Source organism: Furipterus horrens, unplaced genomic scaffold, assembly GCF_987537825.1.
Source record: "Furipterus horrens unplaced genomic scaffold, mFurHor1.1.pri manual_scaffold_4, whole genome shotgun sequence".
In the NCBI taxonomy this organism is placed as follows: domain Eukaryota; kingdom Metazoa; phylum Chordata; class Mammalia; order Chiroptera; family Furipteridae; genus Furipterus; species Furipterus horrens.
The window spans coordinates 101,341,945-101,414,033 of record NW_028327174.1 but is presented as its reverse complement, the minus strand read 5'-3'; the positions used below and the strand labels follow the sequence as shown (position 1 = coordinate 101,414,033).

The following is a 72,089-nucleotide window of genomic DNA, read 5'->3' as shown; positions in this document are numbered from 1 at the left end:
TTATTCTGAGGATGCAGACCGGTTTAATATTTGAAAATCAATCAATCCACTATATATACTGGCAAGAGAAAAAAAAAAAGATCCTATCAACCAAAGTAGAAAAGCATTTGAAAAAATTCAAAACCATTCATGTTAAAAACAAAACTCTCAGTAAAAAGAATGAAACATCCTCAACTTACTAAAAAGCATCTTCAAACTTATACCCAGAATTATAATCAACAAAAAAGTCAAATGTTTTCTCCCCAAGATCAGGAACAAGGCAAGGATGTTCACTCTCAGCACTGTTTTCAACATTGTGCTGAAAGTTGTAGGCAGTGCAATGAAGCAAGAAAAGGAAATAAAGGGCATATGAGTTACAAAGCAAGAAAGAAAACTGCCTCTATTTGCAGGTGACATGATTATCTTTCTACAGAGAATCCCAAATGATCTACAAAAACTTTTCTAAACTAACAAGTTCAACAAAGTTGCAGGATACAAGATAAACACATAGAAATTAACTGTATTTTTATATAATAGTAATGAACATGTGGACACCAAAATTAATAATACAATACCATTTACACTTACTTAGAATTAAATACTTAGGTATAAATCTAACAAAACATGTACAAAATCATGTGCCAAAAACTATAAAAAGCTCAGGGGAGAAATCAAGACTATGTAAACAGATGGAGAGATATACTACGTGTATGGATTAGAAGATTCGACACAGTAAAGGTGTGAATTCTTCTCAAATTGACATCCATATTTAACAGAATTCTTCTCAAAATTTCAGGAAGAGTTTTGGTGGATATACAAAATATTATTCTAAAACTTAAATGAGAAGAGCCAAAACAATTTGAAATATGAGAATAAAGAGGGAGTAATCAGTCTACCCAATTTGAAGACTTACTATATGCCAGAGTAATCAAAGCTATGTGTTATTGGCAGGTAGAAAGACAGACACAGAGGTCAATGAAACAGAATGGAGAAGCAAGAAATAGACCCACAAAAGTATGTCTAACCTCTTTTTGATCAAGGTGCAAAAGCAGCTGAAGAAAAGATAGTCCCTTTAACAAAAGTTACCAAAGCAACTGGATATCCACAGACATAAAAATCAATCTCAACTTAAGTCTCACACTTGACACAAAAAAATTAACTCCAAATGGGAGTATGCACTTAAATGAAAGTCTTTTACAAAATATTTATTTATTTATTAAGATTTTATTTATTTATAGTTAGAGAGGGGGGAAGGGAGGTAGAAAGAGAGGGAGAGAAACATCAGTGTGTGGTTGCCTCACGGGATCCCCAACCGGGGATCTGGGGAGGGATGGCTCATGAGGATTTTTATGACAACTGTTTTTACACCGTATTTTCATACTGGAATGGGGGATGCCTGACATTATGCATTTGTCAAAAACCATAGAACTATACAATAGAAAGAGTAAACCCTAATGTGAACTGCGGACTTTAATTAGTAATAATGTATCAATATTTGTTCATCAGTTGTAACAAATGTACCACATTAAGGCAAGGTGTTAACAATGAGGAAATCTGTGCTGGGGTGGGAGCAGAAGAGGGAGAGATGGAATATATAAAAACTTTCCATACTCTGCTCAATTTTCTAGTAACCCTAAAACTGCTCTAAAAATAATGTCCAGTAATTTTGAAAAAAAAAAAACAAAAAAAAAACAGACAAAACAACAACAACAACAGTTAAATCTGTCATTAAAGAAGAATTCAAAAAATTTTGTTAAGTACTCCTCCGTCAAAGAGGTCGAGCTTGAGGGTGGTCTGCCCTTGGTAACTTGCTTCTGAAGAGTAAAGTGAAGATGGGGGAGGTAACTTGACCATGGAGAAACCTGGCAAGTTCCCCTCCCTGGTGACCAAGGTTAACATCACCAGGCACCTTGATGGCAGGTGCCTCTGATACGATGGGATGGGAATGGCACTTTTCCTTGGTAGTGATCCTCCCCAAGTCCCATTAGCCCAGTCTGACCATGGGAAACACAAAACAAACCCAAAGCGAAGCCCCTTCTACAAAATCCCTGGCCGGAGTGCCTCCAAACTCTCAATGTCATCCCAAACAAGAGAAGTCTGAGAAACGGCTACAGACCAGAAAAGGCTAAGGAGACAAGACAGATAACAGTGACATGGTGCCCTGGGCGAGACCCTCAGCTAGGGACCAACTATTGAAATCTGAATAAGCTGGAGTTTTGCTGAAAGGAAGGAGTCAGTGTTGGTCCTCAGAGTGTCACAAAGGCACCGTGCAAGTGTAAGATGCTAACAACAGGGGAAACCGAGTGAGGAGCCCAGTTTCAGTCATTTCTTGATTTCTTTCATGGAACTCTGTACTATTCTTGCAATTTTCCATCTAAACCTATTCTGAAATTTGGTGTCTAACAAAATAATGTGTAAAATACAGTGACACCATCAAATGCTGGCAAAGATGTAGAGAAACTGGATCCCTCATACACTGCTGGATGGAATGTAAAATGGTACAGCCACTTTGGAAGATAGTTTGACAGTTTTTAAAGAAAATTTTATTTACGCTACTACTATATGACCCAGCGACTGCTTTCATGGGCACTTATCACAGTGACCTGAAAACTTACGTTTGCACTAAACCTGCATGAGAGTGTTTGCAGCGGCTTTATTTGTAATAGCCACCAACTGGAAACAACACAGATGTCCTCCATTGTGTGAATGCTTAAAAAACTGTGGTATGTCCATTCCATGGAATATCAGTCAGTAATAAAAAGGAATGAACTATTGTACATGTAACAACCCCTGGATCAATCTCCAAATATTAGGCTGAGTGGGAAAAAAAAGCCAATCCCAATGGGTTACATACTGTATGATTCCATTTATAGTAACATTTTTGAAATGATAAAACATAGAAATTGAGAAAGGATTAGTGGTTGCCATGGATTAACAACAGGTGGCTAAGGAAGGGAAGTGGATGTGGCTATAAAAGAGCAACATGATAAGTTCTTACGATAGTGGGTATATGGTGTCTTTACTGTATCACTGTTAATATCCTGGTTATGATATTGTACTCAGTTAATATTGATAGGTTCTGCAACTTCAAGTGAAATGACGTGTATCAAAACCAGTTTTACATAGGCTAACTGATATAAACAAGAGTTAAGCTCCTAAGGCATCTCTTCAGTATTATAATAAAATGACATTGGACTAAATGACATTATTTGAGGACGTGCTATACTATGATGCGAAACGGTGTTATCACAAGGGGTAACTAGGTAAAAGCTACATAGGATCTTTCTGTATTATTTCTTACAACTATATGTGAATCTACAATTATCTCAGAAAGTTCAACTTCAAAAAACCTGAGAAGTCCCACACCAAGGCACTTTCAAAATCATGCCACAGATTACACAGGTCTCTTAGCCTTAACAGGAATCACAGAGATCTAAATACCTGTAGCTGCTCACGCCCTCTCCCTGCAAACATGGCAACAAAAACATTAGATTGGAAACATCAGGAAACATTCAGAGGAACAAACATCCGACAACAATACAAAGAAACAGGAAGGAAAAGAGGGTAAGAAAGCAATAAGGCAGCGACACCGAGGAACACTTGATCTCAGCCTCTTTGAAGCACCTGCTCTGGAAAACGGGTCACTTTTTCTGGGAGTTGCCATCGCTAAAATGTTCTTAAATCTTGTCTAAACAGACCTTGGAATCCACAGTCCATAAAAATCTACACTTCGCATGTCTTCTGCCACCTGAAGTGGATTCTATTTTTCTGAATCCAGTAACAATGATGAGACGTGTTATGGTATATTGAGCACAGCCAGAGGGGGCAGGCAGTAAGAACCAGGTTTAAGTGCACTTTTTGCCACTTGGTGACTATGTGGCCTTAGGCATGTAACTTAATCTTTATTAATATCAGTTTCATAATCTGTAGAATAGAGCTAATTATGCCCATCTGCTAGGATTTGTGTAAGATTAAATGTGATGATGGATGTGAAGCATCTAGTCCTGTGCCTGGCCCAGAATCAAGTCTCTTATTTAAACAGCTTTTAAATATGGTTGAAGGATACAACTTGATTTTCTTGTTAGCTTCCTAAAGGAAATTGGAAGGCCATCATCCAAGGAAGAATTTTAGAGTGTGCTGAGCTGTGTCAATCAACCTCTTTGGACTCAGTGGATAGCCTCTTAAGCTGTATGAAGAACAAGTCACATTATGTTTAAGAAGTTCTGGCGTGTTTATTAAAAAACCAATTTTATTTCTTTAGAGTCATATCCTGCAGTGATGTGGCATCATTTATTAAATGGGTAGTCAGCATTTTCTCCCTAATCAGACCCAAAGGGAATCATGAATATTTTATAAGATGACACTTAACAATTTATCAAAAAAAAAATCTAGACTGTGGCCCCAATATATTTTGTTTAAAATCACAAGGATGCCTTTCTGACAGATTTCCATACAAACTGGTTTAAATATATATATATATTTTTAAGCTTTGTCTTGAAGATAGCACTATTTAAACATTAAAAAGAATGACTACAATGGATCAAAACACATCAAATATACAAAAACTTATGAGTTCAGAGAACATATTTGCAAGCCATAGACCAAAGAACTTATATTCAGAATATAAAACACCAATAATAAGATAAACAATGTAATAAAAAACTAGCAAAGGGTTTGAACAGATGTATAAATGGTTAATAAATCTAGGCAAGGATTGTCAAAGCTTCATTTATTATCAGGAAGAGATGAGATAAAAATCTCAATGAGCTATCATTTCACATCCACTAGACAGACAAAACCAAGTGTTGATGTGGGACAACTGGAACTTTCATATATTGCTGGGAGAAATGCAAGAGTACAACCACTTTGAAAAACACTTTGGCAGTTTATTATAAAGTTAAATATTCACTAACCACACAACTCAGCAATTATATTTCTATATATCTACCCAAGAGAAATAAAAGCCTGTTTCCACAGAGACTCATATACAGATAGATGTTCATAACAGCTCTATTTGTAATAGCCAAAAACTGAACATACCGCATCAACAGACCAATGGATTAAAAAATTGTGGTATGTTCATAAAATGGAATGCTACTGAGTAATAAAAAGAAACTATTGATAAAAGAAACAACATGGGTGAATCTCAAAACATTAAGATGTGTGAAAGAACCTGGAAACAGAGTATAGTGTAATTCCATTTATATTGAAGTCTAGAATAGGCAAAATAAATTAATTCTGAAAGAAAGATCTGTGATTGCCTGGAGAGGGAAATGGAGGGGTTGGATGACTACAAGGAAGCATGAGAAAATTTTGAGGGTGGGGTGGGAATAGAAATGTTTCATATCTTGATTCTAGTGGTGTTACATAGTAAGTTATAAGTTTGTCAAAATGGGCTCAGGAGAGTTTATATATATTATGATTCAATAAAGTTGGTTTTAAAAAACCTAAGTCAATAATGATTCTTCAAAACAAAGCAACAAATAATCCTTATTAGAATCCTTTGGAAATTGCTAGGGCACCAATTCATTATAATAAAGATTGATTAAGAAAAAGTATTAAGCATTTATATTGCTTTTCCCAAGATATCCAAATAGCTGATGTAAAGTTCTATTTTATAGAAGAATGCAAGTTAATACATGTAGAAGAAGTGGCATTTTGCAATATCTAATGAACTTCTGGCTATCAATGGACAGAGGAAACAATTGAGTGACAGGTGGATGGGAAGTGTCATAATGAATCAAACTTCACATCACTGAGGACAACCAGATATGATGTACCTCCTGATGCAGTGCAATATAAAAACTCAACTCTGTTTGGAATCCTAGCTCTGCAAAGTTACTGCAAATAAAAAAAATAAAGCAAAACTGTACATAGCACCATGAGAAAAAAATCAGACAAGTATAAAGTTATAGAAATTTTAAAAGAAAAGTGATCTAATTTTTTTATTTGTTAAGATATACATGAAGTATTTTTGGAAGAAACTGCATGATATCTGAAGTTCGTTTTAAAATTATCTAGTAAAACAAAATAAAACAATATTAGAAACTTTAAAACAATTTAAAACCAAATGATGGGTACATGGGGATTCTTTATATTGTTCTCTTTACTTTTATGTACATTTAAATATTTAGACAATAAAAAGTGAAGGAAAAAGTGAGGCTTTCAGTGCAAAACTTCAGTTATATGGGAAATCGGGTAATTGTTTGATAATGCCAAACAAAATATGTATCCCCAATTTGTTTCTTTTTTCAGCCTAATTTTATTTTAAGTCAAGGTAATAAATGTACATGGTTTAAAAATCAGAAAGCACTATAAAACTTATAATAATTAACCTCCTCTTCCTTGATTCTTTTCTTTTAGACATTGCTTTCTAATCCTCCAGTTAATGTCTGTGGGTCTTTATCTTGGGCCATTTAATTTTCCAAGAGATAGATCTTCCTCTCTGATCCTCTGCTAAGGTGGGGAAAAGGTGGGAAAGAAGCAGTTTCTTGTTGCCAGGGTGTGGAAAGGGTTATCATATAATCTATTAACAACCCCTTAAGATACGCTGGGTGCCTTCAGCTTCTAGGTTTTCCTGGACAGGTTTTTTTGTCAGCCCCTCTATCATAGTCATCTATGAATCTCTCTGCTCTGCTAAGTCAGTTTCTATTCACACATCACCTTTCCATGGATTTCAGTAATCATTTATTCATTTGACAAGTAATTTATTGAGCACCTGCAATGTCATAAATACTTTTCTAGGTGCTTGGAATGTATCACTGAACAAAACAAGCAGCAGGCATAATATTAGATAACAGAGCAGGAAAAGGTAGCAAGCATCAGAGGAGAACATTGGGTAAAAGAATGGGCTGAATTTAAAGGTGATATCTGAGCAGAGACTGAAGAAGAGAGAGAATTAGTCATGTGCATATATTTAGAGACAACCCCATTTAGTTGATGACTTGTCCGTAAGGACTCCGCTTTTTGTCCTTGTAGTATATGTCTTTTGATTCAGTTCTGTCCTGTTAGTGGGGTTCAGGAAGAGAATGAACATAAATGTTGGTGTGCTCAACCTAACACATTTAATGAAGTGACTCCTACCAATCCCACCATTTACATACTAGTATGTTTCCTGTCTTACTCAAATTGACTAGCACCAGAAGTCAATGATTAATATTTATTGTTACATTAACTTAATAAATTATTACAAGTAAATCATTAACAAGTCATTAGAGTTGGAGGCTTCAGCAACCCTTTATCAGAAATGGACAGATCCGGAAGAGATAAAATAAGCAAGAACATAGCTGAACTCAACAACACCATCAAACAATTGCACATAGTGAACATCTATAGACTGCTTCACTTAACAAAAACTAAGTACACATTCTTCTCAAGCTCACATGGAGCATTCACCAAGATAGGCCACATTGTTGGCTATAAAACACACCTTAAAATTTTTAAAGTACAGAGCTCATAAAATGTCTATTCTCATACCACACTGAAATTACACTAGAAATTGATAACAGAAAGATAGGTGGAAAATTCCCAAATATATGCAGATAAAGCAATACATTTTAAAATAACACATGGGTCAAAGGAAAAAATCTCAAGAGAAAGTTAAAATTTTTTGAAAAGAAATTAAAATAAAAACACAACTTCTCAAGATTTCTGGGATGCAGAGAAAACAGTACTTAGAAGAAAATTTATATCACCAAATGCATATGTTAGAAAAGAAGAAAAATATAACATTAATAATCTAATCTTCTGCCTTAGAAAACTATAAAAATAAGAGAAAATTCAATCCAAAGTGAGCAGAAGAGAAGAAAACAAAAATTAGAGTAGATACCAAGGGTGCTGAAAACAAGGTATCAACAGAGAAAATAATTTTTAAACCAAGTCAGTTCTTTGAAAAAAAAAATCAATAAAATTGATAAACATCTAGCCTGGTTAACTAAGAAAATAGCAAGCGGACTCAAATTACTAATATTAGAAATAAAAAAGGAGACATCACTACAGATCCCATGAACATTAAAGTATAATAAAGAAATATTATGAAAATTTCTGTGCCCACAAATTTGATAACCTAGATAAAATGCACCAATTCCTCAAAAGACACAACCTATCAAAACTCATACTAAGAAGAGAACAATCTGAATAGAATTATATCTATTAAAGAAATTAAATCTATACTTAATAACCTTTTAAAATTAAAAGTATTAGGCCCAGATGAATTCACTGGTGAGTTGCATCAAACATTTAAAAAAGAGCCCTGGTGGAGATATGGCCAACATGGAGGCCTAGATAGACATGCTGCGTCTTCCTCCACAACTAAGAAGAAATACAACTATCTGAAAGCAAGAGACAATCAGAAGTTTCAGAAAACTGAGCTGCATGTAAGTCCAACAAATAAAGATATAGAGAAGAAATACTCATCCAGGCAGGTAAGAGAGGCAGAGAGGAAGCAGTGTGGTGGCAGCAGCAGCAGCAGCAGAGGCAGGCCAGCAGAAAGCGCAGTCACACGTTTTATAAAGTAGGAAGGGACATCTGGGGGATGCTCCCAGCACCAGACCAGACCATGCAGCTATGGTCCCAGCGCCAGGGAGAATAAAGCTTCATTGCTTCTGACTGTGAAAACCAGTGGGGGTTGAGGCAGCGGAAGAAACTGCCAGTCTCTCAGCAGAGTCCACTTGTTTAAAGGGCACCCATGGTACTAGAACATCTGCAGACCCACCCACTCTGGGAACAGCCAGGGCAACAGCTAGAGGTGTGCCAGTCCCATACAGGAAGTGGGATAAGTGCTTGGAAAAAGGGCAAGTGCTGAGCAAATGGCATTGTTCCCTCTCAGACGCCTCCCTCACATACAGCACCACAATGTGTTGAAACGGGTCACCCTGTTCTGACGAATACCTAAGGCTCCACCCCTTACAACATAACAGGTGTGACAGCTCTACCTAAGACACAGGGGCAAACAAACAGCCTGTGAAGATGAGGAGACAGAGAAGTATGGCCCAAAAGAGGGAATGGATCAAGGTTCCAGTGGGAGAACTAAGTGATGAGGAGATAGCCAACCTAACAGATGTAGAGTTCAAAACACTGTTGATAAAGATGCTCACAGGCTTGACAAATATGCTTAAATACAGTAAATGTATAAAGGAAAAAGTGAAGGCTATGCTAAATGAAATGAAGAAAAATCCACACAAAACCATTGGTGAAGGGAAGGAAATTGGGGTTCAAATCAATGATTTGGAACATAAGGAAGGAAAAACAGTCAACCAGTACAGGAGGAAATAAGAATTGAAAAAAAAATGAGGAAAGGCTTAGGAACCTCTGGGACAAGTTTAAACATGCCAGCATCTGAACCATAGGGGTGCCAGAAGGAGAAGAGAAAGAGCAAGAAATTGAAAGCTTATGTGAAAAAGTAATGAAAGAAAACTTCCCTAATTTGGTGAAGGAAATAGACATACAAGTCCAGGAAGTACAGAGACTCCCAAACAAGCTATACCCAAAGAGGACCACACCAAGACACAACATCATTCAAATGCCAAACGTTCAAGATAAAGAGAGAATCTGAAAAGCAGCAAGAGAAAAGCAGAGTTACCTACAAAGGGGTGCCTATAAGACTGTCAGCCGATTTCTCAAAAGAAACTTTGCAGGCAAGAAGGGACTGGCGAGAAGTATTCAAAGTGGTGAAAATCAAGGACCTACAACCAAGATTGCTCTAGCCAGCAGAGCTACCATTTAGAATGGAAGGGCAGATAAAGTGTTTCCCAGACAAGGTAAAGCTAAAGAAATTCATCATCACCAAGCCCTTATTATATGAAATGTTAAAGGGAGTTATTTAAGAAAAAGAAGGTCAAAACTATGAACATTAAAATGACAACAATGGCCTGCGAGCCAAGTGTCGCTGGTTTGATTCACAGTCAGGGCACATAACTAGGTTGCACATCAGGTCCCCAGTTGGGGGTGTGAGTGAGAGGCAACCAAACAGTAATGCCTCTCTCCCTCTCTTTCTCCTTTCCTCTCTCTCTAAAAATAAAATAAATAAACAAACAAATAAATAAATAAATAATTTAAAAAATGACAACAAACTCACAACTATCAACAACAGTATCTAAAAAATAAAAACAAAATCCAACTAAGCAAACCAGAATAGGAACAGAATCATAGGTATGAGGATCATTTGGAGGTTTATCAGCCGGGAGGTGGAAGGGGGAGAAATGGGGAAATGGTGCAGGGATTAAGAAGCAATAATTGGTTGATACAAAATAGACAAGGGGAAGTTAAAATAATATAGGAAAAGGTGAAGCCAAAAAATTTATATGCACAACTCATCAACATGAACTAAGAGGGGAGGGATTGCTGGAGGGAAGGTGGGTACTGGGCTGAGGGGACAAAGGGAAGAGCAATTGGGACTACTGTAACAACATAATTAATAAAATATAGTTAAAAATAACATAAAATAAAAAATAAATAAAGAGCCTTAGCTGGTGTGGCTCTGTGGATTGAGCACTGGCCTGTTAACAGAAAGGTTGCTGGTTTCATTCCCAGTGAGGGTACATGCCTGGGTTGTGGGCCAGGTCCCCAGTTGGGGGCGTGTGGGAGGCAACTGATTGATGTTTCTCTCTTTCTCCCTCCCTTCTCCTCTCTCTAAAAATAAATTAATAAAATATTTAAAAATAAACATTTAAAAAAGAAATTATACCAATTCTCTGTAATCTCTTTCAGAAGATAGAAGCAGAAGGAATATTCCCAAACTCGTTCTATGAGGATAGCATTACCCTAATATCAAATCCAGACAAAGATCTTACAAGAAAAGAAAACTGGAAACCAATAGCACCCGCCCCTCAATAAAGGAAATACTTAGGTATAAATCTAACAAAATATGTATAAGATTTATATGAGGAAAGCTACAAAACTCTGATATAAAATATCAAATAACTAAATAACTAAATAAATGGGGAGACAGCTCGTGTTCATGGAGAGGAAGATTCACTATTGCCAAAATGTCAATTTTTGCCAACTTGAGATTCAATGCAATCTCAATAAAAAATTCAACAAATTATTTTGTGGACACCAACAAATTGATTCTAAAGTTTACATGGAGAGGCAAAAGATCCAGGAATAGCCAATACAATGTTGAAGAATAAAGTTTGAGTATAGAAACTACCCACTATCCAGTTTCAACTCTTGCTATTAAGCTATAGGAATCAAGAAAGCATGGTACTGGCAAAAGAGTAGACAAATTGATCAATGGAACAGAACAAAGAACACAGAAACAGACTCACATAAATAGAGTTAGTGAGTCTTCAACAAAGGAACAAAGGCAACACAATGGAGAAAAGACAGTCTTTTAAACAAATGGTGATGGAAAACTGGACACCCACATGTTAAAAAAAAAAAAAAAAAGAATGGAGGTATAGAACTTATACTCTTCACAAAAATTAACTTGAAATGGACCACAGAGCTAAATGTAAAAAATGGATAAATGTATAAAACTCCTAGAAGATAATGTAGGAGAGAATCAAAATGACAGTAGGTCTAGTGATTACTTTTTAGATACATCACAGGTATGATCCACAAAATAAATAATAGATAAGCTGATTTCATTAAAATCAGAAAGAAAAGTCTGTTCTATGAGACACACTGTCAAAAAAATGAAAAGTCAAGCACAGAATGGAAGAAAATATCTCCAAATGACATATATGATAAAGGACTAATTAAAATGTACAAAAAAGTAAACAAACAAATAAAATATACAAGGAACTCTTAAAATTCAACAATAAGAAAACAAACAAGCAGATTAAAAAATGGACCAAAGACCTTAAGAGACACCTCACCAAAGGGACTCAGATGACAAATAAGTACATGAAAAGATGTCATAATATGTTATTGGAGTAATATTGGAAGATAGCTTGGCATCCTTACAAAATAAAACATACTGTACAATATGATCCAGCAATCACACTATTTGGCACTTACCAGGACTTGAAAACTTATGTTCACACAAAATTCTGTTCACAAATGTTTATAGCCGTTTTATTCCCAATGCCAAAACTCGGAAGGAACCAAGATGTCCTTCCGTAGGTGAATAAATGAATAAACTGTGTTCCATCCTGACACTGGGATATTATTTAGCACTAAGAGGAAATGAGCAATCAAGCCATGAAAAGACAAGAAGGAACCTTAGCCAGTCTGAAAAGGCTACATACTGCATGATTCCAACAATATGACATTCTGGAGAAGGCAGAACTATGGGGACGGTATAAAGATCAGTGGTTTCCAGGGGCGGGGGCAAGGAAAGATGAAAAGTCAAAATACAGAGAGTTTTTAGGGCAATGAAACTATTCTGTATGATACTATAATGGTAGATACATGCCATTTATATATGTCCAAACCCAAAGACTGCAGAACAGCAACAATGAACAACCCTAAGGAAAACTATGAAGTCTGGAGCATCATGACATGTCAATGTAGGTTTATCAACTGTAACAAATGCACCACTCTGGTGAGGGATGTTGATAATGGGGAGGCTGTGCCTGGGTGGGGGTGGTGAGTATACGGGAAATCTGTATCTTCTGCCCAATTTTGCTGTAGGCCTAAAATTGCTAAAAAATAAAAGCCAGTTTTTAAAAACCAACCAGGATGTTGAGGCTCCTCGAATGGAATGCAGACTTTGAAAAATGAGTCTGTGTTGCAAATGCGTATGGCATAACCTCACTGAAGGGGAGTGAGGAGGAAAAGGAGCTGATTTAACTAACTTTGGGAAATGGTGTTTTAACTGGAAACTGGAAGGCTAAAGACAAAAAGAACTGTACAAACAACATTGTATTCTTGCTGGAAAACTTGTTTTCTCACAGAGGTACAGGTTACCAATTCTGAAACAAACGAATAAATAAATTTTGGATAATGGGAGCCAAATTCCTCACTGTCAGAGAAAGAGGTTAGAATTTAACTGGAGAGAAGGCTAGAGCCAGGGTGCTACATTAGAGTTGGAAATATCAGAAAGAATGCATTTATTTTAAGATAATACAGATCTATAGATACAGAAATACATCTAGAATATATGTGTAAACACGGCTTAGCATACATACAGGAGCTGACCTAAGTAACTTTGGGAAATGGTGTGTTAACTGGAGACAGAGACAGAGAAAAGGAAGTAAAAGAAAAGAGAAGGAGAAGGAAAGAGAAGGAAAGATGGGGACACGTGAAAAGGATACAGATGCTAAACTGAAAAAGCTCCCAACAGCCAAAGCTGGAACAATTTGAGAAAATAAACAAACTAATAAATAAATAGATTCTAATCCAAAGAGTAAAATAAATATCCCTGAGTCCATACTGATTATTGAATTATGTTCCCTTAAAATTCGTGTCTACTTGAATGTTACAATGTGACTTATTTGGAAATAGGATATTTGCAGATGTACTTAGTTAAGAAACTTGAGATGAAAGGTGAGCCCTAAGTCTAATGACTGGTGTTTTGATAAGAAGAGAAAAGGACAAAGAGACACACACAGAGAAGAAACTGGTATTATGAAGATGGAGGCAGAGATCAAAGCGATGCCAAGGCACACCCCGTGTTGCCCGCAACGACCGGAAGCTGGGAGAGAGACATGGGACGGTTCTCCCTCAGAGCCTTTGGAAGGCACCAACCCTGGCAACATCTTCATTTCAGACTTCTGCCCTCCTGAATTGTGAAAGAACATATGCCTATTATTTGAAGCTAACCTGGTTTGTGGTCACTTGTTATGGCAGCCTTAATAAACTGATATACTAGTATAAGTAAATCAGTGAATAACTAAAGGGAAGAGAAGGGACAAAGCCCCCTTATAGAATAATTTCAAATAATATGGGTAGATAACCTCTCTCCCAGAAGTGGAGCTTAATTCCTCTCCTCTTGAGTGTGGGCTGGGCTTAGGGACTTGTTTCCCAAGAACAGAATACAGGAAGAGAAAAATAATGACTCTACAGAAAAATAGGAACTCTACAGGAAGACACCTCCTTAATCTAGTGATCAAGGTTAATATCACCCGTAACAAGTCAGGCTGATGGTGCGCATCACCTGATGTGGTGCAGTAAGAAGGACAGTTTACTTCCATTGTCTTCTTTCCCCAAACCCAGCCTCAGTCTCATCATGAGAACACATCCGATGAACCCAGACTGACAGATGTTCTACACAATACCTGACCATCACCCTTTCAAACTGTCAAGGTCATAAAAAAATAAAAAGAAAAGAAAAAGACAGAGAAACTGACATGGATCAAAGGAGACTAAGGAGACATGCTGACTGAATGCAGTGTGGTGTCCTGGGTTGAATCCTGGCACACGGCAAGGACAGTTGTGGGGACAACGATGACACTGAACACATTGTGGGGTCCTGTTAGTAGGGTTGTGCCAATGCCACTGTCTCAGTTTTGTCAAATGGCGTGGTTGAGGAAAATGTTAACATTAGAGGAAGATGGGTGAGATATACGGGAAGTCTCTTTTCTATCTTTGCAACGTTTTGGTAAATCTAAAATTATTCCAAAATAAAAGGGTTTTAAAAAAATACAACCGTGAGTAAAAGATCTAGAAGCCAGTCAGCACTTTTTCTACCTCCACTTTCCACCTGCGGTTTTACTTCCTCTCTGAGATGGAAGAGAATCTTTACTCAATTTCTGTTTGCCCCTCCTCCTCCCCCAACCTCTTTCCCAAACTAATAAATAAATTCAAAAAATAAGAAAGTAAATGAAATGAATGAATGAGTGAATAAACATGAACAAACAAATAAACAAATAGATAACTTACAGTAGGATGAGGGCATCCAGCAGTTGGGTGGAAACAATTAGAAAGTGTAAATATTTAGCATTCACAGCTTGCCCCCCATAATGGCAACAGTCATACCAGCACAGTGTTTTAAAAAGAAAGTTCAATATTTATTCTGGCTTCCTGGTCATCACCCACCAGGGCTCCTTGCACAGCTGGCTTTTGAATGGAGCCAAGGTTTCCTCTATCGTCCTTCTGACTTCCCACTCCACATGTGTTATAGGTAAACAATCCACTGGCCTCCACTCCATCTGATTGGCACTCAAGGAAGAAAAGCATGGTCTGAGGACAGGGAGCACATCTAATCCACGCTTGGCTATCCGCAGGAGGTTGTTGTGCGGACCGATGCGCTAGATAAGGAAAGTGAGTACTCTTTGTGAACCTGAAAACACCACAGAATTGTAAGGTGCTATTGTCACTGTTATTCACCCTGTGCCTTGGTTCTCTCGAGACTGTAATGCTCTCCTCATACTTGCCCAGCATGCTTCCAGATGAACTTCACAGACACCGAATACACAGCAAGTTGGCCTGATTTGATTTCTCAGCCCCTGCAGCCCTGGACTCTGTGGCTTGAGCCACATGATACTTATGACTTTGGGCTCAGCCCTATATTCACTCATTCACTTATAAAAATTAATTCAATTGCATGGCAGCTCTGTGCTAGGTATAGGAACAGAGATAAATAAGACAAAATCCCTAACTTGGAAGAGTACATACTAGTCTTGGCTACTCACTTTGCTTTAGTTTGGATCCCATCTGAGTATCCTAGTTTAGCTTTTTGTCTCTTCTCCAACATGAGGCTTGGCTCTCTCTCCCTGGCTTGGTCCATCCACACTACCCGGCAGGTGATCTGATCTGATTCTCCTGTTGGGCTTCGGAATCCATACTCTCGAGCCCTCCTGAGCATGGCAACAGGGAAGGGGAGGAGACGTGGTATGGTGTTCCATGCCCCTTGCTAATTCTTAGCCTCGGAGATTCGGGAGCACAGCGGTGCAGGCTATCCACCCTCCTGCCTGGACATCAAGTTTCTAGGGTTGCTTGCTGCCTTTCTTCCTAACTCGTTGGTGTATTCTGTCCACCTGTCCAGACATTCTACTATTTTCACAGGTACTTTCTCTGACTTCCTGCCTGGACCCCAGCAGACTTTTGTATGCATCCCTGAGCACTAATTTGCCCTTCAGATGGAACCTCCAAGCAGCAATGCTGGTACCTTGCCTCCATCTCATCTTGCTCCCACTAAGGTGTGGGAATCTACTTCCAGATCACAGTTCTTCCATGGCTTCCGAGAGGATCCAGCTGAAAATGGCTATATAACATGCCACATTGGCAAGAGGAAGGCCCTGTCCCAACTGGGAGAAGCAACACTGCTCAGCACCTTTAGGAGTTTCATCTTTTCCAAGAACTATGACAAGAGACACATTCTTGCTCGTGTCTGAACCAGTTCTCTGTGTCCTACTAAGCAATCAAAGCCTTGATTTAAAGCCAAAATGTCTGATTTTTGGCATTAACATCTGTATCTCCTTTAAAATTTTCTTTTCTTTTTTTTTAAGTAGGGGTAACCTAACTGAGAACAGTTCTGCTGGTCTGGAGCTTGGCAGAGATGAGGGGCATCAGCTGGCAGCAGAATTATACATAACATGGCTTTCCCTCTGGTGTGCAGCAGCTCAGTCCTGGGTGTGCAGATGTCAATCCCTTCAGCCCTCAGGGCAGGTCACCTCTCTAAGACAGCAGATAGCAAGTAGCTCCATGAACTTTAGCGAACATTATCACTTTTCTTATGTGTTCCATGATGTAAAGAAGGCTGAGAGGCTCTCTTATAGGATTGGACATCAACTGCTACCTTCTTCATTGCTATGGCTGAAGCAATGCCTCAGAATTCTGGGGTATGGCTGGTGGGAAGAAAGGAGGACAGGCTAACCCAGCTGGGGAGAGGTCCGGGAGTCGCATGTAGTAAAGACAGTCCCTCATTTAGTGTTCTCAGAGATGCTGAAGTCAAGAGAACGTGGAACCAAGTGGACCATAAGACCAAGAGTCCAGATCTCTCACTGAATCATGGGTACTGGGATGGAAGCTGGGGCTGAGTTTTTAACCAAGATGTGAAGATCCATAAAGTGAGGGCAGCGAGGAAAGATGAATGGAGACTGAAAAATGTTGCTCTCCTTCTCAGACTTCACGTAGCACCAGGGAGAACTGGATATATCTCAAGGGTGGTACAGGCTGGAGGTGGTGGAGTTGCTGGTCAGAGAATCCCATCACTGCCAAGCCCGATACTAATATTGCCTGGAACTGGAAGTGTCCTTTCCCTCCCCTCCATCTCTTCACATCCTACTCATCATCTGTGGTCCAGCTCAAGACTGACCTCCCTGTGTAACTTGACCCTTCCTCTGAACTTCTAAAACCATTTTGATGGCCACCATGCACTGTGGTATGTAATTACTGATGTACTGCATCATAAAGGTTCGCATGCTGCCTCACTCCTGTTTCTGTCCTGGAAACAAGGCACATTGCCTAGGTCCTTTCATGACCTTCCTTGTATCCAGCATTCTGCAGGGCTTAGCTAAGTCTTCATGAAATGAAGACAGTAATTAGTTATACTGACATTTTCAATGGCCCAGATGGTTTACCAAACCTGGGTGTTGCCTACCTGGCTCCATGCAAATAAAGAAATGTCTGTGGGTGGGAAGATTTATCTAACATGTGTCAACTGGTAGAGGCCAAACTTACTACCAGTAGGACAGACACACCATGGGGCTTTTCATAATTAGCAAGTCTTGCTGGATTAGTAGTTCTCAACCTTGAATTCTGTTGAAATCATCTGGGAGCTTTCAAATGCTCCATTCTAATACAATTGATCTGAAACAGGGTCTGAACACAGGTGTCATTCAAAAGTTCTTCATATTCTAGCGCCCAATCCCATTGGATCAAGTTGTAAATGTCTACCCTTTTTATATAATTTGATTTATTTATCAAGTATTTAGGCAGCTCATTATGTGCCAGACAGAAACAAAGAGAAACATGATGTTCATCCTGAAGAAACCCACTGTTCAGTGAGAGACTCATTTATGGAAATAAATGAAAGTACAAATAAACCTTGCAATCTAAACTTCGGAACTTAAGTGATTTAGATAAGCTTTTGGATAATAACTTGCTATCTGGGTTCTCACTACTTGCTACCTCAAATCCAGAAACCAAATAGATTAAGATAATGTGGGACTCCTCTCTATGCAAATTTACCATCCAACCTCTAGCTATAGCTCAAGAACCAAACAGACTGGGATAACACAAGATTGTGTAAGTGCTGTGAAGGAGAATAAGCTGAGAATGAACAGGAAGAAATAGCCATCTAGAGAGGTAAGTCCCCAGCCTTGGGATCTTACAGCTTGCAACAGTCAACCTAGGTAAAAAGGAAGCTTTCTAGGGCAAATGTGTGGTCATACACCAGTGCTCCATCTCTGCTAGAGGTGTCTTCTTTTCCGTTTGAGACTTCTGTATCTCCAGTAGTGGTTCAAAGAGAAGATTGAGAATCTCCCTCGTCTGGTTCAAGTTGAGGCGAGCATGTGACCTGTAAGTAGAAGAATGCATGTGGGCTGTTTTTTCTGATCAGAAAACCCGGGGGTGTTTGGGAGGAGAAATAGGTATGGAGGAGAGGGCAACAAAGGGATGGTGCTTAGCACTGTCCAGAAGACCAAAGTGAAAGCTCGAATCAAAAAGTCCACACTAGGCCCTCATGACTCCAGAAGTATGCTCCCCGGTGCCACATGCTACACTCTCAATCTATTGCCATGCCTCCTTCCTGGGGCACTTGGATGGTCTCTACAACTGTTCATCTATACACTATCCCCCAGTCATACCCTTGACTTTCATATACCTTTAGATATGATACTGATGAGCTGAACTAGTACATTACTCACTCACTTCATGGTCTTATGATAATCACGATGTAGGAGGAGTCTTCAAAAGTCATTTCTTTGTGACCCACCTTTATATAATTTCCAAAACTGATCAATGGCAAGGCTAACCCTTCTTAGGATCCCAGGTGCAGAGATTCCCTAGTCTCTACCAGGGGCTGATATCTCATCCCATCACCTTCTCTGATACTGCCACTGGAGCTTGGCCCTCAGTTCTGGACTTTCAATATGCCTGCATTTTCTGTGGCAATGGACCATTCTCTCCATACCTGCCCTTGTCTTCTCTTTTCTCTGGCCACCCCTTTGCTGCAAATTTAAGAATGCTCTGAGTTATGTCGCTCAAAATTATTTCCCAGGTCCTTCATCTGTTGGCCCACAGAGAAGGATCGATAAGAGAGTTCAAGAAAGCCGAAAGCCAGGAGCATTCCCCAGGCTGGACTGAGGAAAGGTTGAAGAAGACCAGGCACAAACCCTTCAGCTCCTTGTCAGCAGCCTTTGATCTGCATGGCAGCTAACACAAAAGTAGAATTTGGCCCTCCAACTGTACAGGACGAGACTTGACAAGGAAATCAGTTTCTCTGACAATTTCAAAAGCCCCGACACTTTCGTCACTTGGCACTTGGCCATGGAGAATGGTGCTGTGGACACATACGCACCCCACCAGAGAAGCCATTTTCCCAAGAAGGACTGAGAGTTCAAGTGCAGGCAAGTCCACGAGGCATGAAGGACGAGCTTTTCCCCGCCCTCCACTGAGGGCAGGTGTTGCAGAAACCAGGAGGAGGATTTTGATTGGATAGCTGAAGGAATTTCCTACCTGTCTGGGTTGTATGGAACTAGGAAAGATTGCCAGGGAATCTGAGGAAACTGTTTCTTTAAGTCTAAAGAATAAGCATACTTGCTGCTAGTCTTGTCAAGTTTAAGCAGAAGATGCTGTAGCTGGCCTTTGGAGGATTGTTCCACATTTGCAAGGCTACACAGGATTCTGATGTGCATTTTCAGCTTGCCCAGCTCGTTGTGAGATAAGCAAACCAAAATACATTGTGATAGCCTTTGGTTATACTTCCATTTTACCATTTGGCTCCCTGAGTGTTCTTGTCAGTTGACTTAACCTCTCTAGGCTGCTTTGTTTGGGATTAAGAACAGATAGCTAAGGTGCTGGGCTCACGGCTGGTTCAGGGCCTGCGCTCAGCAGTGAGACTAGATGACATCTTGAGCGCTCCTGATTAAAATGTCAACTAGAGTGCAACTCCCTTTCAGGGAAGCCGAGGAGGACTCCTGTCAGAGTGAGAAGTGGATTAAATGACTCCAGAGCTCCCCAGAGTCTATGACACTTTTCTATGGAGAAGGGCTCAGAGGATCATTAAGTCTAAGAGAATTCTGGAAGCCAGGCTTGACAGGAAGCACTAATTATTCTCCCAAAGAAGAATGAACCTCAAACTGAGTATGCTAGGAAGATACAGTGAGAAAATAAGACACATCCCTCTCTCTTAGGATGGCCCTGGCTGGTATTCGAACAGCATGCACGTATGTATCTATTAAGACTCAAACTGTTAGTGTGGGGAGCTGGTAGACACCATGTCAGAGTGGCCCACACAGTGAATAAAGAGCAAGAGTCAATGAGGGGAGAAGTGAGTCCTGAACACCAGCTGGCACTGAATATGTAGCAAGGGTGTTACAGGCCAATACAGAGTCACCCTAAGTGGCTCAGAGGACCAACTCTTGCAGGTCAGATTTCCCAGAAAGCAGATTCTGAAGTGATTACTGTGGAAGAAATTTATTGGGAAGTGCTCTTGGTACCAACGCCTACAGGGTGAGGGAAGGAAGCAGAAGGGCTGAGTGGGAACTTGGGCTGCAATGGAGTAGCAAGGCCTCAGCCAGCCCTTGTATCACAACTCACCCCATAGACTTGTCCCAGATCGAGTCATGGGCCAAGTGTGTAAGTCCTTGCATGCCCAGTCATTGGTACAGGCTGCCTCTGGGAAGGCGGCATGTCCATGGACAAGGTGCTCTCTCTTCAGCAAGGGAGATTCCAGGCAGGGCTAACGGCTCAGTGTTGTGAGCCAGAGGCACTCCCAGCAGGTGAGGGGAATAAATTCTTCTGTCCAGAAGGGAGATCTGGGCAGTGCCACATAGCATCAGCAACACCTACCGATCTGCACTCCAGAGCTCAGCTGGATCCTACTCTCAGGGCTGGCCTTGGGGAAACTGGTAAAGTTGCAGAATTTTCCCAGGGGGCCCTCACATTCCTTCCCTGCGTCCCTTACATGCCCTCTCTTTTGAGCATCCTGGAGCTTCAGTACCTCAGAATGAATCTGTACTAAGGATTCAGAACTCACTACATACCATCTCCTATTTTAAGGGTGGTCCTCAGGGGAACCATGTATAATTCAAAAGAAAGGAATGTCAGTGGTGCAGTTTCCCTATCAGTGTTACAAGCGGGTCTTTGCCCAGGCCTATTAAAATCCAGTTCGTTAAAGAGAAATCAAAACCAGAATCCTTCCCCTCAAGGGAATGCATTTTGAGGGGATTTTGTTTCCCCAGAAGACATGTTCCCTGATCTGTGAGTGAGTCCAAAGTTGGTAAAAGTTTCCCCTCCTGGGTCAATTCCCAAAAAGGGTAATGAAACACTTTAGATGTCTGGCACACATGAAGATTTGGCCACCTGAGGGTGTGCACTGGTGCTTCTAACCCCTTTTTAACACCACAGAAATAATCATTCTCTACAGCAGCAGCAGCATCTGTCTACACCATGACCACCACAACCACAGCACTATCACCAATGTGACAGCATACCACAATGACAGCATTACCACCATACCCACATCATGACCACCACAACCACAGCATTACCACCATGCCCATAGCATTTCCACCACAATGACAGCATTACCACTATATCCACACCACGACCACCACAACTGTAGGATTACCACCACAACCGCAGGATTACCACCATACCCATAGCACTACCACCACAACCGCAGCATTACCACCATACCCACAGCATGACCACCACAACCACAGCATTACTACCAAAACCACAGCATTACAACACAACCAGACCATGACCACCACAACCACAACACTGTAACCACAGCATTAGCCAAGAGAAGGCTTTCCTAATTAAAGCAACTATCTTTCCAAACAATCAGTGCAATCAGAATGAAATGAAGCCAGACCACTTCTTTTAAGGTTTTGAATTATAGCTGATCTCAAGATTCACATGCTGGGGGTGAGGGGGGATCCATCAATCCATACAAGTGAAAGGTCAATAGGAATGAAAGAGAGAGAGTTGTTCTACGCTGGTGAGAACAACCAAGAGAGATCATGGTGGTTCAAAAATGACCAGAGGAATGGTGACCACTTCCTTTAAAGGAGTCTAAAAGAATATGGACAATTCTCATCTTCCTGGCAGGGCAGGGGGAGGGGGTACAGCTGGGGAGGCATATTAATCAATTTGGAAGTTAACAAGCATCACCACTTTGACCAGGTCCCTTGTGATTGGGTCTATGCAGAACTTGACAAGAAGGGAAATACAAAGGTAAATATTGGGTTGGCCAAAAAGTTTGTTTAGTTTTTTTCCATAAAATAAAAGACACATTTGCATTATCACCAGTAACTTTATTGATTTGGATATTTTGAGTATGTTGGCTATCTCCCGTGTGGTATAACATCGTGGTTCTCAATTAATGTCTAGATTTGATCACTATCAACTTCAACTGGTCTACCCAACTGTAGAGCATCATCCAGTGAGAAATGTCCAGCATGTAACTTCACAAATCACTTTTGACACGTTCAGTCAGTCACAGCACCTTCTCCATACACTGCACAAATCTTTTTTGCATTTCAGTTGCGTTTTTACCTTTTTTGAAATAATAAAGTATAATAAGCCAAAAACGTTGCTTATTTGCTTCCATCTTCAATATTAAAATAGCTACATAAAAAGTCACCAATTTTGATTTTTTTTAATGCACACTGATGTGACATCTGTCAGAATATGATCTAACAATAATGTTAAAACAATAACATTAATAATGTCAAAAAAACTAAGTGCTACTAGAGCCATTTTAAAGGAAAAAACCAAATGAACTTTTTGGCCAACCCAACGAGATACAGGTCGATTTCAGGGACCACACAGTCTATTTCAAACTATATTTCAGGCATGCACACTAAAATGACAGCTAATAAGGCAAAAAAGTCAATGACAATATTAAAAAGTGTCAGAAGCTCCAAGAAGCCATGCTGTTTTGGAGGATGCAGAACCCCAAGGTGTGGGGAGACTTCCAGCAGAGGAAAACAGCATAACATAGGCAAGAAACAGACCCGGCCTGTTCTGGAGTCAGTGAGTATAAAGTAGTATACAAATGGTCCAGCCACTGTTTGAGAAACCTAAATGCTCACAACTACCAAAGTTGGTTTTATTATTATCTCTATTGTCCAAATGGGAAAAACTGAAGCACAGAAGCATAGAAGATTTAATTAACTTGTCCAAGTTTGCACAGGTAAGATGTGGCAAAGCTGAAATTCAAATGCAGGCAGTTTTACTCTAGACCAGTGCTAACTGATATATAATGTGAGCTACAAATGTTAACCATGTGTGTAATTTTAAATGTTTTAGTAGCCACATTAAAAATAAAAAGTGGTGCTCTGGCTGGTGTGGCTCAGTGGATTGAGTGCCGGCCTGTGAACCGAAGAGTCGCTGATATGATGACCAGTCAGTCAGGGGAGATGCCTGGGTTTGGGGTCAGGTCCCCAGTTGGGGGCTATGCAAGAGGAAACCACACAGTGATGTTTTTCTCCCTCTCTTTTTCCCTCTCTTCCCCTCTCTCTAAAAAATGGATTAAAAAAAAAGAAAGAAAGAAAAAGACTAAACAGGTCAACCGGGTGAACGGGTGGAGGGTGTGTGCGTGTGTGTGTGTGAGGTGAGGTTCTGAGGGCAGGTAAGGGAGTATTTACTAGAGACCCCTTTGACCTAACATAACAAAGCAGTGCCTTATACATGAGGCAAGACTACGCCCCTTCTGTGTGATCTACTCCTTGGCACAAAGAAATGACTTGTGGTTTATGAGAAGTAGCTGGTAGGATAGAGGAAAGCCTTGATGTTGGAACCCAGCAGACTAGGGCTTGGGCCCCGCCTGCACCTCATACCAGTTGTGTTATCTTGGGCAAGTTATTAAATCTCTTTAAGCCTCAGATTCTATATCTACAGCTATAAAATGGGAATAATCATGCCAACGCCACAGTGCTATTGTGAGGATTAAACCAAATAATAGATTAAAGCTCTTAGTGCCATGCTTGACGTGTTGTAAATGCTCAAGAAATGTGAGCAATTACTATTATCAGGAGCCCCAAGTTACACAAAGTTCCAAGGTGCTCAGCGACCCACCCAGTCCCTGCATACTACCTTTCAAATATGGCCCCTTTCCACTGTACCAGGCAGAGGCCAAGTCAGACTAAGGAGTGAACTAGTATAATCCTCATGGTTACTTAGGAGGGGTGTGGTGGGAAGACACAAGGGCTCTCTTAGGAGCCTGTCAGCTTGAGAAAATAATCCAAGAGATGAAATGGAAAGGAAGGATGAGTAATGATATCTGAATAGGCATTGTTGTTCAATCAAGAAAAGGTGTTTAAGATCCTTGAACATTGAAGCTGAAAGAAGACTTAGTAATTACTTTGGGTAAATCATCCCTCCTCATTTTACAAGTGAAGGAACTAAAATCCAATGAGATGAAGAAATTGCCAGGGCCAAGTAGCTAGTTAGGAGCAGAGGCAGAGACGGAAGCCAGGAATCTCAATTCCTTGTCTAGCGGTCTACACTTAATGAATCTTACCTGTGACTGTCTTGTTCTCATACCAGCCTTGGCTTTGTGTCATAATTACCTGAAGAGTTTTTAAGATCTGCAGCTGTTGGGTTCCTCCATGGGAGATTCATAGAGATGTGCCGCTTGACACTGACCATCGCTGACCCCTCCCTATTGCCAAACTCTCCACCTTTGCCTCCAAATTCCATTTCTTTACATATCTCTTCTGTGAGGCTTTTTCAGTTAACTAGATAATAACAATAGCCATATTTAATAGTGGCAATTGCTAACATTGTGAGGGCTCACAACATGCCAGCCACTGTACTGAGCACCTTCATGAATCATCTTATTTAATCCTCACAAGAATGATTTCATTTTTAAAAAGCCTTATTATATCAAAGGGAAAACCAAGACTTAAGTCAAAGGTAAAAGAATTTGTCCAAAGTCAAACTGTTGTAAGTGATGGAGCTACAATTTGAACCGATCACTAGGTCTGACTCTAATACTACATAATCACATAAATGGGAATTTATTGAGATTTGCTTTACACTTCAATTTTTTTCTTGCATAAATGATTTTGTTCTTTCTGGGAGTCTGTGCTCTTTGTCTAAGCCAGAGGCAGCTCAGCGAGTCTGTGGGCTAACAGGGGATGGGCAGAGGGTCACCAGGCCACAGGGGCTTCTATAGGTATCCTGGGAACAGCTCTGGAAACTCAATTTTCTGCGTACTATGCATTTTTGAAACAGAAAATTCATAAAAACAGAGTTTATATAATCATAGGGTTGGAATGAACAATAGAGATCTAGTTTTACTCCTATTTGATAGATACAGAAACTGAGGTCTTTGAAAACTAGAAAAATCTATTCAAGGTCACGTAATAGTTGATGGCAGGAAGCATATCAAAGTGTAGGAAATAAATGTAAGAATTGTCACCATGGATATCTACCTAATACGGATCATAATTTTATACAACCTAACTAATTTAGTTCACAGAATGAAGTAGGTATTTTACCTGCTTTTCATAGATGAGGAGACTGAGGTACTGACAAGTGAAATCGCTTGTCATGGCTCACACAGCTAGAAAGCGATACGGCCAGTTTTTGAACTCAGATATATCGGAACACCAGATCTCCTGTCTTCTGGTCCAATACATAATATTTCTAGGACTTATTGAGAAGTTATTTTGTGATAGGTACTTTATATATTTTACAACCACTCCAGAAATTCTCTGGAGCAAATAACATATATCCAGTTTTTGAAACAAAGCCACTTAGAGAAGGTAGTAACTTTCCCAAGTTTGCTTAGCAAGTCAGTGGTGGAGCTGAAATTCAAACACTGGTCTTTTTGCCTCAAGGTTCTTAAACTCTTCACTATAACACACTATGCTGGGTGCTTTGAATCCTAAGAGAGAGCAAGGCTTAGGACCACTGCGAGATCCCACAAACACACCTCATTTGCTTTGGCTCGTGAAAACGACCAGAGGAGCATGGCCCTGTCCATCACTCCAAGCCTCTTCCTAACAGCTGGCACTTCCTCCAAATGTAGACCTCAGTACTGACACTTCCCAGTGGAGTACACATCCCCTTGCGTCTCTTAAGTTTGAAAACAGACAATAGGAGGTCTCATTTTCCAAGAACAACCTCCTCGGGGCTGAGAGCCAGCTGGAGATATGTCAGTTCCAATTAGGTAATTTTGAGGGGTAAGTTAAAAGCCCATAAAAAATGAGCAGTCACAGCAATATTTTACATGCGATTTTCATAAAGGATCGCGAGAATCATCATTAGGAACATTGTTTCTCCCTTTCTCTGGTGTCTTTAATATGTTGAGCTCTAACTACTTGTGCAAAATAAACTCATGAAGTCCTCCAACATCCAAAAACGTTCAAGGGAAGGAGATAGTCATTGAAGAGAAGGAAGTATGCTTAAGGGCAAAGGAAAACTTAGGGAAAATAATCTAGATCCAGTCCCAAAGCAAGGATGGTTAGATCAACCCTAACTCTACCACATAAGTCACCCAAAGGCAAGAAGCCATATTCTTTCTGTGGCTGGCCGAACAATTTCATTTCCCTCTATTAGAAAAAAAATATATTAAAAGAAGCAGTCATAAAAATAAAAACCAGAAAACCAGAGAAAGGAAATAAGAAAATTTCCATCTCTACCTAAAAAAATAAATCAGCCCAGCCTTTTTGTCCCAGTTATCGTTCTGAAAATTTTCTTTTGTATCTTTCTACATGTGATTTTTTTGCAGGGGGTCATTAATCTCTCAGTATATATAGGTAGTTTGAGTCAACTTTCTCCTTTTTACCATTTAATTCAGGTTCTTCTTTCTTTGGAGTATTTTTGTCTGCTCCCTCCAACTGTCTCATTCCATCTCTTCTCTATCTTTTCATTGGAGTAGTTTCTTCAAGCTCTAAGAAAATTCACCCCCTTGTTTTTTCTTCACTCTTTCCCTTTCAGCTGCTTTCCTGAATTGCTATTGCACCAATTCTGCTTTACTGACCACAATTGGTGCAGCTGGGATGGAGAAGGAGCAACTGAAAAGGAAATGCTAATCAGACCTTTTTAAAGAGTATAGTAAACATACACACACTCACACACAAATAAGAAAGGGCTCTGATTGAAGGGGAAAAATTACTTTTCTCAATATTCCACACTACAAGGATGATTGAGTTTCTGAAATTCCCCCCAAAATATGCTTCTTCCAGTGGTCCGAGAAGGCCATGGAAGAGCACAGGACTAGTCTTCTCTGCATGGCCCTCTTTAATTGAGCTGTTTCAGACTGAGTTCAAACACTTCGAGGCAAAAAGCACACAGAGACTTAAGACACACTTACCAGGTCAACGTCTGGTAGAGATGGCCTCTGAACATAGAAACGGGTGTGAGGGCCCTGGCTGGTGTGGTTCAGTGGGTTGGGCATCATCCCGCAAACCGAAAGGTCTCTAGTTTGATTCCGGTCAGTGCATAATGCCTGGGTTGTGGGTCAGGTCCCCAGTTGGGGTTGTATAAGAGGCAACCAACCAATGTTTCTCTCCCTCTCTTTCTCCCTCTTTTTCCCTCTCACTAAAAAACAAAGAGAAAGAAAGACAGAAAAGAAAAAAGAAAGAAAGAAAGAAATAGGTGTGAGGATGAGCTCCTAGATGTAGGAATGGGTCAATGAGTTTCTTGTATTTCAGTTAGAGCAAGGGCAGCACAGAGAAGAGGTCAGTCCTGCACCCTGAGACCAGGCGGAGGCCAGAGGCAACCATATCTTGTACAGGGTTTTTTGGTTGCTGTTGGTTTTTGTTTTGTTTTATTTTGTCTTTTAGCTTGGGAGATAGGAAGAATGGTTGGCAAGGCCTCCACCGATACCCCAATCCCGTGTGGCCTAACAATCTTTTGTGAATGGTCTGCAACACCGAGCTAGGAAACATAGCCAAGGAGGGAGGAAAACTGAAGGAGAATGTGAGCAAAGTGGAGGAAGGTTGTTGAAGAAAGAGCCCGAGACTTGCAAACAAGACCCCATCGTTCTCATAGGGCAGGACACATCATTCTCACTCTGGGCTGCGATGTCCCCATCTGTAAACTCACATCTAACTTGATTAATCTCAAAGTGACTTTCCAGCTCCGATATTCATATTACTGAATAATAGGAATAAAATAATTTCCCTCTGTCATTCTGTTAAGGGATGATAGAAACTAGTCATGAGGTACGCCATAATTTATTTTGGTCACTGTTTCCAACGGAGCCAAAAAGAATGATTTCTGAGAAAGAGGAAAAGTCCTGTTCATTTAAAATCTGACTCAACACCAAAGACCAAGCTTACTCTTCTACAGAGCCCTGAGCGAGGCCCCTTTAAGGCTGGGTGTGTGTGCAAGAAACAGGCACATTCACATGTGAGCCCTGCTCTCTCTCTCAACATCTGACAGGGCAAGAGATGAAGATGGGGGCCAGGCAGGGGGAGAGGAGACACGGAGATGGGAATTTTCTGATGATCTTTTTTAGTTAATAGGCACAAGTTGTTAGCTTGATCTGAGAAGGCCTCTTTCTGCATGTGCCAATTCCACCCCCTGCTTTTTGTAATGGGTTTAGTTCCCACAGCTAATGTACTGCGTAATGAGGCTGGAGGGAAGCAGAATGCTCTGGAGGAATGATATGGAGCTTCCCGGGCCCTGACAAAGGGCAGAGAGAGCCTGGCTAGCAGGTCGCAATGACGGGGTCCAGGCTCATTTCAGCCCCAGCACGTCAAAGTCTCCTTCTGCCAGGGCTTGTGCTCAGCAGAGTCAGAGTCCAGGCCCTGGAGTATACCCCCAACGGGTCCGGGTACCAGGCAAACCCCTTTCAGGCCAAGCTCGCTTCTTTTTCCAAGCCCTGATCCAACCTTCCTTCCCCTTCCTCCTGGTCTTCCATCTACACTTTTCCTACATGACCCACTCCCCATAGGGCAAGAAAGCTCCCTTGCCCCATTCTGTCACATTTGCCAGGCTGCAGGTAAGGATAGAAGAGCCACACTTTGTGCTAGCAAATGCCCAGTGTGCAAAGTAGCCATATGGAATGTGACCCTAATCCTCTTGGTCACTTTTGATTGCTCACACCTGTGTCCCATAGCACTTTGATCTAGTGGAATGTCACATGATATCAGAACCCTGTGTGCATCCTTTACTCCCACTTCCCCTGGGCTCCTGGACTGCTCCTTGTTCATCTTTTCACTCCCTGTGGTCCCTAGTTATAGTACACGACACACACAGGAGCTCATTCCATGTGTACTGAGTAAAATTATTTGAATGATAGGGAAATGGGTTCCAAATATCATGACCTTGGGAAAAACCTGGTGATTATTATAGATTATTCCCTGAAGCCATCAACCCAATGGGGCTCTAGAGTTCCCCAAAGGGCAAGGGAGGAGACAAGTAAAGATAAGATGTCAAAACCAGGGGGAAAAATATTTGGTCTTTGGACAAATTCAATGTTCACTTGTCCATAAAAAAAAAAAAAAAAAACCCATTTCTTAATCGAATGCTCAACAGAAATACTATCACAAGAATAACATACAAAAATGATGCGTATTTACTAAAGGGACTTAATATAGAGGAATTATATCCAGAGACCACTAGTTTCATTACTTATGATGGGTCAATGACTATCCCACCCTGCTATGAGACGGCAAGTTGGATCATAATGAACAAACCTGTCTTTATAACAAGGATGCAGATGCATTCCTTACACCTGCTCAGCCAGAATCAGCCATCTCAGATCTTTCTAAGCATGAGTGACAACTTCAGGCCTGTGCAGCCACTCAACAACCGCTGTATTCGCACCAACATCAACTTCAGTTTACCGGGGAAGGACTGTCCAAACAACCGGGCCCAGAAGCTTCAGTATAGAGTAAATGAATGGCTCCTGAAGTAGGGAATGAAGCCAAGAAGAATTCCGTCTTGGTGAAATGCTACAACTGTGAATTGACATAACCTAGAATGTTCCCTTCTTTCTTCTCTCTCCTTTCCTTTCTCAAGCCTCATTCACTCTTTGGATTGGCCCCTTCTTCGTGAAAAGTGTCTGCAAAACCATGGCAGAGGATATACGCATATATACACACATGCACTTGCACACACACATGCAAACAGATCTACATACATACACACTCACACAGCCTCCAAGATGGGAAGTCAAGTTTTCAGAAATTAAAAGCCCATTCACAAGAGGTCTTAGAAGAAAACAACCAGTTAACCTGATTACAATTTTGATACTGTTTTCCTGAACTGATATACCCAATGAGACTTTTCAGCCTTTGTACATACAAAAATCCTTCCAGAAGAGAGAAGAGAAAACACAGCTTTGACAGCATCAAGCAGACTCTGTTCTTTGCATCAAGGAATCTCGGCTGGTGTCCTAGGAGCCTTTGAGGGTGCTAGTGGCAGGTGAACCAGGACAAAGTTGGCCAAGGACACCAATTTCTAGATCATCATTCTTCTGTTTACTCAACAATTTAAGAAGAAAAAAAAGGATAGACATTGAAGAGATACACATTGTATATATATCACCGCAGACTATAAAGAAATTGAATTATTTCCCCTTTGTCACATATCTCTAGTAGGATTTGCCAAGATCAGAACTGATCCATTGCTGTTTCTTGTTTTCTAAAGGTCATACATTGTGTTTGGTTATTGTTAACAGCTCAATAAATGTGTTTAATGGGTTAATTTAAAAAAAAAAATCTCAAGACTGCACAGCTGGAAAAGTTCAGAAAGAGACAATGTAAATGATCAGGAGGAGGTTGGTGGGAGAAGGCTCCGGGTATGACTGCACTCTCAATGTACACTTTAGAGTTTACAAAGTGTGTATAAGATTGACTCCATCCTCCTAACATGTTTAACAGTGCCCTATAAAATGCAGGAATGTTGTCTGGCACTTTCAGATGAGAAACCTGAGTTCCTGGAGATTAGGTCACAGGGTTGCATAGCTAGTAATTGTTAGAAACAGTGCCCCCAGCCCAGGGCTCTTCTCGCTATGCCACGGATCTATTAGACTTCATCAGTATTAGAAGGAAGGCTGCAAATTAAGACAAGTAAAGTTTGGAATGCCACATAGGACCAGAACCAGTGAAAGGGGCTTGCTCATTGCCTCCACAGACCTGTAACCTGGGGTAACCCGGGCAGCTTGAATGAGGTAAAATGTGAAACAAATAAAAAGGCAGACCTTTTATGAGGTGAATAGTAAACTTGTGGTGTTTATTGAATAGCAAATAGCAGGACTCATCCAGGCTACATGTCAAGCTCTGTGCTGGTTTCCCATGGGAATTCTATGAATTAGACATGTTCCTTGCGCTCACCAGTCTACTTTAAGAGACAATGCTATTGGGAAATATACAATAAACATCTTTAAAGACAATTAGGAAAAATCCGTATCTGATGATCTCAAATAGGTTAGCGTGGAAAAGTAAGAAGTTGGGGAAAGTTTCCCAGTTCCCACCAAATATGTCATTCCCTCCATCAAACAAGCCTTGGGCCCCTGGACAGTGATAGAGTCCTGGACTGGTCTAGAGCCACATGGCTCTATGTCCTATTGAATTTAAGGTGCCATTTCTCATACTCTCATTGCCAAGTTATATATGGTCTTTGGGGACTCTTTCATCCCTTTGAAGGTTCTAAGATGCACGGTCCCTCAAGACTGCTTTTTCACTGCTAGCTTTATCCTGAGAGAGCTGGAGCAGGCCTGCTTCGAGGTTCTCCAGAGAAGTGACTTTATACAGTGAATCCTCTACTTTTTTTTTTTTTTTGCATTCAGGTGAAATAGAACATATATGTTGAGCTAGGGATTAATACCACATTCCAGACACATGGCCTCCTTGTTGATTCACCGTAATGCTTTTCCCTCATGGAATCCATGCCCCGCTCATGGTTTCACAGGACTGCTTGCCCTCCACATTCAGATCTCTACTCAAATGTCACCTCCTCAGAGACATTCATCTAAAATAGTTATCCCTCCAATCATTCTCTATTCTCTTGCCTTGATTTACTTTTTTCATAATTCTTATCACTACCTAACAATATGTCTATTTCCTTGTTTGTTTATTGCCTCCACTGGAATGTAATCTCCATTTAAGGAAAGAACATCGCTTTTGTTGACCAATATGCCTCTAGTTCTTAGGAAAGCAGTCGGCTCATAATAGGCCCTCAATAACTGTCCAATGAATAAATGACCCCGAAAAGTTCCTATTCTTCAAATCACTTGCAATCAAAAACCAAAACCAAAGCCAACTGAAAGGCTAGGTACCAGAAGAACTTTTCCTTTTATCTTGCCTCATTTCATCTGTTGAGTCTAGGATAGTTATTGTCATCATTGCCATTACCACCACTGTTATTATTTATTAGAATAACAGTTAATACTCTTATAATTATTCATTAGGCTAATATGATCTTAATAACTAAGTGCCTATATTTAGCAGGAGTGTATCTGGCATATAGCAATGACTTGATTAACGTTTGCTCATTCACCTGCATGACAGTTATAGACTCTATTAGCCAAGTACATTATAGTCATAATGGAAGAGATGCAGCTATTCATCAGTACTTGTTAGGCACAGTGTATGTTTTCATATAAATTTTCTTATTTATTTCTCTCATGAGCCCCAAGAGGTAGGTATTCTTATACTTCAAAGTCATAGTTAGTAACTGGGGCAGTGGTATTCCACTTCAAGTCTGTTTGACTTCAAATCCCTTGCTTTTCTCCCTAAACTATACTGCTGTGCTAAGAATGTCCTATACATAAAAAAGTCTTACTCATTTGCTCCTGGAATAAGTAAACCCTGGTTTTTTCATCTGTAAAATGAAAGCACTGGCCCATGAGGCCTTTATGATACTTTGCAGTTCTAGGTTCCATGATTTTACATCATGTTCTCCGTCTTGGTGTGAGCTGAATATCCTGTGCTCACACAATGAGCTTAACCATCTGCCTCTCTCTCTGCAAGATCTAATTTCTTTTAAAGACCTTCAGATAATGTGTCTCCTTACTTTATACCCCTTCCTACTGGTCAGAGCATTTCCCTTCTCCGAGCAGGACATCTCATCCCCTTTGTGCCCCACTTCCCCCTTCATGAAAAGGCTTCCCCCACAAGGCCCTGCTTCTCTGACGTGCACCCCCTCAGCAGAAACCAGTGACGTCCTCTTTCAATTGGCCTCATCATGTTCTTCCTGGTTTCGCCCAGAGCTGCTGCCAAGACTTCCCACCTTGCCTGTCTGGCAAACATAACTCCTTTATGCTAGGGCTCGTTATCAGAAATAAAATGAGGCACATTTCCATTGACAAACCCTAAGTCAGTCAAGCCCAGGAGGCTGGGCCAGCTTCTTACTCAGTTATCTGTGTAAGAGAATTAGGACCCAAGCCAGCCTCCTAGAACCAAAGTCTATTGACCCAAAACACCAGCAGTCACTAGCAGAGTGATGTACTCACTTGGCTTGGAGAGATGTTTCCGGCATTCTAAGCTGTAAGCACTAACACACTGTGAGGACTTACTGGTCGGGAGAACAGAGGGGGTTTATGATCCACTGAAAATATTTGCATAAGGAAAGCAGGGATTCACCACCTGCTTCCTCTTCCACTGATATTTATGACAGCTGAGGAATCTTACCCTCCACAAAAGCCTCGGCTCTGCGCCTGCACTTTCTAGACTATTCTTTCCAGTTACACGAACATTTTCATAGAAAAGCATAAATCTCGCCTTGTTGTCAGAAAGGAGTTTTCCCAGCTTCTACAGGGGTGAGGAGAGGAGCATTTTTCTATGGCTCTTGATAGCCCAACTCCAACCTGCAATTTGGAGCCTGAGACTGATGCGCTGCTGCCTGAGTTCTCTTCCAGATCTGGGGCCAAGACAAGACGGCTTTTGGCAGTTCCTGTGAAGGGAGGAGGTCATAGGGCACAGCAGGCACACAAACAAGAGGTGGGTTGGAATAAAAATCAATCCTTCCTGCGTCTTTTCCGTGCCTCTTACTCCTAAAGTACCATTAGCTTTCTCTTGGAAAGTGGCTGGCTATGATGAATCTATCAACAAGTACTTGAGTCCTCCTTACTCACACCCCCTACTCCACCTTCAAGGGCCCGAGTCTGCCAGAGAACTCCAGGAACCCTGCAGACTAGGCTCTCCCCTGCCCCTGAGGAGTTCACAGTCTTTTTGAAGGAGGCACCATTGTGCTAGTAGACAATTTCAGAGCCTGAGGTACCCTTCAAGGTTTTCTGGTCCAAAACTCCTGCTTAATAAATGTGAAAACTGAGGCCTGGACAAGCAAAGTGAGATATTGATAGCAGGAAGGGACTCAACTAAAGCTCTATCCTCTCATCTAGTGTGCTTTTCATTATGTCATCAGGATCACTATAAAAAATTAATTTATTTAGCACCTGTCTTTGGAATGAGCTGCTAAGTAAAACACATTTAATAGACATGGTCTAGGCTCTTTGCCCAAAGCTTAGTGTGAGAACAGAGAACTGACCACATCAGTGAAGACAGCTCTATTAAAAAGGACATCATGCTAAGTGTGCACCTAAACTGAACCAAGGGAAACATCAAATAAACCATGGACGGGCTTTATTGCAAGGGTTCTTGGTGGAATGACAGTGATAGTGAATCTTGTATGTTTTGTCAAAAACCAAAAGCTGGAAGAGTACGTATGAATTGGCTGGAGGAGATGAAGGGACAGGAAGCACTTTATTGAGAAAAACTGGGTTAAGATGACAGACTTAGCACACGCTCTAACATCATCCTTTCATTCCAAATACCTTGAATGACGTACTTTAAAACTTCATAAGATTCTGAGAAACAAGAAACCTAAGGGGAGTCTAGAAAGACTGGCCTGTGTAGAACATCCCCAGAGGAAAGCTCATCCATTCTTGAAGTAGGGTTTCCCCCATATGCACCTGCAGGCTTCCAAAAAGACTGATACACACATTCTTAAAATTTGGAGAAGAGAATTCTGCAGCCTCCCAGGCAACACTTTCCAATGCTGCCTTAATCCTCAAAGTCAGGAGCCTAAGTTCATCATGTTTCATCCAACGGCCACTCCCTCTGGATGGGGAGGCAGTCGAAATAGAAACCTAGCTGTATTTTGTCATGACTGCACAATCCCTCCATTGGGATGGACTATATTGTCTATGCCCTCTGTAACCCTCTCTGTTCTCTCTCACCATTTCTTCTGCATATTATAGAAATGCAGCTTTCCAAACTTGATGATCCCCTTCTTGCTTCACCTTCTTTAGCAAGCCCAGAAACAGTGTTTCTAAGGTCAGTCCTGGCCACCCTCTTGCAGCATACTCTGGATCCTGTGGAAAGCTTTTCTGATGGTCTCTTGAGTGAGGGTAATGAATTGGCCTATCTCACTGATGGCCCTATGATTAAGTCACTAATTGTTAAGCATCATAATGTAATAAAATCACCAGCTCATTTTATAGAAGGTCTATTTCTCAAGAGTCCAATGTGCTTTCCAAGACTTATACTGTCCCATTATCTTACTGCACTAAAAGCCAGAGTGATTGTATCTAAAATCTTAGCCAAAAATTCTGCCTTATCCTATCTTAGCTTTCTTTCCCCTTAGGAAGTTCATTGAAGTCCACTGAAGCTGCCACTTTGGCTTCAGTCTCTAGATCAATGGTCAATTTCCAATCATCCACATGTGGAATAGCTATTTTATGGGTCTTTATTGGCTGTTGGCTGCGGTGTGGCACAGACTTACAGAAGACAAACCATTCAGTGCAAACTATAACAAGGAAAGCAGACTTCTGCACAACTGAGAGCTGTACACAGAAACTTAAGAGTGGCAGGGCTCTGGACCCTTGGCCAAACTCAGGGACAGGGTAATGTGTGGTCAGCATTTTGTGCCTAAGGGAGAGGAAGCTCATCTGCTCCTCTAAGAAAGCTTGTTTCTGGGTGATGATCAGCATCCCCTGCGTGCTTAGCAGGATACAGCAAATGCTCGTTGATGAACAGGCATCATTAGTTAATCCATCTGCAGGCTCTAAACACCCACAAGGGATTTGAATTCCGCACTACTGAAGCAGCAGCAGGGGCAGCAGCTGTCACTCAGCACCTGCCACAGGGGAACTAGCCAGATTTCAGAAAGGGTCCTCTGAGGCCAAAGACTGTATAAAAAAGGAGAGATTCCAGGGGTATTGGGGGTGACAGCTGGGGTTGGAGGGGAAGGTGTAGACAGGAACTCAAGGAAGAAAAAAAGGGAGGATGTACAAAAAGCAAGTAACCCTCCATGAAAATAGGAAGAAAGAGGATAAAAGGCAAAGGAGTAACCTCAGAATGAAGCAGCGATCAATAAGGGAGGTTCTGGCAGAAAAATCTCAAAACTGCCTTTCCCAAGGACAGCTTCCTGCTACTTTGGCCACCAGAGGGCTCCTCTATTCCAAAAATATTATGGAAAAGTGACAAATGTCTCTCCAATATTTTCCACTTTAAATATTCACCTGTGAAATTAGTAATTTCTGTTTACGAGTACAAAAAATTGTCTTGAAAGTTGGAGATTCAATTCTGATTTGAACACTGTGTCCCTGAGTCAATATGGAAAGAAACCATCAACCTCTGCTCTGCTTCTCTAGCTGCAAAGATGGGGAGCTGCCCCTTATCTTGCTTTAAAATCTAAGTCAGAATCAGGTCGGGGAGAAGCAGAAGGAGAAAAAGGCACTAACAAGTCCAACTTGAGATTGCAGAGATTCAGATCACTTCTTCTCAATGTTCATATTTAGTTAAGGATAAGAAAACCTGTATCTTGGATGTCATGTATCTTCCTTGTCCTGGTGAAACTAAAAAAATCAAAGAAGAAAAATATGTACATGTGTCTGGTAAAAGGTTCAGGTTCATTGGCCAGTTCTGTCAATTTCTAACTATATGACCTTGGCCTATACACCTAACCTCATAAGTTACGGTTTTTCTCCTCTATAAAATAGAAAGTGTTATCTCAGAGGCTGGACACAAAATTGAATGAGATAATGCCTTTTAAAAGAGTTGGCTGATGGTAAAAGCTCATATTCACTCATTTGCACAAGTCTGCCCTACATATGAGACTGATCTCACCAAAAGTACCAACACAATTATAAAACTGGCACAGACTGGGCATGCTCAGTCTGAGGTAGAGAAGGCTTAGAACAATATACCTGCATTCAAGAATTAGAAGGGCTATCATATGGAAGAGGGAGTAGAACTTTTGTCACTCCAATGACCAGAAATAGGACACGTCTTGGGGAATCAGATCAAGATCACTATAGAATATGAATTGCCTAATGTTAAAGTTTTCCAGAAATGGAGTGAGCAATCCATGTAAAATAGCAGTTAGCTCATATCTGGGGAGTGTCCAAGGAGAAGTTGGATGAGAGATGTAAAGGAAGTTTTAGTGCAGATCCCCACAACAGGTGGAAAGGGCTGGATTATGTGACCCACAAGAGCCTTTCCAACTCAGGGTATTGTATCATTCTTTGTTCCAAGCAAAGAGGGAAAATAATAACAATTATGTCAGGCTGGTCAAAAGGACAGTCTGTTTTCCAACTTGGCAGTTGTGGACATGCACACTTTCCCCATGTCATATGCTCCCTACACATCTGGCCAGCACTGATCTTATCCCTGATCATAAAGTGGCTGGTTCCCAAACCTTGGATAATTATGTCACACCAAGAGCAGTGTTATTCACATCAAAATGGTTGATAGATCCACTCGACTACTTGTGAAACGACTTATTGCTGTTTATGATACAATAGTGCACATTCAACAGAAGAGAGGTGAAGGGCAAAGCTGGAAACAGGAAATAAATTAAGTGATGAAGAAAGGGTGTAGGGTGGGTATAGGGGAACACACAGTTAAATAATATTTCAAGCCTCTTTAGATCAAGCACTGTGTAATTGGGGCACTTTTCTTCCCTCTCTTCCTCCATCTGACACAGAGAACAACATTTTTTTCTCACAGTTAAGGAACTCTGTCAAAAGATAGGATTCTGGACATAGGACTTTTGGAAACTATTCTTCTGTATTTGTCCTATTGCAAAACTAAATTTCATTTAGACCTTCTCACTGAAGGGATTAAGTGTGTTTTCGTGGTGTTTATAAGGTAGAACAGGACGAGAGAGAAGGTATTCCTCGCTGTTGTGGAGGAGGGTTTGACGGGAATCCAGGAAAGTAGTGTATCCCAGTGGTCAAAGGATGGGATTACAATCTAGAGAAACTTGGTTTGGAATCACAACTTGACGATTAACTAACTAGATGTGAAAACTTTAAACAATATCCAAGTCTCAATTTATTTATCTATAAAAGGGAGATAAAAGTACTCTTGGAATTTTGCTGAATATATAAAGTGCCCAGGATAGGGCTTGGCACACAGTGGTTGATGTTCAGATCATGATAGGTTACTCTTGCTATTATGGATCTGGTATCAATCAGGAAAAATGGACAAAGGAAATGGAAAAATCCCAGCTCAGACAAGAAGAACATGCAAATTTATGGAGTCTGAAGGAGACATGTGGGTATGTTTGCCCCAAAGGTCAGTCTGGAGTTATGCAAATGAATTGGTATCTGCCCCATTGCATAGAGTTTGGTTTGGTTAAGGAGAGGAGGACACAGGTGTGCACAACATGCAGGGCAGTGTCGGTCACCTTAAAAAGAGACAGAATGGACTATGTTATATTACAGCAAGGGAGCAATATTCTCCCGTGGCTAGACTCTGTAAAGGAAATGGGCCACTGTTCCATGTAAGGCTGCCCGAGGTAGGGTCAACATGGGCAAATGTAGATCCTTAGAACTAATCTTCAAGAAATGGGTAGAGCAAATGGTAGCCAGAAGCTCTAAGGCCAGCAGAAGGGGAGATGTGCCTCAGTTGAGAAGTATATTATCCCTAAAGGGCTTCCTTACATTCAGGTCTGTTAAGACACTGGTATTACTGACCATGGGATGTTATGAAAGTCTTCTTAAGTGCTTTAAATATGAGGCAATTACTCATGTGTGGGGAATGACATCTCCCATCTTCACTGAACTGATACCTGGATACCAGTCATATATCAGGTAACTGTACACATCTGCTGGCCACAAATACTAGTGATTGTAAGTGCACAGTGTTTCACTGGAAGAATAGAAAAATACCATGGGTTTAAAGTTGAAGGATCATGATTTGTACAGGGCTATGTGGGTCTGTGGCAGAGATAGGAAGGAACCTAATTCCAGCTCTTAGCCCTGTTAGGCAAAGTGCCTGGCTAATGAACAGGGTAGCAAATACTGCAATAGTCCTTCCTCCTCCCCCATTACTCTGCAGGGTAATTATAATCACCTTTCCTCTGTGGAGGAAGCCTTGGAAGACATCAGTTAACTTTCTTCAAAACTTAAGCAATTTCCATCTCAAGAACTTGAAGTAGGAGGAAATGCAAGCCACCTATTCTATGTGCAAGAACATTCTGTATCCCCAGCCCTCCCAGTCCAGCCTGAAGGGTCTGAAAATCTAATACATTTTAGACTTTTTAAACTAGCACCTATAGTAGTAAGTACATTTTATTCCATAACCCAGAACACACACAAATACATACATTTCATGAAACAAAACCTACAGCGTGCATGGACTTTGATAGTTCCTATTACATTTTTTACTCATCCATTCCATTTTAAAATGTTGCTAATGACTTGAATTTCACTGTATAACCTGAAGCTTGAACAATATCCTTCATCATTGATCTCTTCTGCCTGTTTAAGAGTCTGCAATTGCTCTCCATTTCCTGGCAAATAAAGTCAAATTCCTTAACATGACAAATAAAACCATGTGTTTACCTTCCATGCTCATTCACCCAAGCGCCCTATGCTCCCAAACCCCCAGCATCTGACCCTCCTAGGAGAGCCAAGCCCACTATGTACTCTCCCCTCAAATGTGTCATTCATGCTCTATCCTCAGCCTAGACACACGTTTCACTGCAGGAAAAATTTCTCTTCCTCCTTAAGAAGTTTCCCAGATATCACCTCCTCAAAGACTACCCTGACATGTCCAAGCAGAACCAAACTCTCCATCCACGAGGCTCCCACAGTCCTCAGGAATTCTCTTTCTGCACAGCATATATGATCGTTGGACCCTCCTTATCATAGCTTAAATGTTTTTCTCTATTTTTGAATTGATATAAATAATTTTAAAACAAAAATCAAACTTTTGTCTTCTTTTCTTTCCTTTATGTTTGGCCATGGCCTTCTTCAACCTATTCCTACCCCCACCCTCCACCCTTCCACCCCCTTAAAGCTCAGAACCCCCAGGAGAATAGGCGGATCAGATGAGGAAAAAGGGGCCTCATCAAAATTAGTGGGATCAGACCCACCTGGTTCTAGTTTATCTTCCTCCAGAATGGAAGTTCTATTTCCAAGGGATGTGAGCTTGGCAGAGGCAAACACAATTCATCTGAATCCCAGGAGGCTGAAAAACGCAAGGTAAGGAGGAGAAGCCAAGGTCGAGAGAGAACTGTGGCTGCCTCAGGTCACAAAACCAGGAACTGACAATAAAACAGAATAAAAAAGAAAATACTACTTCACAGGCCACAGGGAAACCCTGTTGCCAACCAGATGCCCTGTTGCCGTCTCAGTCTGTGGGCAGTGGATGACCTGATTTACAACCAGTCACAGAGCTTAATGAACTCCCAGGTCACCTTTACCCACACAAAAATAACAACAAAAAAGACCCCCAAGGCTCTGCAGTTTTCAAAGCAATTGGGGACATATTATTGCATTTAATTATAGTGTCAGAGCTGGAGGGGACTTTAAGAGGTCAATTAGTCTAATCCCTCATCCTGCAGCAAATGAAAAGGAGGCTGTGAACAGGAAAGTGACTTGCCCAGGGTCACACTCGTGAGTAAGCAACAGGGCACAGTGCCCTTCTTATCAAAATATGCTTTTCACACACAAAAGCGTCTAGTGCTCCATGTTCTCCCTTGATGCAGGTGGATTTCAAAGGCCCTCAAATGAAGCAGTGTGGTGCTTACCTTATCTTTAAAAGATTCCCAGGCAGAGACTCTACAGCTTCTCCCTGGTCAACCCTTCCTATAATTTGCTGCCACATGAGCTAATCTTATCCCTAGATTACCAAGAGTGCCTAAACTATTAACTCATCAGTAACAGGTGCCAAATTGCCTCTTCTTTTGCACAAGATGTTCATTTAAAATTGAATTGCACATAAATCCCTCTAGTCTCTGCTAGTTTCCCTCAGCCCTTGACCTTTTTTGGTCTAATTTGCCCTTTGCCCTCCCAATCCTGTCTGCTGAGAGTCTCTGAGACGACACGTGGGGAGAGAAAGCGAGGCGGAACAAGCGAGCACCTATGTAGTTGTGCTGCAGTACGTCGGCAAGACGGGATTACCGGGATGGCCTGGTGAAACTACCACACTCTTAAGGACTCTTCTAGAACAACTGCCGCATCTTACAGTTGTGGAAACTGAGGCTGGGAGTGCAGAAGAGACTTGCTCCAGCAATTAGGGAAACCAAGCTAGAACAACACCCCAAGTTTCCACACTCCCAGACCAGTTCACTTCCTCTACCGTCTGTCTTTGACTTCGGCAATGAGAAAGCACAAGCTTAAGGAGAGACTCTCTAATGTTACACAGCTACTAAGTGTGGGGTAGAAGACCAGAACCACAGTGAGACGGCAGAGAGGCAGCAGAGGGAAGAAGGGGAAGCAGCCCACCAAGCATTTTCCATGTCAAGGCAGGGACACTGCACAACTCCAGGGGGCACTATTCCTACTGCATTCTATGCGCCCGCTGGCACTTGTGTGGCCTGCTGAAAGATGGGGGATGGGGCGCAGGGAAGAAAGGGCAGATGCCCTGGCCCTCTAGAAAACCAGTTCAGAGGGGCGTGCCACCTCGGGGGCGCCCGCCCCGGAGTTGAGGTGCCTGGCCCCCAAGCACAGCCCGTGGCCTCTTCTCCAGGGAGCAAGGGACAGGTTCCGAATGCTTTCCCCCATTCAGTGGGATTATCCCTTTTGAATTGTTTAAAAAAAAAAAAAAAAAAAAAAAAAGCTGCAGCCAGCGAACCCTGCCTGACAACACCGAGGAATTTTTCCCAGGGATCGGCCGAAAGCTGACTCACATTTAAAGACTTGCCCAAAGTGGTCATGCCCCTCTGAGCAAATACCACAGGCATGTAAAACCTCGCTCCCCAAGGCCTCCCGGCGGCGCGGACTCCCGGGCGGCGGCCGGCCGGGACCCCGATTGGACGAGCGCCTCGCCTCGGAGCCCGGGCGCAGCCAATCAGAGCGCCACGGCGCCGCGTTGCTAGCCTGGCCGCGCCGGGGTCCGAAAGGGAGGCGCGGGCAGGGAGCTGTCACTGCTTGTTTCCTGTCCCGGGGGCGGGGGTGAAACGGGTGTGAGGCTTGAGCTGTTTGTTTAGGCAGGTAAGGCCTGGGAGGGAAGTAAAAAGAAAGGACTGAGCCGCCACCTACACTGCAGGCTGCCTTGGGGCTTTGGAGCGCCAAGTTTTCATTCCAGAATGTGAGCTGCTGCTCGCTGGCTGCGCGACAGAGGCTCCCCACCCGGCCCCGCAGACCGCTCTCGCTGGGCCCGGCTCGGGGGCGCATTCCTGCGAGCTCTAGGACAGTCCGTTTTCAGGCTGCCTTAGACTTCCAATACCCATGAGTCATTTCTCAGGTACCCCCAGTTGCAGAAGACAAGAAGAGCCACAGAACCATAAATAGAACAAGAGGTGTTGGAGGTATCGGGGACAGAGTTCTCATTCTGTTCACAGCTCAATTAACGTGTGACCCTGGCTCCCTCTCTTCACAACTGTAGCTGTTTTTTCTCATCTTTAAAATGAGAGGTTTGGGCCCCATCATCTTTCAAGTCCCTGGCTCTAAGAATCTGCGACACTGAGAAGCATTGAGATTCCACGTTCTTCTTCCTCAGTTGCAGTTTTCCACCTAGCACGCCAAGTGCTTTTATTAACATGGGAATGGAACCGTGTCATTCACCTCCTTGCATGTGGGCCCTGGCCAGGTTGCTCAGTTGGTTAGAGCGCTGTCCCCATTCACCAAGGTTTCCAGTTTGATCCCCAGTCAGGTCACAAACAGGAAACAACCAATAAATGCATGAATAAGTAAGACAACAAATCGATGTCTGTCTGTCTGTCTGTCTCTCTCTCACCAGTAAAAATATATCCCGAGGATTTTTTTTTTAAGTAAACAAACAAACAAAACCACATAGCATCAGCCTCCTTCCCCACCCTGCCTCATCAGGGCCTATCTCTCCTTAACTGCTAGCAATCCCCACCCATCCTCCAGCTATTTCCAACCTCAGGTCTTTGCACGTGCTATTCCTATACCTGCAACCTCAGTTTCTCCCTTGGCTAACCCCTAAATCCCCGATTGGGCACACATGGAAGGCAACTGATTGGTGTTTCTCTCTCTCTCTCTCTCTTTCTCCCTTCCTCTCTAAAATCAATAAACATATCCTCAGATGAGTTTTTTTTTTTTAATGATCTTCAGGAGAGTAAACAATATTGTACTCATTTAACAGATGAGGCTGTGGAAGCTCACACATGTTAGGTAACTTACCTACACTCGAATAGCTTAAAGGTGTTTAAACCTGTCTCTGGTCTTCTCTTTCAGTTAGGCAATTGTATAAAATAATAGACCTTCCAGGAAGGAGCAAATGAATGTTAGATCAGATGACTTCGGGTGCTGTGATTTTGCTTCTGCCATTCAGGGCTCCATCTAGTCAAGGAAAGTTCCATTCATTATTCAGTCAACAGATATTTATGGAGCACCTATTATAAGCCCAGAAGCATACTGATAAGCAGGAGAGTTCCTGTCAGGAGCTTACTGGTAAGTATGAACCTAGAGACCAAAAGTTAGTCTTATCTACCAACAAGAACTGTATCCATTTAGTAAAAAAAAATTGGTCTTGTATTCTGATTGTTGATTTCTGTTCTGATGAGTGGTAGGCTTAGCCTACATTTTTTTATTGATCTAAAAAATGCATTCCCACACGTAGGAGAACTTTTTTTTTTTTTTTTTTTTTTTTTTAATTTAGGCTGCTGTTTTTTTGGATTAGCAATGAAGTCTGGGAGCCAACCATGGTACTTCTAAAGGAAAGAGATGCTGAAGCAGGAAAGTATTACACATGGCAAAAGACTCCTCTGGGTACCATTTCCTTTGCTCTCATCTAGAAGCTGGTCCTGCCATCAGCTTCACCACACACAAACCACCACTACTGCCACCAGCTGGCTGGGCCAAAATGACATAAAAGGGAGGGGACTCAGAACCAAGCCCCAGCTCTCCTTTAGTACAGGTTAGGCCATGTAATCTCTGGCAAATCACTGCCCTTCCAAGCTCCAGGCTCCTCATCTGGCCCAAATGGCTTTCTAGCAAGCATCTATGAAATAAAGAACTGTCTCCATTACTTTATTTCATCACTTATTGAGCAAACATTTATTAATTATCTGCTAGGCACCAGGCATTCTGTCCAGCACTGGGTCACAACAGGAAGTGAAACTATCTGTGGTCTTTGTCCTCGGGAGATTACAGTCCAATGGGAGAAAGTCTGATATAACCATCAAACTATCCACTTAAATAATCACCCATCAAACAGCCACCAAGCAATTACAAACTGAAATAAGTGCTAATAGGTGATCACATCAGTGTGCAAAAACCCTAGGGTAGGAAGGCTACTGTACATTCAAGGAAGCAGAGAAAGCCAGCATGGCTGGAGGAGAGAGATAGAAGGGGCAGAAGGCCAAGAGCCTTCAGGATCTTGTAGAACAAGTTAGAGATTTCATTGTTAATCCTAAAAGCAATGGGAAGCCACTGGAGGGTTAGGATTATGTTTCAGTTTTTATTTGTAAAATATTACCAGCTGAGGCATGGGGCATGATTTAACTGAGCTAGGGAGGAGGGGAAGCAGAGTGGTAGTAAGAAACCATGTTAGGAGGAGAGATATGATGAGAACTTGGATTATCATGACGGTGGTGCAGAAGTAGTAGTCAGACTGGAGAGAATTCATCAGCAATGATGGATTTTCAAAGCCCAGTTTTCTCATCCCCACTCCCATTTTACCCCAGTAAAAAGTACACGTCGGATTATATAATACCCAGCCCTTTTCATACCTACTAACACTGCACCAGACTTGATCTATATTTGCTTGTACTCATTCTCATTTACTCTGGAAGATGGACGTAACGACTTGGACCCCAGGGCTCTGAGTCTTCTAAATGTATTTTTATCTTCTCTCATTCTCTCTGTACCTGCGCATCAGTCGTCATATGTCCTCACATCCATGGGTCATCTTTTGGAAGGTGTCTTGGCCTTTCCATTGAACTGCCTTGCAGGGCAGGGACTGCTCCTGGCCCTGTGACTTCCCTGTGGAAGTCACTGGAGGTGCAGAGCCTGCAGTGTGGATTCTTTGAGGCAAAGCTGATGGGGGAGGATGTGGTGAACAGGCCATCTTCCATTTCCACACAAGGCCCCTTCGAGTACAGAACCATTTTACTTGAGTCCTGCCAGTCACTGCTCAGGGGCTCCGGGCCAGTCTTGCCACCTCCTGCTTATTCCTGTGAGCCCTAGAAATGCCCCTGGCCTGTTTCACTTTTGCTTTCCCAGTACACACACTGCCTCAGGCTGCAGTATTTCCACTGAAGAGGGAATGAATCACCTGCTCCTTATGGTTAACCCTGTACAAAACGAGCCCTGTCTGCATGAGAAAATGTGTGCATTCTTGAATATTTTGCAAAGCTGCCCTGCTTTACGAGACCTAGCATTTCCATTGAACCCTTCCACTGACCTCGGAGGTGTGGTGGCTCCACCTGAAAGGTAGCATTTTTGTTTGGGTAGCTCTGGGCCTTGGAACTTCTTTTGCTGGCTCTCCCCAAAGGAATCTCAGTGATTCCTCAGAGTTGCTCCCTCAGGGACCAGTTAGCTTCACACAAAAGTCCAAGTTCCCCAGCCTTCTGTCTTCACAGCCCCTGGCAGTCCTTTGTCCCAAGAGAGTCCAGGTGAATGAATAACTCTGGGCACCCAGTCACTGCTCTTCGAACCTCTCCTGGAGTGTGTATCAGGGAGGCAAGCTGTCTGTTCCATAAAAGACAGCACTTGGTCAGAGCTCAGAGACCCGGACTGCAGCCCCTTACCAACACTCAGTGTGGGCAGAGCTGGGGCCTGGTGCCAGACAGAAAGCAGGCTATCTGAGGGCTCTATCTCTGGGCTATCTACCAGTTCATAAAGCAATTAGTAGAATGGCCTGGCCCTTTCCAGTTTCCATTCATTCTTTCTTTTCTTTATTCATTCAGGAGACTAAAAAGAGTTACACAAGGGCAGGGATCATATCGTATTCATCAGTGTATTCCCACCTCTTAGCACAGAGGCTCTTTAGTGAATGAACCCATTCAAGGACCATTCTCTTGAGTGCCGTGCAAGGCCCTGGAGGATACTAACAGGTATGGGACACAAATCCTTGGCTTCCAGTAACTTACACTCTAGAGGGGAGACAGTTGTGCCACAGTGATTTACTGAGCTTTAATTGTGGGCCAGGCCTGGAGTATGCTGGAAAATGAGAAACAGGCCCCCAAACAAACAAACAAACAAAAAAGGACTCCAGCCCTCCAAGATACGCCTCCACTCCTAGCATTTTGTTTTTCCTATCCTTTTTCGTAACCAGCTCTTGGCTTCACAACTTGTACCACTCTTCCACCTCTCTGGGATCCCATGACCCATCTCTGGGTGTCTGTTTTGAGCACCAGAGGAGAGGTACGGTGCGTGGTACAGTCTGATGGGTTTGAACTAGAATCCAGTTTTCATCACTCCCTTGCTGTCTAACGGTGCTCAAGTTATTAAGCTTTGCTGGACCCCAGTTTCTTAATCTACAAAGACAACAGCAAACATCCACAAGTCTTTTATATTGTGTCAGGCTTTTTAATCGATTTGGTCCTCCCAGCGATCTCCATTTTATAGATGAGAAAGAAAGAGAGGCACAGAGAGAAAGCAACTTTTCTACAATGGCAAGAGCAGAATTGAAACTAAGGGAAGCAGCTCATAGGGTAACTGCCCCCTCCCCTCTGCACTGCCAAGCCAAGCCTGGCTTTGGCCATCACCCGCCTGCCCCTCGTCAAGCCTTCTCATTCTGCTTCACATGCAGTTGCACCCAAGCAGAGCCCGTCTCCTGGCTTAACCGCCCTTATAGACACACGGACCCTTCTGTCTGTTTCTCCAGGCCTTGACCTCAAGTCCAAGCTTAGACTCCAGACACATCTTGACGCTCCACCCCGCTGGGCTGCCACTCAGAGAAATTTCCCTGAACTCACCCTCCTCTTTCCTGGGCACACAGCCTCAGGTCAGCGGTCAGCGGTCAGGTCCTCTGACCCGGCTTCTCCAGCACTCCCCTTCTCCCGGCCTGCCCCAGCAGGCTTTCAGCCTCAATTGACTCCTGCTGTTTTCTCATCTCCAGGCTCTCTCGCACACTGCTTCCTTTACCCCTTTCATCCCTGCCCCCCACTCAGCTCCCACATCCTGCCCTGGGGCCCTCTCTCTGGCCCCAAGAAGTCTGTCTCAGTATTGTTCTCCACTTCCAACATTAGCATTCTCAAAACCCACATTTGCATTTTGATGGCTCCTGTCCCAGCTAGACAGGGGTACACTTTGATGCATATATGTTTTGGAGAGGAGAGCTTTCTCCTGCACAGTGTCTAATTTTCCACTTTGATTCAAGTGCATTCTTTGGTTCTGGCCTGATTTACTCTCAGCCAAAACAGACTTTAGCCAGCACCTTTAGGCTATGCTGAGGCCTATAAGATAACGGAAAGGCTTTGCCTTGTGGGAGCTCAAGGGAACAGAAGTCTCACTTCCCACGCCTCCCAACCCTGCTCGGAACATCAAAGCTTCTTGCAAGCTTGCATCTGCAACTAGCGGTCTCCCCTCCCAGGCTCAAGGGCCTTGGCATTTCCTAGCACAAGTGCGAAGGCCAGAAATTGGGGTTTACTCTGGTCACCACTAGCGGGGACAACCACCTGAGAAATGAACAATCTCAAGCCTTGATTCTAGGAAAAGTCCCTAGGAGTAAGCGAGGAGGATGAGATACAGAAGCCACTCCAGATAACCTAGTTACCCTGTATGTCCCTATTTATAACCTGAAGACCCATGGGTTTCAATGACAGGATAAAGTAATGTGGACACCAGAGTGTACTCTCATCTACAGCCTGAGTGTTGGGGCTGTTAGTTTTTATATGCCTCTGGGCTGCTGGGGTCCAGCCAGAATTAGAACAGCCAAGTGCCAAGCAACAGAGAAAGGAATCTCCTGCCAGGTCTCCAGGGGTTTCAGGGCTACTTTTTACAGAAGTTTAGGGAACTGTGGTTTGCATGGCATGGCTTCCTAGGGTTTTATCCCCACTTCAGAGTGATTTATGATTTCTATTCCACTGAGAAGCTCTCAACATTCATTTCCACCTACAGCTGAGTTCCTTCATATAAGGACCCTAGATAACATATGTATGGAGGGTGGGGGGGTTGGATATTGAGGCACTTTGGGATTGGGAAACAGAGGCAGACAGTCAGAAAGGGCTGGAGTTGCCATCTTGGAGACTTCTGACTCTAGGATAGCAGGGAGCTCAGCAGGACAGGGCAGCAGCAAAGACTGAAAAGAGGAAATCTTGATTCCTCCAGTTTAGTCAACTGATATTGCTTGAAAGACTTCTATATTGCTGGCTCTTTGCTGGTGACTAAGGTTGATACAAACACACATAGAAGTTGGTTAGCCTACATTTCAAGAAATCTGTGTTCTAGTGGGAAATAAAGAAATGTATCATAATGCTAATTACCACCTATTGATCATTTGTTTATGTAGGGTGTTTTTACATGTATTATTTCCAAATTTCACAGCAAGGTTATACTCTGTTGCTCATTTTACAGATGGGAGAAAAAAAAAGGCTCATATTAAAGGGTCAAAGGCTCACACTGCCAGGAAGTTGCTGAGCCAGAATTCACACTTACTCAGACTTCAGAGCCCAAACTACTTCCCCAGCACCAAAGTGCAAAGCAAAGACAAACCCAAATACCAAGGATGTGAAATAACCAAGTGCTATGGGAATTCAGGAAGGGAGGGTCCACATCTATCTGTGAGAATCAGAACCAACTCCATAAAAGACACCCGCTCCAGCTGTATCTTGAAGGGAGGTAGTGATGCAGGTGTTCTGGGGGTCTGGGGACCCGAGGGTTCATGACCCACTGTGGGTTCTTGGCTTTGCACAGGGAAGAATTCAAATTCAAGCCAGCATAGAATTTAAATTGAAAGTGAGTTTATTAGTGAAGCACTGAGACAGAGAATGGGCTACTCCACAGATAGAGCAGCCCCCTTTAGTGGAATTTGCTTCCTTTGTAAGGTTCATTTAATTGGGGGTGGAGGGTAGACTATTTAATAAGGGGGAGGAATATTCAGAATATTCTCAGGAAAGGAATGGAGATTTATCAGAGGAGCTCTGCCGGCCATTTTGTGTCCTTATATGTGCTTTTCATTTCTGATCATGGGTGTCTTGTTTAGCATGCTAATATATTACAATAAGCGTATAATGAGGCTAGGAATTACCATTAGGTGAAATTAGTCATCATGTTGGATTGAGCTGGTCTCTGCTGGTTTTAAACCATAAATCTGGTGGAGGTTGGTCTTCCTTTTCCTTGACAGCTCCTGTAGCTTTTCCCAATTACAGCTGTCCTGCCACACACCTGTCTCAGTAGTAGTCTATATGGTGAGATGTCCAGGAGGGCACAGGGAGCAGAGCTGCTGAGATGCATTGGGAAAATAGTTCATCATCCTGAGTTATAGGATCTGAAAAGAAGAGGGTAGAAAATAGGTTTGCACCAGAACACAGAGAGCTCTGTGGGCATCTAGACACATTCTATAGATGTTTGGGGGCCATGGAAGATTTTTGAGTAAGATAGTGATGTGAAAAAAGAGATATTTAGCCAAAAAACCCTCAAGAAGACATAAGTAAGGAGTCCTGGAATAGGAAAAGAATAAAATGGCACAGGAGATTTAGGCCACTGAAATCCAAGCAAGGGGCAAAGAGATTCTTTAAAAAGTAGCCTGAGGATGGCAAGGTGGTATTAACTATCTGCAATGGGTGGGAGATGGAATGAGGATCTGGAGCATGATGTGAGGTGTGAGCTGGAGCTACAAGGTTGAAAACTGCAAGTAAAAGGTGATAATTGAAACCCCAGGAATGGATTTGAGTAACAGGAGTAGCAGAAGACAAGAAAGATAGAGATCAAATCTAGACTCAAAGATCAGAGAGGGGAAAGTTAAAAGCAAAAAAGACAGAAAAGAAGCAGTGGTGGGAGTGGGATAAGAGGAGAAGCAACTTAGGACACCAAGTGAAGAGAAAATTAAATTCCCAGATGGCTCATGGTTCATATATACATTCTCCATACCTGAATTACACCTAGCTGATTGGGGTGTGACTTCCAACCCCACCACCTAGCCTTACACTCTTGGAGTATCAATGTCCTCTTTTGTAAAAGGGGAATGATAGTGTGAGCTTACACCATTGCTGTGAGAAAAGAGGGCATCACAGGTGCTCAGTAAATGGTAGCTCCCATCGTTATAATTATTATATTCTTCCCCAAGTTTAAGAGTGCAAAATCAGGAACAAGGTCTTTGTATTTACCTCTTTCATCTGCGTGACCCCTGACACATTATAGTCATTCCTTAAATGGTTGTTGAATGCTGGGGAAATGGAACAGATGAACATCTTCTGTTGCTTTCTTTGTTGTTGCCCTTGTTTGCATTTCAGTAATGTTAGTTTTAGTCAAGAAGGAGCTAGAGAGTCAAGAAGAGGACTTTTAGAGATCCTAAAAACCAGCCCTCTCCTACTTTCTGCTTCAGTTTCTCTGTGTAGGATATCAACTTTCAATTTCCATTTAGGTGCAGTGGACAAAGACCCAGGGCCAACACAGCAGCCCAATGATGCGATTGGTTCCAGGGCTGGGTTCAGAGTGGGGTAGTGGGGACCTATGTCAGCCAACTGCATTCTCTCAGACAATGTTGTGGGAAGGACTCACTGTTTTCTAGACTTCTATGACCTCAGTTGGTGAGGGATGGGTGGGAGAAGCCTGGAGAAGCAAGGATAGGCAAAGTCACATGGGCACCTCCCTACTGTCCCTTAATGAGGTGAGGGGTAGGAAGGCAGAGTTTGGGCAAGACAAGCTAAGGATGGCTTGACTGAACCTTGAACCTGAATTCAAGGTGCCTTTCTCTCAGCCTTCAGGTAATAGTAGAGTAGCCCATTCCATGGGTCTGGACAAATGACTTTCAGAAGGAATTCTTCCCTCTTATCAGCACATCTGAGTGTGTCATTCCCGAAGCTGGCTCAAAGAGTCTGCCCTTGGAGCCACTGCTAAAATGGCCTCTTCACTAATGATGATATTTTTTGCTTGTGGTTTTTTTTTCGGGGGTGAGGGAGAGGAGGTGGGAAGAATTGTAAGGGCCCATGACTGTTTGAAAGCACAGCCTCCCCCACTGTCTTGGCTGTTCCAGGCTTTGATAATGCCAGAGGCTGAGATAGCTACTGAACTATCAGACCTGCCTGTCCCAGAGCTGGCGGCTCAGCTTTCATCTCTGTTTGTGGCCAAGGACAGGGACATGGGGGCCAGCACCCAGGCTGGCTAATGAGTAATTGGGAGCCTTGTCTGGCAGTAATCCTGGGACAGGCACCTCAGTGACCTTGATGTTGCTGGGGGAGGCCTCATTCATCCTGAAGTCTGGGCCAAAGCCAGGAAGCTATTTCCTCTTTGTCATCTCCACTACTACCCTCCAGTGGAGTCAGAGTTGTGTCCCCCCACACACCACCTTCACTTAAATGCCCTGGTTTGGGTTATTTATGAAAGTTATTCCAAAGGCTTTCCTCCTCCATTCTCCTTGGGTTACACAAAAGAGAACTATGGTGCAACTCTGGCTTCCATTTCAACCACCAGGTTGTAATCCCTCTAGTTACCTCTTTCCTTTACTAACTCTGAGAATTTGTACAAATTCGCCTCCAGGGTTGGTGAAAAAGAAAGTCATTAAGAGGTCAGAAACACACCTTTGTGAATGGATATGTCATCTTGATCTTCCTTCCTTGGGTCAGATCACTTCCTTTCTACATGAGGGCCTTGAATGGCTGTCCAGTAGGAGACGTTTGTGCTCTTGGGAATACATCCAACACACTTTCCACCCAGAGGCATTTGCTTCCTCCTCCTCTTCCTCAGCATACTCTTCACATGCCTGCTTTGTGTGGAATTCCTTTGTGTGGAATTCGCTTGCTTACAGCCATGGGACCCTGGTAAAGTTACCGAAACTGTTTTTTCTCCACTGTACAAAGGTGCCTATGGCACCCCTCAAAGGGCTGTAGGGGAACTGCAGCAAAGTGGCAGGTGTCAAGTGCTAGATAATGAAAAGAGTGATTCTCTGCTTTGGAGCCACATGTCTGTCCTCCCCATCAGTAACTCTGTTCTCCCTGCCAGAGTGAACTCAGTAGCATGAAATACTTGAAAAATGTTTTCCAAATGAATGAATGAATAAATGAATAAATGCATTGTTAATGGCAGCAAATATATATGGGCATCTGTTCTCAGAGAATAAATCAGTTCAATGATTATGGAATGTCCCAGTGCGGTGAGGAGTTGGACCAGGCACATGCAAACCATGCCCTAAGACAATTAAATTGGGCCTGAAAAGTATCAAGACCTTCCTGTTTCATTTGACATTACTTTTCAGGGAAATTAGTATTTGGAAAAGAGCTCTAGCCACTGACAAAACTTAATTTTATTGTAGCATCTGTGTTATGTTAGATGTCGGATGAATTTCTATGGAATGAAGAAATGGGTGAATGATTGAGAAAAATTAGTCATCAGCAATGAGAACAATGCTCACTGACTTGTTGGGAGCTTGGATGCTTTTCAGGGATCTGAGCACCACGCTGTGTGGTCTTTGCTATGCCTCTTACCTTCTCTGCCTCTGTCCCCTCCTCTGAGCCATAAGGCAATATGATCCCCAATCTCAGCAACTTCTTACAGGAGTGCTGGAAGGAAAAGACAACTAGAGACATAGGCTTTCAGGCAACCTCCTGGGCCAGTCTCATGAAAATATGATCATGTGTCTATCCACAGCTTTTAGAGCAAGCAGAGCTGAGGGAGGGGAAAAAGAGAGGAGGGAGGGGAAACATTAACTGGACAAGTCACTTCAGGGCAGTGAGGCCCAAGAAAGCGCCTTTATCTTCATTTGTGCTATGCTTCATTGACTTCATTATTGTCCTGTCTCCAGGACAGGGTCCATTCTCCTTTTCTGCACAGCTAGGCTGTCTCCCAGAGGCTGGGCCTGGCAACACGAGAAGAGACAGGCAAAATATGGGTGGATTAACTTGCAAAGCTATCTCCCCTACCTCCTCATTCACCCCCTCCACACACACACACACACACACACACACACACACACACACACTTTAAAGCAGCTGTTCCTTCAGGAAATTCTGACAGGCCCTCAGAATTGTGGCTAGGGACTATAGCTGGCAGGACTCTCGGCTGGCATGGCCCAAGGGTCTTTTTACACAGCTGGGAGTCGGAACTTTGAGAGGATCCTGTAAGGAGGTTCAGGAGGGTTCAGTGACAGCTCTGGAGCTCAGAACAGCTGCTTGGTCATGACAGAAGCTCAAATTCTACTTCCGCCAGTAAGCCTTCTGATATTACCCCAGCTGGATGCTCCCTTCCCAAGTCCTACAGAGTTTGTTTCTTGTTCCTTTTGGAACACTTAATACTCTGTCTTTTGTATTCCCATCACTGCATTTTTGGTTCCTTCCTTTCTAGGCTGGGAGCTGCTAATGGGAAGGATCTTGACCTAATTTACTTTGGTCAGTTGAGTGCCTAGTTGGCCAGTCCGGCAGGAGGCACTTATGAAATACTTAATGGCTCAAGGAAGAGATCAGTGGCCATGTCTCATACGCTAGTCTTCTCATCTCTTCAGGCTGTTTCTTTGTATTCCTCCTCCTTGTATGTTCTATGTTAGAAAGGACACCAGGGGAATGGAGATAAAAGTTGAAGCGCCTTCAGACACCTGTTTTGGCCATGTGTGTGAGAAATCTCAGGTAGGGTGAGAGGGCAGTGCCCTGGTGGAATTAAGTCCAGGATGTAAAAAAACAGAGGATCATTTGGTTGAGTGGAATGTACATCGGTGCTCACCCTTGGGCCTCAGTTCCTGGTTCTGTGGCCTGTCCTGTTTGTGAGATCACACTGCCTTGCTCCACGTAATACTAGCTTGAATGAACCTACTTTTTACAGCTCCATGTTGAGCTTCAAAGAATGAGACCTTACATATTAACTTTAAAGAGGCAGTTTAGTAAGGTGAATAGGAAAACAGGTTCTAGAACCAGATTTCTTATATTTAGCCCAGTCACAACTAAATTAACATGGAAATTTAAGCAGGTTACTTAACCTCTCTGTGTATATGCAAGTGAGGAAAACAATAGAAGCTACATCACAGAATAGTGAGGATTAAAGGACTGAATCTCTTAAGGCTCTCAGAATGGTGCCTAGTGTCACTCACTGTTTCATGATGAGAGCATCTAAATCCTCAGGTTCAGAATTACAATCTCATGATCCTAAGTAACTGAGGTATTGGTTCCCAACAGCCTGTGCTGATATGCCTGTTAATTGAGTAACTTTTTCTGGCTCCTCACTGAATACAAAATGCACTGGAAATCCACCCCTTCCACTACCACCAACCTCTGACCTTTATCTCCAGTGACCCCTGACCCTGACTGGGTCAAAGGTATAGGCTCAGCCCAGGGAGAAGACTGGCTGTATTCAGCCCAGGTATGCCTGACCCTGGGTCAACCTAAACAAACACCTGCCTTCCGGTGAGGAAAGGTGATAACATTCCTGAGGCTTGAGTGGGCTACACTGTGTGCTGGCAGCAATCCATTCTGCTCCCCCCCTGAAACCATTCATCAGCCGACCGGAGTCATCCCAGCAAACTTCCCACGCCCCTACCTGGGCTAGAAGAGCTTCGGGGGCCTTGGTATGCAAACTCTCACACTTGCGGTTAAATCAACTACCTGGCCCGTGTTAAATGTCAGGTCTGGTTCTAATATCTCCCTGCTAGAGAATGGGTGAAGCAAAGGAAGCTCAAAGTCTGGGACAGGGTGAGTCAGGGGTCAGCGCTATATCAAAACTCTTCTTTAAAAGTTCATAGTTTCAGAGCCTATGCACAGAACTATTTCCAAAGGAAATCCAGTGGAGCTATTGATGAAGACCTGGGTAGGAAACAAGACATCAAATGCCAGATAGGGAGAAAGCCAAATTCAGATAGAATTTAATCATTTCTTTCATTCAAGGCACGTGTTACATGCTATGCAAGATAATCTTCACCACAACCCTATGAGGTGAATTTGAGGAAACTGAGGCTCGAACAGCTGGGGTGATGTGCCTAGTACCATCACATCAGTTGTATATAGAAGAGTTGAGAGCACAAGTCTCCTGAATTCTGTCTGAGTGCTTAGTCAACTGTTCACATCTGTTTATTCCAGAAGGGACCCTAGAGCCGATCTTGCCCAGCCTCAGCCAAGTGAGTTTCGAAGAACATTAACTTCACAAGATTCCTCCCGAAAAAGGGTTCTATGCAAGCCATCCCCCTAGTGGGGACCCATGATGCTCGTTAAAGTCTCAGATCTTCTGCAGTAGAGACTCATTTAACCTAGTGTTTCTGAAATGCATCTAACTACAGAGTGCCTTTGTTCTTGTGACAATCATTAACTTCCTGAGGAACTGTTCTTTGGAACGTGCTTTGGGAAATATTAATCTAGTCTGATGCATTCACTTATTGATGGGAAATTGAAGCCCAAAGTGAGGAAGTGACTTGCCTGACGGCAGCCAGCTAGTTAGTGGCAGAGCTCAGACTAGAACCCAGTATTTCTGACTTTCAGCCAGAGTTTTTTTCTGACTGACAATGTTCATTAACTTGGTACAGACCCAATGGGGACCCAGAGAGAGAAGACAAAGGTTTTACCTGTGGAGAGGCCCTGAAAGGGTCTTAAGACCCTTTATTGCCAACATAATCAGCAAAAACACATCTCCAATGGCAACAGGATATACAGCTGCTGAAGAGGGATGAGATCAAAGGAAGGGTTACAAGTAGGGCTGAATGATTCTAGGAAGGATTTCTGAAAGAGCTAAGTGTGGAGAATGATTTGGAGAGGTCAAGCCACTTAAAAAAATAAATAATTTAAGGCGAAATGTGAAAATCTTACTTTATTCATTTAAGAAAGTGATGTTAAGCTACCTCCTGATGTTGTCATATGGAATGTTGAACAGATATGGCTCCTACACACTTTGGAAAGATTAGCTCACCCTCCAAAGTATTTTTGCCTGTTGCTTCCAGATGTGCTGAGTATCTTACATGGACCTCCACAAACCACCATGACCCACCATGATGTCCTTTGCTCCAGTGTGAGGCATGAAGAATTCAGGGACAATAGCAATGCATTTAGAATGAGAAAAATTTATGTTTGAGTCCTGCTTGGTGGTTTTGGGTCCTTCCATTTATCTTTCTGGGTCTTAATTTTCTCAATTGGAAAAGAGTGGATTAGACTCAAATGTGGGCCCACAGACAATCAGCATCAGAATCACCTGGGTTAATTAAAAGGCTAGATTCCTGGGCCCTGCCCAAGAACTACTGAAGCAGAATTTCCAGGCACCTGTGATCTTAACAAGGGCAATTAGTATTTCTGCTGTGGAATGAGGCTTAGGAACCAATGGACTAGATTATTTTCGAGCCCCTTGCAGTTTTCAAATGAATTGTTTAAGCTTGCCAAATGCAGTAAGTATTCTTTTCATAAAGGGAGATATTAATATTCACTTACAAGTAGTATATGATATCAACATATTGAGGACTTAGTAAACCCTAAAACTGCCTACAAATGCATAATATCAAATTCTGATTAAGAAACAATTTTTTATGTATAAAAACACACTGCATGAGGAAAATATAGGAAGATTGCACTCAAGTCTGGAAGTTTTCTGCATGGTATTGTGTGAAACTTTAAAATTGAGCTGGTCCCAAGCACAGTAACAAAATATAAGAAACTTCTACTTGGTAATATTTGTTAACCTTTTGGAACTTTTCAGCTCCCTTAATCTTCCTTTATTTCACCAAGTTACCCAGAGGAAATGCTGCTAAAATGGTTTATACTAAGTCAGTATTTCCCCACATGTGTCCTGTGGAATATTAAGTGGTGTTAGGGAGAAAAATGGAGGAGGTTTTTGAATCAACCACTTTTTAGGAAATGCTGTGCTAACCAGGTTTTATTAAGAATTCTGAGAGCCTTTGCTGTGCTACTATGAACTGTAAATGTGCAAGGCCAAAGGTGTGATTAGCATTGCTAAGCATATGTGATCAGGAAATCCTTTCACTGGGGGCTATCTCCCCAAAGTAGGAAAATTTTGCATCAAGACTTCAGTCGTTCTGTGGCATCTTCCTCCTAGGTGTTCCTCTTTTTCAAATTTCGACAGCTGGAATGGTGAGGCTCCGTTTAAAGCAGTGGTTCTGACACCTAACTGTGCATCACCTGGTATGCTTTTCATAAATGAGTCCCTGGTCCCACCCAGGCATAGTGACTTGGTGTGCAGTCAGCCCCAGATCATATTTGGGCCCGTGATTGGAAATCTGCCAAAGAATGAGTCACTGCAGGCATCTAAGTGGAAGGAATTCTTTTGGCTGAAGGGGGTAGAGAGGGAGAAAGGGTGGTCCTCCAGCATTCTTTAAATTGCACCAGGCTGTCAGGGCAGAAGCTGTGTCTTGTGTGGCTGGACCCTCCTTAAAGGACGGGAGGAGGTTTAGATTTGACCACAGCTTCCTTGTGTGACCATGGACCAGTGAGCTGAGCAAATTGATGGTACTCACGTATGCCTTGGGCCCTTTATGAAGACATGCATGAGGCAAATGAGGCAGCACAGGATGCAACAGACAGGGCTGTTTCTGACTTTTCCAAAGACCACTGCTAGTGAGGTAATTATTATTATTATTCCAGGCTTTACTTCTATTGAAAACTAGCATTGGAGGTAGTGACTAAGAAATGCAATCATTCTTTTTTCTTGAAAGAAAGAATCTCTGAGCTACCTTCATATAGTTTGCAATATACAGTGAATCAACTTTTTTTTAAAAAAGATATTAACTAAAGAATCTGTGAAACAACTATATCTTCAGTGAGCAAGATGAGGCAGAGACCTGAGACAGCTGTCCCAATCAATCAGACCAGGCATTACCCAATTTGAGAGGGATTATCTGGAAAATTGCCTCAGCTGTCCATTTCACTTTCAGTGCTTGCTCAATGAACCATTGTTATAAACATTTTTCAAAACCTTCCAGCCTGCCACTAAGATTGGGGACTGTGATGGTCCACAGACTTAGAAGAGTGGAAAGAATTCCAATTTCTTTGAAATGCATGAAGTCCACTGGATTACACTAATTGGGGTAAGAAAATACCTCTCTCAAAGAAAAGGAAACAGGTTATGAAACCATTACCAAATACCCATCATGTGCCAGCTAACAAACTAGCTCCTTGTATGTCTTATCTCATTTAATCTTCAGAACCACTTTGTAAAATCAATATAATTACTTTAAAGTAGAAAGGTAAAAAATTGACATCTGGAGACACTAAAAAACAAACAAACAAACAAAACCTAACCAAGGGCCACAGTTAGTAAGTAGAAGAATCAGGATTTGAAGACTGGATTTTTTCCATTGCATATTGCTACTTTAATTCCTACACCTTTCTTCCAAAATTTGAATCTTTTAAACTTAGAAATTTCAGGGAGGAATAAGATATATTTCCCATTCATCTTTCATATGGAGACAAGATATGAAAAGCTTTTTAAAATTGAAGTATAATTGACAAACAATATTTATTTCAGGTGTACAACATAGTGTTTCAACATTTGTATACATCGTGAAATGATCACCACAATAAATACAGTTACCATCTGTCACCATATAAAGTTAATACACTATTATTAACTATATTTCCCATGATACACATTACATCCCCATAACTTATTTATTTTATAGCTGGAAGTTTGTACCTCTTGATCCCATTTATCCATTTCCCTACCTCCCCAATCTGCTGCCTCTGCTCTGACAGCCACCAATCTGTTCTCTGTATCTAAGAGTCTGTTTTTACTTTGCTTTATTTTGTTTGTTTATTAGATTCCACATACAAATGAAATCATATGGTATTTGTCTTTCTCTGTCTGACTTATTTCACTTAGCATTATTCCCTCAAGGTCTGTTCATGTTGTTGTACAAGGCAAGATTTCATTCTTTTCTTTTTTTTAAATAGCTAAGTAATAGTCCACTGAACATATATACCACGTCTTCTTTATTCATTCATCCACTGATGGACACCTAGGTTGTTTTCATATCTTGGCTGTTTTAAATAATGCTGTAATAAACATAGGGGTGCCTATATCTTTTTGAATTAGTATCTTTGTTTTCTTTGGATAGATAGCCATAAGTGGAATTCCTGGATCATACGGTAGTTCTGTATTTAACTTTTTGAGGAACCTCTATACTGTTTTCCACAGTGGCTGCACTAATTTACATTCCCAACAGGAGTGCATGAAGGGCTCCCTTTTCTCCGCATCCTCGTCAATACTTGTTATGTCCTGCCTTTTTGAGAATAGCCATTCTGACAGGTGTGAGGCGATATCTCATTGTGAATTTGACTTGCACTTCTCTGATGGTTAGTGACATTGAGCATCTTTTCATGTGCCTGTTGTTCATCTGTATGTCTTCTTAGGAAAAACATTTATTCAGATCCTCTGGCTATTTCATTTTATTTTTTTAGAAAGAGGGGAAGGGATGGAGAAAAAGAGGCAGAGAAACATCAATTGGTTGCATTCTGTATGTGCTCCAACCAGGGATCAAACTCACAACCCAGGCATGTGCTCTGACTTGGAATTGAACCCATGACCTTCTGGTTTGCAGGATGATTGATGTCCAACTCTGTTCAGAGTTGTGGCCATTTTTAATTGGATTTTTTGTTTTTCTTGTTGAGTTGTATAAGTTTTTTATATATTTTGGATATTAACTCCTTATTGGATATATGATTTCAAACATCTTCTCCCACTCAGTAGATTTTTTTTTCTTTGTTGATGGTTTCCTTCCTTATGCAGAACCTTTTCATTGTGATGTAGTTCCATTTGTTTATTTTTGCTTTTGTTGCCTGGAATGTTCTTAATGAAGGTCTAATTGTGCAAGAAGGGCAAGACCAAGGGGCCCTAATGTTACCATTAAAGGTTTTTCTATTGTATCTTGTTTTCCTAAAACCAAAAGAGACACTCAGTATTATCATGGCTCCTAGCACGTCTGTTTCTCTGCCGAGCCCTGGAAAGGTCCTGGCTGGTACAGCAGGCAGGATGCCCTTGGGCAGAGCTGCATCTCTGTGTTTGATTTTGCCTGTCTGGAAAAAAAGGGTCATGCAGCCATCTTCCAGCCTGCGACAATGTCTCCGAAGTAGTCTGGGAACATTCTCATGCTGCCTGCTCCCTGGATATTATTTTGCAGGAGCTCAGGCCTCTGTGGTCCTCAACCATAGCCTAGAAAAGGCCTCCTCTGTTACCACCAGGCAAATGCCCACTAGCTCTCCTTGGTTTGGGGTGTGAAGAAGTTCGTGTAAGAGAGAACTCAATGCACAGTGGGTAAAAGCTGCAGTGGAATTATAGTTGGAGGATTCTTTGAGGAGTGAAGGGAGAGGAAAATACTGTGTCTGGTGCAAAGTGGGTGCCCTCAAACTTGTCTTTCTCCAAGCCTGTCACTTCGTAGGGCCAGGAGGACATGCCCCAGACTGGCGGGGCTGTTTTCTTTGGGGAGAAGGGTGAGGAGCAACACTTGGGTGGGGGATCAGAGGAGATTTTAGACTTATAGCTGAAGATTTACTTTTTTAGAAAGGACATCTTCATGAAGAAGAAGGAGAAGGAAGAGAAAGAAAATCCTGTTTGATAATTAAAAACAACAACAACTTAGCTTAACTGGCCTTAAGTGTTAATTCTCCAACTCTGGACTTTCAAAAAAAGAAAAGAAAAAAAGGAAAACACAACATTACAGACCCAGCACTAGGGCCGGACTGGATGTTGACACCAGCCACCCCTTTAGAGAGGGTATAGGACCAGTACAAGAATATATAGATTGAATGGCAAATTATACCCCATGCTGATGGTTGGACCTCAGTGATTTTGTCTGTGAAAGGGAAATAAGAGTAATTTACTATCTAAAGGCAAGAGGTGGTCACCCCACCCATGGAAGGGGGAATATGTTTCTGAAGGATGGATACCTAAAGAGCTTCCATCTGTCCCATTTGAACAGGTGCCACCCTGTTCCCCCAGAAATCTACCTCAGTCAGGAAAGTTCCTTTTTTCCCTTGTAGGTCCACTTTTTTCTGAATAGAACCCAGGCACCCTGCCTTCTAGCCCCAAATAGTCCCATCCTTGACATGTCCCAGTCTCCCCAGGATATTACAACCCTGTGTGTACAAGATGCTTTAAAGCTGAAGCCATCTCCCCACCCCCACCCCCGCTCTGTGGGATGATCAGAGGACCCGGCACCTGGGGAGAGGAGGCAGGCAAACTGCCAGCCCAAATACCTTTTCTGAGGCCCTTGGAGGAGACAGCATCAGTGGGAGGGCAGGTCTCATTCAGGTAGGCAGCATCAGAGCTGGAGGGCCTGGGCCAGATTCAGGACGATAACAGCGAAGTCTGCACGTAGCCACTGGCCCAGGCAGGGGTTTACCTGCCTGGAAACTCAGGGGCCCCACGAATGGTGCAGCCACGTGGTTTGCCTCTCATAGTCCCAAGCTGCCTGCCACACAGTAGGAAACTGCATGCTTCCTGAGGCGGACAAGCTGGTCCAGGTGCTACAGGTCTTGCCCTTGAGAGGAAGGTGTTACACTCAGTCAAGATGGCACCAACCAGCCCAACATGCAGTCCATGTGCTGTGCCTGGAATGAGCACACTGGAACCCAGTGCCACCAGGCACAGATTTCTTATCTGTAGCTTCCTGAATTTGCTCTTGGCCAGGATTCCCACCCCTCTCCTGATCCTGGCGTTCATCAACACTTATTGTCTTGCATAGCGACAGCCTCTGCTCCTGACTCAGGCCCAGCTGAGCTTCCTAAAGAGGTGATTCTTGTGGAGCTGGGGGGTCAGACCACTGTGTGTCCCTGCTGTTTTGGTTTTAATTAGATGTACGTTCAGAAAAAGTCACCTGACCTGCTATACCTTGAGTTTCCCCAGCACCATTTAAACTCCTGGTTTATGAAGAACAAAGGTGTACCTAGAGATTTCTCCCCATTTTGACCACTGAGAAACGAGAAAAGTGGCCTCTCTGAGATGAAAAATTAATTTTTCAAGACAAAAATAAAGCTGGGTCTGCTAATTGTCTCCAGTAGCTATTATCCTCTTCTTCCTTGGAAACAAAATCCTCAACTTTAGGATTTATAACCTAAGCAGAAGAAAGGTGAGACTTGTCAACTTTCCTTGTGGCCAGCAAGATTGAGGGAAAGTGTCCTGGAAAAGTTCCAGGAATTGTCTTTAAAGGGAAGAAGTATATTCTTCCTCACTACTTCCTTGTTTCTGCTGGTGGACTGCTGGTGTGGCAGCTGGAGCCTAGCAGTCATCTTGAACCATGAGGTAGGTGCCAGGTTCTAAAAATAGCAGACCAGATAGAAGGATCCTGAGTCCTTAATGACTTTAGGAAGCTCTCTCATCACCTCTGCACTATCCCTGCCGGACTTCTATGAGATAAAGAAATAAATTTTCATCTTGCAGAAGCCAATAATATTTTAGGTTTTTGTCACTTTCAGCCAAAGCTAAAACTAATTGTAATAAGAAGACATTTATATGATGCATTTGGAAGGAATAGCCAGTTCTAGAGATGCACTAGATTAGTATAGACTTTAATTTGTACAGAAAAATCAAGTAATCTTGGAAGAGGAGTTCTCTTGCCTGAAGCTCAAGGATAGATCCTAGAACGCTAAACAAAGATCTCAAAAAGTGATCTCTAATTTTATTAATTGAAAAAGAAAAGAAATGACTTTTTGGGAAATTTGCTGTTCCAAGGAGCTACTGAGGTAGCACTAACCTTCATGTACCACTGAGAAAGCAATGGTAAAAGAGGAAGACCAAATGTAGGATGGATTAACTCTATAAAAGATGCCATAGGAATGAGTCTAGAGGAGCTGAGCAAGCCTATTGAAGACAGGACATTGCAGACCTCACTCATTCATAGAGTTGCCAAGAATGGGAGTCAGCTCAACCGTACATAACACACACAGCCGCTTATGATTGGGAAGGTGGGGAGGGATGCTTTGCAGCGCATTAATCAGCATCTGGGTGTGAACTAGTACCTTTGTGTGGCAGGCAGGGATAAAAGCCTTTTAAGAAGTAGGAGGAGGAAGTGGATGGAAATTGTCCAGATAATGAAGTCGCATATACCCCATTGCATTATAGTCATTTATTCATTTACTCTAGTTTATTAAGCAGCTATTGTATTCAAAACAAAAGAGCATGTAATGATCAGACACAGACTGTCCTCATGTAGCTTGTGACGTCTAGTAAGGAAGGTAAAACGTCATTGACCTGTGACATGATGCATACCTGAAAAAAGTTTCAGATAAGATGTTGTGGGTCTACAAGGGCAGAAGAGTGCCCTACCAGGTGTGTTTTGGGGAAGCTTTGTGGAGGAGGGGAACTTTGTCTGTGGTCTTGCAGGACGGGTAAGATTTGGAAATGCAAGTCTGGTGTGACAGAGAATGCTGGTTGGTTTCTCTTTCTCCAAATCACTGTTATGGGGCCCGTTTCTTGCAGTGTGATGACTAACCAACCCCGCCGCCCCCCCCGCCCCCCAAAGAATATGGATACTATAATTGTTTGCTACAGGCAAGACTGTATTCTGTATGAAATTCGGGTGTTTTGGGGACTGTTGTTATGGCCCAAAACTAAAGGATGAAAGACGAAGGAAGCTGTTGGTTTCTGAGTTAGACACAGTAAGATTTGTATCTTAGCTGAATTCCTTGAGCTCCTCAGGAGTGACTGCTTAGAAGGCCCATTGAAAATGCCCAGCCTGCTGTGGCCATGCACTAGAAGCAAGACTTAGAAGAAGTCATAGGCAGGTGGTTGTAAAGGGAACTAGGAGAGGGCTTGGGCTAGCCCACACCTTGAACGCCATTATTCCAGTTCTAATGCTCTAGGACAATGTTATGGTATGGGAGGTGGCTTTAAGCTTAGTGACACAGGAAACACCAAAAACAGATAAAAGTGCCTGGGGGATATGCTGTAAGAAGGCCTGACCAACTGGCAACCTGGTAGTTGTCAGAAACTGATGGTCAGGGTCTTGAGGACACTGGAGCCAAACTATGAGAGAGTTGCTGGTGCTCTTGGCAAACAAATGTGTTGACTGGTGGAGACATGGCTTTCCATAGTTCTAGTTTTTCTCCTTTTCTTTTTATTTGAATAGGACTTAGTATAGATTCAGCATAGACCCATGACAGTCCATCACCACCATGACCAAAATACACATTTAAATACCTAGGAACCATGCTCCTTCATGACCATGCCAAGGAGCTCTCAAGTTCCTTCTTTGTCTATGTTTATGAATAAATCAAAGGCGGAAGGAGTGTATGTGTGTGTGTGTGTGTGTGTGTGTGTGGTAATCAGTAAGGAAAACAGAAATACTTTGCATCTCTTTTAAGAAGACTGAAAGAAAAATCTAGATTTCAATTTGTAAGGTATTTGTTGCTTCAGAGAAGAGCATGTCTGAAGGGCAGAGGAGTGAGGGAGCATTGTACTGTTCTTCTTTTAGACCTTTGCCTGGAAACAGGAAGTTTGGCCCACTTTACCTGCTGGGGCCACTTGCTATCTACCTCGGGGCACAATCTGCTGTTTGTAATATCACAGTCAGTTGCCATGGAGACTGTGACGTGAACACATCAGCCTTCTGGCTGTAGAAAGGGAACCGTCTGCTGAGATGGGCTCCATGCACAAATAAATACATTCCAAGGCAACAGGTGAGCCTCGGAGAAGCCAGTCTCTGGTTTCTACTGAAATGTTTCTATCATTAAACAAACATTGGAGGAAACACAAACATCTGTCCAGAAGCAAAGCCTGGAGCTCATGAATTCCAGGGCTGTGCCAGGGCCCCTGCATCTGATTTCCTGTGTGGGCTGAGACAATTGGCTTAACCTCTCTGTGTCTTAGGTGAACCAGCTTTCTCTTTCCTGGCGTCCACTCTAGACCCTGCCTTTTGGTGGCATTAGAGGGCTGATGCAACAGGAAAGTAGAAGGAAGTGTTTCATTCCCCAGTGACACTGGGCAGAAGTGGGCAGGAGAGATGTTTACCCAGCCAGGGCTCATAAAACCATCTCTGCAAACTACCGTCATGCACTAGCCCCTTCTCATCTCCAAGAATTTTGTTACACTAATGCAGGAGAAAGTTCAGTGACATATCTTTTAGTATGATCTGTGTCTTAAGGGCAGATTCAGCTCTTGCTGGGAAATTTGGCATGTGAGGTATTTCATTGAGCCTAATGCATTTGGTTTCATTATGTTTTATGTGACCCTAGATATATGGTTTAGCTATTGTACAAGATGTACTCTGTTAGCTTACTAATGGCTAACATTAATGGGGAAAGTCAGCATTTCCTGCTAGCTCAAGTCACTAATAACTTATCTGAAATTTTCAACCCTGGCTGATATGCCAACATACATTGTTTGGTGTTCATTGGAAGTCAAATATCATCTGGTTTATGTTTGCCTTTAAAGCAGTATTGAGCACTATCATTGCTTTGCATGTAATAGGCATTCAGTAACTACTTAATGACTTAATTAGTGTTCACATTCATAATCTGGGTGCAGTGCTCTCTGTATGTGTGACTCTGTATGTGTGTGCATGCATGTGAACATAGATGAATATTTAATCCTAACATTTTAGAGCTAGAAAGGACCTGAAAATCATGTGATCCTATACCATATTGTAAACAGGGTGAATCTAAAATTCAGAAAGATGAAATGACATACCTCAAGGGACAGCTGAAAGGAAGACCATGAATTCCACTCCACGGCTCTTTCTCTCATTTCTCTCTGCACTCCTCTATTGCCTCCCTCACCTTAACCATTTCTTCCCTCTTCCTCATGCTACAGTGCAGAGAGGCCAAGCAAACTTCTTGAAGTCGTGGGGAACATTTGTCAGTGTCTTGGGCCTGTCCACTGATAGTTCTGCACTGCCCTTGTCTGCAGCAGAACCCAACAAGGTCCTCAGAAAGGCCTGGGAGGCCCATGCTGCTGATCCGGCTCTTCTTCCACCCAACGTTACTCATCCTAAAAAGAAAACTGGGTCTAATAGAGTGAAGAGTCCTTTATTTCAGGTCAGTGATGTGCCAGCTGTATAACCTTGGCCAAATCACTTCAATGCTCCGAGCCTCAGTTTCCTCCTCTGTAAAAGAACAGTAAAGATTCTTGTCTTGTATGTGTTTTAGGGTTTAGGGGGTCAAGTGAGATAATATGTGTAAGAAAATGCTTAGCTATGAAGTATGATCTCAAGGCATGATAATACAATTATTATCATTTTCAGGAATTTCTTAGCTGAGAGCTGGGATACCCAATCAATCAAGTGTTTCTAAAACACCTTTAGGACAGAGACTGGCACCAACAACCCACAAATGTATGGACTACACCTATCTTTATAGTGGCTTCCCTCCCCCTGCTGTGCCTCACCTTCCAATTCCCAGGCCTCCATAAGCTGATGCTTCCAGCAATAATCCTAGAGCTCCCAATAATGACTGTTGGTGAAAACAACCTAACACCAGGGAGAGGAGAGACATTCTCATTATGGGGGTGGCAGAGTGGTAGATGATACTTGCTTTGTACCCTGTCCCCCGTTACGTAGTATCTTTCAGGCTCAGTGCACAGAGGGTTGTAATTATTTGCAATGCTTGAGTAAAATGAGCCCTACACCAAAGGGCCTTTTGTCTGTACTCCTGAAAAGCAAGACTGATGGCCTCTTTTCCTTCTGCTCTTCCATTCAGCTCTGCAGCAGCAACACAGGCTTACAGCTAGAGAGCACCCTCTCACCCACAGTGTTTGAGGGTGGTGGGGTGCCTCTGGAGGCCTCCCACCCCTGAAGGTCTTGCCCAAATCCTCTGAGCAGAACTTTCTGTCATCTCTTGTGAAACCCGGGAACCCTGTTTGTTTCCACAAGTACCTCCTTCCCGTTTATTCCAGGAGAAATGGCTCTGAAATAACCAAATTGTATAACCATGGGGTGGTCACTAACTGTGTGTTTGCACTGATTTCATCTTTAAAATGGGGCTATCCCTGCTCTAGTCTACATTATAATCCAGTCTGAGGTTGTAGTGAGGTGCTGAACTTGGAAGCACTTTGGAAATAGTTACACAAATGAAAAGGATGGGTATTATTTAGATAGTGCAACAATTCTCCTTTTCCTTTCTGGCACCTCTCTCATGCTGGCGTTTTGTTCCATGCTACACTCAGACCATTAGGCCTAATTTGACTTTACATATACCTGACTTTCTGGAGTTAGTTGTATTAGTGGGTCACCAGTTACATTCTGCCAAGTACCACATGACACGTCAGGGTGTTGATCTGTGCCTCTAAAGCACATGGAGGCGCCCCATAGGGCACTTGTGTGTGCACATGGGGCCTTGTACACACATGATCAGATTTGGAAGTGGCAAACTGGTGAATCCAACTCTCTTATTTATCGGATAAAATAACTGAAGTCCAGAAAAGCTCAGGGTAGAAGGACTGTTTCAAGATTTGTGTGTAGAGCACACATTTATTAGAGTAGAAAGCCTCACTTTGAAGTTTTGAGGAAAGGAATGCAGGGGAAGCAACCTCATCTAGTGCTGATTTGAATGCAGTAGGTTGCGAGTGAGGGGCCCCAGGGGAAAGAGAAGTCCTCATGGCAAGAACTGTGCTGCTAATTATCAGTCTGCCTTGCTTCTCCCACCCGACACAAGTGCTCGACAGCTGCTTCTTTGTACCCTGGAATATTTGAGCGGCCTACAATCATGGCCCAGTGCTTGTTGCTGCCTGCTCCCTCCACCCGGAAAGAGCCCAGGTCTTGCAGAGGCTACCCCTCATTCCATGATTAGATATGGTGCCTGTCAGGAGATAAAGAGGGGTCAGAGGCCCTGAGGGGAAGAGGGAAGGAGGCGGTGTCTTCTTTTCCCAGGAAACAATCCCCACAGTTTCTGAATGTTATTAAGAAGGTATTAATGTAGAATTCAAGTTCATTCCAGCACACAGTGGGTTTGCCAAGTGCAGCCACAGGGGCTTTGTGGGTCAAGGACTATGACCTCAACTGTCCATCACTGAGGCATATGTATTGACCGAAGGCAGGTCATTCTGTCCCGATGGAAACAGCAGAAGAACCTGACTTTGGAGAGTAGAGAAGTCTGCGCGCTCTGGCCCAGACGCGTGCACACGCACGCTCTTATTGATTGAAAAGGCACCACTGCCCTCTACTGGCAACTTCGTTGCTTCAGAAAATAATTTGAATATATAGTGCAAATAATTTCTCAAACTTCAAATAAAACTTATTTAATAAGTTTTAAATAATTAATTAATTCATTCAACAAGTAGTGACTGAACTGGGTAGGAAGTGTATGTCTCTGCTCACAAGGCAGTTATAATATCAAATTTTTTAAAGTTGGAGGGAAATGCTAATTTAATGAGAACGATTTATTTTACCTTTTCCAGTTGGAGTATCCAAGTCACAAACCCCTAACCCACAGAGTCTGGCTTCAGAACTACCATTGTGTACCCTCAGTGAGGACTGTCAGAAACACAGCTGGAGAAAGGAAATTTTTCTCACTATCAAGAAACATCTGGACTAGAATACTTAATTTGGAATCATGGGCCTGAAAGTTCAGTCAAAAATTCACATAAATCAGTGTGAGACTCCCCAGTCCAGATGAAAACCCATTCTAACCATTCTTACAGTCTAACATAACCTTCAGGTTACGGAAGCTTGTTTCCTCCACCTCTCAACTCGGGCACCATCCCACTTCTTCAGGTTCTTGGAAGCCATGGTAAAGTGTCCTGTTCGCCTAGTCTCCTTCCTATGATCTTCAGTCTCTTTGTTCATACTGGGGTTCTTCCAGGCAACTTAAATAGGCATAGTTCTATTCAAAGCTTCTGATCCTGTTTTTCCTTGTTCTGTTATTTTTTAATCAAGTTAGGCAAAGTACATATCCTTTTCCCCCCAAAGAGTTTTTTGGATTAGGTAATGCAATCACATGGTCTAAAAATCAAAACAATAAAAAAAAGCTTATGGTAAATTTTAATTCACCAAGTCACTCATCTACCTTTTTGCCCCTCTTTCCTCTCTCCTCTGTCCTGGAGTAACTGTTGTTACTCATTTCATGTGTATTCTCTCAGTAATTCTTTATGCAAATGCAAATATGTGTAACTATACATTATTGTTGTGCTAGCCCTTTAGATAAAAAGAAAGTACACTATGTACACATATTGAACCTTTAAAAAAATACATGACAGTATTTATCGGATAACTTTCCATATCAATATATTTTAAAAACATCTTTTTTTTTATAACTGTTATTATCCCATTGTATAATATTGTGGTTTATATGACCAGTCGCCTATTGAAGGAATATAGGCTTATTTAGAATAAAGTACTCTTGAACTCATACTAGTAAAATATCTTTGCTTCCTTCTTCTCTCAAGCACTGAATATTGTTTAAATAGTGTTAGTAACATAATGTTATATGTCAATTATACCTCATTGAAAAAAAAATAAGAAAATAGTTTTACTGAACCATCGGAGATTTACCTGCCTGCTCATACCTCTCCTTCCTGCCAACTACACACTAAATGCTCTGTGAATATCCTGGGGTTGCAGATGCAGGACTGAGCTCTCTAGGGCCATGGGCAGAACACTGCATCTTAGGACAAGATCTGACCAGATTCTGGCAGTTGATACGATGAGGACAGCTTTTACTCCAGAACTTCTCTGAGAAGAATAATAAGACTTTCTGAGAAGACGGATGAAGATGGCGACTCTGGTGATGAGCTAGTAACCACCTGCAGGCCACTGAAACTGTGTGGAGCTGAGATAGGCACACAAGCCCAAGTAGCAAAGGAATGAGGATTGAATGAAACGACACCAGGCAGTGGGCTTAGAAGCAATGTGATAGCCCCACCTGTCCTTTCTACCAAAGCTGTACTGTAGCTTTCCAACAATTTCCTCATCCTCTCTCTGCCACGTCAACATAGCCAAGTGGTTCCCTCAGTCCCGAGGATGGGAGCTGTGATGCTGGGGGTTTGCAGCCCATGCAGCAGTCAGGTGATAGACAGACTTTTTAAACAAGTTGCAATGACTCATGGACTCAGCTTATCCCTGTGCGTTTTTTTGTAGGCAGTCCCCAGCCTGTCACCCAGACAAGAGCTAAACAAGAGGACCAAAGAAGTGGTGGATTCCACTGGTATTGGGCCCTTTTTATGATTGCAAAACACAGTTTCAATTTATCTATTGCTGTGTAACAAACGATCCAAAAACTTTGTGCTTCAAACAATAATAATTTCCTATTTTCACAATTCTATGGGTCAGGAATTTGAGCAGGACTTGGCTGGGCAGTTCTTTTGACCTGAGGTGTCACGTGGGGTCATTCACTTGGTTGCACTCTGCTAATGCCTGGGCTGGGCTAAAAGTCCAACAATACCTGAGTCATGAGTCTATCATGTCTCCCTGCAGCTACCATGGTCACAGCACGTGAGCCCAGACTAGCTGCACTTTTAACATTCCCACTGACTTGCAAAGAGAGAAGAAGCAGAAGCTACAATTTCTCTGGGCTTACAAGTCCTAGAATATTCTTTTTGCCAAATTCTTTGCGTCAAAGCAAATCAAAGCACAGCCCAGATCAAGGCAAAGGACAAGAGATTCTGTCTTCCCCCTCTTGATGGGAGAAACTTATGCAAGTACAGGGAGGGGAAGAATTGTTGGGGGCTGACTTTGGAGACTCGTTGCCACAAACAGTGAACTGAGAATTGTGTGTAGAAGATGTCCACAGAATTTGGGGACATTGTAAATAAGAGCCATGGGCTTATAGGTTTTTTTAGTTATTATTTTATTTATATTTTTGTGTAGTGGGACTTTCTCTTTCCACTGGAAAACCACTCATCTCAAAGGGTGTGCAAAGACTGGGGAAGCCCTGAGTACACTTGTTGCAGCCACAGCAAAGGAAGGAGGAAGCCTCCTTAGGAAGAGGAGGGACTGGCTTTGGAAATATGGGTGGGGCTTGAGCAAGGTAAACGGTCTTCCAGGAGCACACCCGTTTGCCTCTTTCTCTGTCAGAGGTTGCAGTTTAAACGTCTCCGGTCTCCATCATGCATGGCAGACATCTCACCCACTGCCAATACTCTTCCCTTGTGAACCCAGATTTGGACTTGGAATTCTTGTTAACACGGAGCCTGGTTAGATAATGCAGAGGGACCCGAATTGGCACGCACAATGAAATCTATTGATGAATAGATGCTACCACTTTAAAAGGCATCAAGGAGGTCCCATAGTCTCCTACTAAGAGATAAAATCCAGCTTCACTTGGGACTAGGCAAAGTCAGGCCATGAACTGCCCTCAGAGCAAGGGAGAATTGAGGAGAATGGGAGGGAGAAAGGCAACCTTGTGATAGGTGCTTTCCTGGGTGTCACAGAGAGACCACCCCTTTGATGGCTTGTTGGGAGCCGTGCTCAGGTGTCTTTGGAAGCAGAGCCATGGATGCACCTGGTGGAAGAGGAAGAAACTCTGCACAGGGAGCATGAGACCTGCTTCTATTTCAAGCTCTCTCGTAACTAATAAGGGGACTGATAATTTAATAAGGGAAGCTGGTGTGATGATAGGACACCCAAAACTGATACGGGGCCCAAGAATTCTGTTTCACTTTCTGTAAAGTCATGTCATGGAGCTTGTTTCTACGATCTTAGCCAGCTCTAAAATGTTATGGCCATAGAACCAGATGAACTTTGGAGGTTTTTTCTATATCAAGAGCTTGGTGACTTTTCAAGGCAGGTGAAAGGAATGTGATCCTTATTGTCCCTGCTTCATACACGGTGAAACAGAGACCA

The 72,089-nt window shown here is 42.5% G+C and overlaps 1 long non-coding RNA gene across 1 annotated transcript; it reads right to left on the bottom strand.

The window, feature by feature from the left end:
- Positions 1 to 50,623: 50,623 nt before the first annotated feature.
- LOC150012550 (uncharacterized) lies at positions 50,624 to 53,010 on the bottom strand. The gene is made up of 3 exons (XR_016510754.1): positions 52,894 to 53,010; positions 51,991 to 52,227; positions 50,624 to 50,729 (listed from the first exon to the last, which is right to left on the bottom strand). It is a non-coding gene; the product is annotated as an uncharacterized LOC150012550 (long non-coding RNA).
- Between the last annotated feature and the right edge of the window lie 19,079 nt (positions 53,011 to 72,089).